The sequence below is a fragment of the Triticum dicoccoides genome, chromosome 5A, assembly GCF_002162155.2.
Source record: "Triticum dicoccoides isolate Atlit2015 ecotype Zavitan chromosome 5A, WEW_v2.0, whole genome shotgun sequence".
Taxonomy (NCBI): domain Eukaryota; kingdom Viridiplantae; phylum Streptophyta; class Magnoliopsida; order Poales; family Poaceae; genus Triticum; species Triticum dicoccoides.
The window spans coordinates 664,096,054-664,167,276 of NC_041388.1; the positions used below are offsets into that span (position 1 = coordinate 664,096,054).

General features: G+C 43.8%; 5 protein-coding genes and 1 long non-coding RNA gene across 13 annotated transcripts; 2 read left to right on the forward strand and 4 right to left on the reverse strand.

Moving 5' to 3' along the window:
- The first annotated feature begins 28,586 nt into the window (after positions 1-28,586).
- LOC119303909 lies at positions 28,587-39,288 on the forward strand. 8 transcript variants are annotated; one of them, XR_005148028.1, is made up of 11 exons: positions 31,351-31,570; positions 31,717-31,912; positions 32,064-32,162; positions 32,308-32,564; positions 32,688-32,763; positions 32,912-33,126; positions 34,733-34,960; positions 35,863-35,926; positions 36,028-36,175; positions 36,279-36,641; positions 38,830-39,288. XR_005148028.1 is itself a non-coding variant. In XM_037581057.1 (10 exons), the coding sequence occupies exons 3-10, from the start codon at positions 29,851-29,853 to the stop codon at positions 31,770-31,772; spliced, it is 1,110 nt and encodes a 369-aa protein (XP_037436954.1). In that variant the 5' UTR covers positions 28,587-28,753; positions 28,863-29,657; positions 29,756-29,850; the 3' UTR covers positions 31,773-31,898. The 8 variants fall into 8 exon arrangements, 1 of the variants encoding a protein (XP_037436954.1); XR_005148029.1 differs by having other exon boundaries at positions 34,738-34,960; XR_005148027.1 differs by having other exon boundaries at positions 32,912-33,004.
- Positions 36,648-37,273, reverse strand: LOC119303910. Its single transcript, XM_037581058.1, has 3 exons — positions 37,171-37,273; positions 36,997-37,071; positions 36,648-36,880 (listed from the first exon to the last, which is right to left on the reverse strand). The coding sequence occupies exons 1-3, from the start codon at positions 37,184-37,186 to the stop codon at positions 36,654-36,656; spliced, it is 318 nt and encodes a 105-aa protein (XP_037436955.1). The 5' UTR covers positions 37,187-37,273; the 3' UTR covers positions 36,648-36,653.
- Positions 37,206-38,165, reverse strand: LOC119300378. Its single transcript, XM_037577358.1, has 5 exons — positions 37,977-38,165; positions 37,690-37,860; positions 37,550-37,609; positions 37,270-37,437; positions 37,206-37,210 (listed from the first exon to the last, which is right to left on the reverse strand). Exons 1-5 carry the CDS (start codon positions 38,083-38,085, stop codon positions 37,206-37,208), a joined length of 513 nt encoding a protein of 170 aa, XP_037433255.1. The 5' UTR covers positions 38,086-38,165.
- Positions 39,289-42,613: 3,325 nt separating the features above from the next.
- On the reverse strand, positions 42,614-43,357 carry LOC119300379 (protein FAR1-RELATED SEQUENCE 3-like). The gene is made up of 2 exons (XM_037577359.1): positions 43,041-43,357; positions 42,614-42,952 (listed from the first exon to the last, which is right to left on the reverse strand). The coding sequence occupies exons 1-2, from the start codon at positions 43,260-43,262 to the stop codon at positions 42,614-42,616; spliced, it is 561 nt and encodes a 186-aa protein (XP_037433256.1). The 5' UTR covers positions 43,263-43,357.
- A 13,291-nt stretch (positions 43,358-56,648) lies between these two features.
- Positions 56,649-59,099, reverse strand: LOC119303912 (protein FAR1-RELATED SEQUENCE 7-like). Its single transcript, XM_037581059.1, has 5 exons — positions 58,946-59,099; positions 58,596-58,853; positions 58,042-58,306; positions 57,257-57,947; positions 56,649-57,087 (listed from the first exon to the last, which is right to left on the reverse strand). The coding sequence occupies exons 1-5, from the start codon at positions 58,987-58,989 to the stop codon at positions 57,083-57,085; spliced, it is 1,263 nt and encodes a 420-aa protein (XP_037436956.1). The 5' UTR covers positions 58,990-59,099; the 3' UTR covers positions 56,649-57,082.
- A 2,354-nt stretch (positions 59,100-61,453) lies between these two features.
- On the forward strand, positions 61,454-63,838 carry LOC119303913. Its single transcript, XR_005148031.1, has 4 exons — positions 61,454-61,715; positions 61,836-62,087; positions 62,539-63,399; positions 63,491-63,838. It is a non-coding gene; the product is annotated as an uncharacterized LOC119303913 (long non-coding RNA).
- Positions 63,839-71,223: the final 7,385 nt, after the last annotated feature.

The window sequence follows — 71,223 nt, forward strand, 5'->3', positions numbered from 1 at the left end:
GGATTGAAAGAAATAAAAATCTAGATATTGCTAAACCCACTATTTTGGATCTCAAGGAATTTAACTATGAAAATTGCTCTTTAATTGATTGTATTTCCTTGTTGCAATCCGTGTTAAAATCTCCTCATGCTTATAGTCGAAATAAGGCCTTTACCGAACACATTGTTGATGCCTTAATGCAATCTTATGAAGAAAAGCTTGAGTTGAAAGTTTCTATCCCTAGAAAACTCCATGATGAGTGGGAACCTACAATTAAGATTAAAATTAAAAATTACGAGTTTTATGCTTTGTGTGATTTGGGTGCTAGTGTCTCTACTATCCCCAAAGCTTTGTGTGATTTGCTAGATTTCCGTGACTTTGATGATTGCTCTCTAAACTTGCATCTTGCGGATTCCACTATTAAAAAGCCTATGGGAAGAATTAATGATGTTCTTATTGTTGCAAATAGGAATTATGTGCCCGTAGATTTTATCGTTCTTGATATAGATTGCAATCCTTCATGTCCTATTATTCTTGGTAGACCTTTCCTTAGAACGATTGGTGCAATTATTGATATGAAGGAAGGGAATATTAAATTCCAATTTACCTTAAAGAAGGGCATGGAACACTTTCCTAGAAAGAAAATAAAATTACCATATGAATCTATCATGAGAGCCACTTATGGATTGCCTACCAAAGATGGCAATACCTAGATCTATCCTTGCTTTTATGCCTAGCTAGGGGCGTTAAACGATAGCGCTTGTTGGGAGGCAACCCAATTTTATTTTGTGTTTTTTGTTTTTAGTTTTGTTTAGGAATAAATAATCCATCTAGATTCTATTTAGATGTGGTTTTATCTTTTAATTAGTGTTTGTGCCAAGTTAAACCTATTAGATCTTCTTGGAAGATAGTTATTTGATCTTGCTGTAATTTCCAGAATCTTTGCGCTCAGTGCCCGAATTGTCAAAAATCACCAGAACGTGATAAAATAGTGATTTCAATTGCTGTTGATCAATAAACAAATTTCCCAGGTCTTATAATTTTGTTAGAAGTTTTTGGGTTCCAGAAGTTTGCGTTAGTAACAGATTACTACAGACTGTTCTGTTTTACGTGTCTTGTTTGCTTATTTTGATGAATCTATGGCTAGTAAAATAGTTTATAAACCATAGAGAAGTTGGAATACAGTAGGTTTAACACCAATACAAATAAAGAACAAGTTCACTACAGTACCTTAAAGTAGTATTTTGTTTTCTTTCTCTAGCGGAGCTCACGAGATTTCTATTGAGTTTTGTGTTGTGAAGTTTTCAAGTTTTGGGTGAATTCTTTTGATGGATTATGGAACAAGGAGTGGCAAGAGCCTAAGCTTGGGGATGCCCATGGCACCCCCAAGATAATCCAAGGACACCAAAAAGTCAAATCTTGGGGATGCCCCGGAAGGCATCCCCTCTTTCGTCCACTTCCATCGGTAATTTACTTGGAGCTATATTTTTATTCACCACATGATATGTGTTTTGCTTGGAGCGTCTTGTATTATTTGTGTCTTTGCTTGTTAGTCTACCACAATCATCCTTGCTGTACACACCTTTTGAGAGAGCCATGTATGAATTGAAATTTGTTAGAATACTCTATGTGCTTCACTTATATCTTTTGAGCTTGATAGTTTACTCTATGTGCTTCACTTATATCCTTTTGAGCGTGATAATTTTTGCTCTAGTGCTTCACTTAGATCTTTTAGAGCACGGTGGTGGTTTGTTTTAAAGAAACTTGATCTCTCATGCTTCACTTAGATTATTCTGATAGTCGTTAATAGCATGGTAATTTGCTTAATGTTAATATACTTGGTATTCAAGATATGTGAAAGTTTCTTTTTAGTGGGTTGAATACTAAGATAAGTTTGATGCTTGATAATTGTTTTGAGATATGGAGGTGATAATATCATAGTCGTGCTAGTTGAGTAGTTGTGAATTTGAGAAATACTTGTGTTGAAGTTAGCAAGTCCCATAGCATGCACGTATGGTTAAAGTTATGTAACAAATTTGAAGCATGAAGTGTACCTGGCTTGTGCATCCTTATGAGTGGTGGTCGGGGACGAGCGATGGTCTTTTCCTACCAATCTATCCCCCTAGGAGCATGCGCATAGTACTTGATTTTTGATGACTTCTAAATTTTTGCAATAAGTATATGAGTTCTTTTGACTAATGTTGAGTCCATGGATTATACGCACTTTTACCTTTCCGCCATTTGCTAGCCTCTTCGGTACGGTGCATTGCCCTTTCTCACATTGAGAGTTGGTGCAAACTTCGCCGGTGCATCCAAACCCCATGATATGATACGCTCTTTCACACATAAACCTCCCTATATCTTCCTCAAAACAGACGACATACCTACCTATCATGGCATTTCCATAGCCATTCCGAGATATATTGCCATGCAACTTCCATCATCATCATCATCATCATGACATGCTTTACTTTTGTCATATTGCCATTGCATGATCTTGTAGTTGACATCGTATTTGTGGCAAAGCCACCATGCATTATTTTTTATACATGTCACTCTTGATTCATTGCACCATCTCGGTACACCGCCGGAGGCATTCATATAGAGTCATATCTTGTTCTAGTATCGAGTTGTAATCATTATGTTGTAATCAATAGAAGTGTGATGATCATCATTATTAGAGCATTGCCCAATCAAAAAAAAGAGAGAAAGGCCAAAAAGAAAAAAAGAAAGGCCCAAAAAAAGAGAGAAAATAAAAAGGGCAATGCTACTATCTCTTTTTCCACACTTGTGCTTCAAAGTAGCACCTTGTTCTTCATGTAGTGAGTCTCATATATTGTGCTTCAAAGTAGCACCATGATTTCATATAGTGAGTCTCATAAGTTGTCTTGTTCATACTAGTAGGAATTTTTCATTATAGAACTTGGCTTGTATATTCCAACGATGGGCTTCCTCAAAATGCCCTAGGTCTTCATGAGCAAGCAAGTTGGATGCACACCCACTAGTTTTCTTTTGTTGAGCATTCTTAGCTCTAGTGCATCCGTTGCATGGCAATCCCTACTCCTTGCATTAACATCAATTGATGGGCATCTCCATAGCTCATTGATTAGCCTCGTTGATGTGAGACTTTCTCCTTTTTTGTCTTCTCCACACAATCACCATCATCATATTCTATACCACCCATAGTGCTATGTCCATGGCTCGCGCTCATGTATTGCGTGAAGGTTGAAAAAGTTTGAGATTATTTGAGTATGAAACAATTGCTTGGCTTGTCATCGGGGGTATAGAAGTTGGGAACATCTTTGTGTGACGAAAATGAAGCATAGCCTAACTATATGATTTTGTAGGGATGAACTTCCTTTGGCCATGTTATTTTGAGATGACATAATTGTTTGATTAGTATGCTTGAAGTATTATCAATTTTATGTCAATATGAACTTTTGTCTTGAACCTTTCGGATCTGAATATTCATACCATGATTAAGAAGATTTACATTGAAATTATGCCAAAGTATCACTCCGCATCAAAAAATCTCTTTTTATCATTTACCTACTCGAGGACGAGCAGGAATTAAGCTTGGGGATGCCTGATACGTCTCCAACGTATCTATAATTTTTGATTGCTCCATGCTACTTTATCTACTGTTTTGGACTATATTGGGCTTTATTTTCCACTTTTATATTATTTTTGGGACTAACCTATTAATCGGAGGCCCAGCCATGAATTGCTGTTTTTTGCCTATTTCAGTATTTCGAGGAAACAGAATATCAAACGGAGTCCAAACGGAATGAAACCTTCGGGAACGTGATCTTCTCACCGAACGTGATCCAGGAGACTTGGACCCTACTCCAAGAAGTTTCCGGGGAGGTCACGAGGGTGGAGGGCGCCCCCCTGGGCGCGCCCCCCTGCCTCGTGGGCCCCTCGGAGCTCCACCGACGTGCTCCTTCCTCCTATATATACCTACGTACCCCCATTAGACCAAAGGGGGAGCCAAAAACCTAATTCCACCGCCGCAACTTCCTGTATCCACGAGATCCCATCTTGGGGCCTGTTCCGGAGCTCCACCGAAGAGGGCATCCATCACGGAGGGCTTCTACATCAACACCATAGCCCTTCTGATGAAGTGTGAGTAGTTTACTTCAGACCTTCGGGTCCATAGCTAGTAGCTAGATGGCTTCTTCTCTCTTTTTGGATCTCAATACAATGTTCTCCCCCTCTCTCGTGGAGATCTATTCAATGTAATCTTCTTTTTGCGGTGTGTTTGTTGAGACCGATGAATTGTGGGTTTATGATCCAACTTATCTATGAATAATATTTGAATCTTCTCTGAATTCTTTTATGTATTATTGAGTTATCTTTGCAAGTCTCTTCGAATTATCCGTTTGGTTTGGCCAACTAGATTGGTAGTTCTTGCAATGGGAGAAGTGCTTAGCTTTGGGTTCAATCTTGTGGTGTCCTTACTCAGTGACAGAAAGAGTTGCAAGGCACGTATTGTATTGTTGCCATCGAGGATAACAAGATGGGGTATTTATCATATTGCATGAATTCCTCTACATCATGTCATCTTGCTTAAGGCATTACTCTGTTTTTAACTTAATACTCTAGATGCATGCTGGATAGCGGTTGATGAGTGGAGTAATAGTAGTAGATGCAGGCAGGAGTCGGTCTACTTGTCACGGACGTGATGCCTATATACATGATCATACCTAGATAACCTCATAACTATGCTCAATTCTATTAATTGCTCAACAGTAATTTGTTCACCCACCGTAGAATATCTATGCTCTTGAGAGAAGCAACTAGTGAAACCTATGGCCCCCGGGTCTATTCTCATCATATCAATCTCCATTACTTTATTTTACTTGTTTTGCTTTTACTTTTCACTTTGCATCTTTATACCAAAAATACCAAAAATATTATCTCTATCAGATCTCACTCTCGTAAGTGACCGTGAAGGGATTGACAACCCCTAAGCGTTGGTTGCGAGTTGCTACCGTTTTGTGCAGGTACGAGGGACTTGCGTGTGACCTCCTACTGGATTGATACCTTGGTTCTCAAAAAATGAGGGAAATACTTACGCTACTGTGCTGCATCACCCCCTCCTCTTCGGGGAAAACCAACACTAGCTCGAGACGTAGCAGTAAGCTTATGCGAGACTGGTTCTACCGACGTGCTTCGCACACAGGTGGTTGGCTGGTGTCAGTTTCTCCAACTTTAGATGAATCGAGTGTGGCTACGCCCGGTCCTTGTTGAAGGTTAAAACAACACACTTGACGAAAAGTCATTGTGGTTTTGATGCGTAGGTAAGAACGGTTCTTGCTAAGCCCGTAGCAGCCACATAAAACTTGCAACAACAAAGTAGAGGACGTCTAACTTGTTTTCGCAGGGCATGTTGTGATGTGATATGGTCAAGACATGATGCTAAATTTTATTGTATGAGATGATCATGTTTTGTAACAGAGTTATCGGGAACTGGCAGGAGCCATATGGTTGTCGCTTTATTGTATGCAATGCAATCGCCCTGTAATTATTTTTACTTTATCACTAAGCGGTAGCGATAGTCATAGAAACAATAGTTGGCGAGACGACAACGATGCTATGATGGAGATCAAGGTGTCGCGCTGGTGACAATGCTGATCATGACGGTGCTTTGGAGATGGAGATCAAAGGCACAAGATGATGATGGCCATATCATATCATTTATATTGATTGCATGTGATGTTTATCCTTTATGCATCTTATTTTGCTTTATTTGACGGTAGCATTATAAGATGATCTCTCACTAAATTTCAAGGTACAAGTGTTCTCCCTGAATATGCACCGTTGCGAAAGTTTGTCGTGTTGAGATACCACGTGATGATCGGGTATGATAAGCTCTACGTTCACATACAACGGGTGCAAGCCAGTTTTGGACACGCAAAATACTCGGGTTAAACTTGACGAGCCTAGCATATGCAGATATGGCCTCGGAACACTGAGACCGAAAGTTCGAGCGTGAATCATATAGTAGATATGATCAACATAGTGATGTTCACCATTGAAAACTACTCCATCTCACGTGATGATCGGGCATGGTTTAGTTGATTTGGATCACGTGATCACTTAGATGATTAGAGCGATGTCTATCTAAGTGGGAGTTCTTAAGTAATATGATTAATTGAACTTCAATTTATCATGAACTTAGTACCTGATAGTATTTTCCATGTCTATGTTGTTGTAGATCAATGGCCCGTGCTACTGTTCCTTTGAATTTTAATGCATTCCTTGAGAAAGCTAAGTTGAAAGATGATGGTAGCAATTACACAGACTGGATACGTAACTTGAGGATTATCCTCGTTGCTGCACAGAAGAATTACGTCCTGGAAGCACTGCTAGGTGCAAGACCCGCTGCAGGAGCAACAACGGACGTTGTGAACGTCTGGCAGAGCAAAGCTGGTGACTACTCGATAGTTCAGTGTGCCATGCTCTATGGCTTAGAACCGGGACTTCAACGACGTTCTGAACGTCATGGCACATATGAGATGTTCCAGGAGTTGAAGTTAATATTTCAAGAAAATGGCCGGATTGAGAGATATGAAGTCTCCAATAAGTTCTATAGCTGCAAGATGGAGGAGAATAGTTCTGTCAGTGAGCATATACTCAAAATGTTTGGGTATAACAATCACTTGATTCAACTGGGAGTTAATCTTCCTGATGATAGTGTCATTGACAGAATTCTTCAATCACTGCCACCAAGCTACAAGAGCTTCGTGATGAACTATAATATGCAAGGGATGAACAAGACAATTCCCGAGCTCTTCGCGATGCTAAAGCCTGTGGAGGTAGAAATCAAGAAGGAGCATCAAGTGTTGATGGTCAACAAGACCACCAGTTTCAAGAAAAAGGGTAAACAGAAGAAGGGAAACTTCAAGAAGAATGGCAAGCAAGTTGCTGCTCAAGTGAAGAAGCCCATGTCTGGACCTAAGCCTGAGACTGGGTGCTTCTACTGCAAAGGGACTGCTCACTGGAAGCGGAACTGCCCCAAGTATTTGGCGGATAAGAAGGATGGCAAGGTGAACAAAGGTATATATGATATACATGTTATTGATGTGTACCTTACTAATGCTCACAGTAGCACCTAGGTATTTGATACTGGTTCTATCGCTAATATTTGCAACTCGAAACAGGGACTACGGATTAAGCGAAGATTGGCTAAGGACGAGGTGAAGATGCGCGTGGGAAATGGTTCCAAAGTCGATGTGATCGCCGTCGGCACGCTACCTCTACATCTACCTTCGGGATTAGTTTTAGAGCTGAATAATTGTTATTTGGTGCCAGCGTTGAGCATGAACATATACCTGGATCTTGTTTGATACGAGACGGTTATTCATTTAAATTTGAGAATAATGGTTGTTCTATTTATATGAGTAATATCTTTTATGGTCATGCACCCTTGAAGAGTGGTCTATTTTTGTTGAATCTCGATAGTAGTGACACACATATTCATAATATTGAAGCCAAAAGATGCAAAGTTGATAATGATAGTGCAACTTATTTCTGGCATTACCGTTTGGGTCATATTGGTGTAAAGCGCATGAAGGAACTCCATTCTGATGGTCTTTTGGAATCACTTGGTACTTGCGAACCATGCCTCATGGGCAAGATGACTAAAACTTCGTTCTCCGGAATAATGGAGTGAGCAACAGATTTGTTGGAAATTATACATACTGATGTATGTGGTCCAATGAATATTGAGGCTCGCGGCGGGTATCGTTATTTTCTCACCTTCACAGATGATTTGAGCAGATATTGGTATATCTACTTGATGAAACATAAGTCTGAAACATTTGAAAAGTTCAAATAATTTCAGAGTGAAGTGGAAAATCTTCGTAACAAGAAAATAAAGTTTCTATGATCTGATCGTGGAGGAGAATATTTGAATTATGAGTTTGGTCTTCATTTGAAACAATGCGGAATAGTTTCGCAACTCACGCCACCTTGAACATCACAGCGTAATGGTGTGTCCGAACGTCGTAATCGTACTTTACTAGATATGGTGCGATCTATGATGTCTCTTACTGATTTACCGCTATCATTTTGGGGTTATGCTTTAGAGACTGCTGCATTCACGTTAAACAGGGCACAATCTAAATCTGTTGAGACGAGACCTTATGAATTGTGGTTTGGCAAGAAACCCAAGTTGTCGTTTCTTAAAGTTTGGGGTTACGATGCTTATGTGAAAAAGCTTCAACCTGATAAGCTCGAAACCAAATTGGAGAAATGTGTCTTCATAGGATACCCAAAGGAGACTATTGGGTACACCTTCTATCATAGATCCGAAGGCAAGACATTCATTGCTAAGAATGGATCCTTTCTAGAGAAGGAGTTTCTCTCGAAATAAGTGAGTGGGAGGAAAGTAGAACTTGATGAGGTAACTGTACCTGCTCCCTTATTGGAAAGTAGTTCATCACAAAAATATGTTCCTATGACTCCTACACCAATTAGTGAGGAAGCTAATGATGATGATCAAGTTACTACTGAACCTCGTAGGTCAACCAGAGTAAGATCTGCACCAGAGTGGTACGGTAATCCTGTTCTAGAGGTCATGTTACTTGACCATGACGAACCTACGAACTATGAGGAAGCGATGATGAGCCCAGATTCTGCAAAATGGCTTGAGGCCATGAAATCTGAGATGGGATCCATGTATGAGAACAAAGTTTGGACTTTGGTTGACTTGCCCATTGATCGACAAGCCATCGAGAATAAATGGATCTTCAAGAAGAAGACCGACGCTGACGGTAATGTTACTGTCTACAAAGCTTGACTTGTTGCGAAAGGTTTTAGAGAAGTTCAAGGAGTTGACTACGATGAGACCTTCTCTCCCGTAGCGATGCTTAAGTCTGTCCGAATCATGTTAGCAATTGCTGCATTTTATGATTATGAAATTTGGAAAATGGTTGTAAAGACTGCGTTCCTGAATGGATTTCTGGAAGAAGAGTTGTATATGATGCAACCCGAAGGTTTTATCAATCCAAAGGATGCTAACAAAGTGTGCAAGCTCCCGTGATCCATTTATGGACTGGTGCAAGCATCTCGGAGTTGGAATAAACGCTTTGATAGTGTGATCAAAGCATATGGTTTTATACAGACTTCTAGAGAAGCCTGTATTTACAAGAAAGTGAGTGGGAGCTCTGTAGCATTTCTAATATTATATGTGGATGACATATTGTTGATTGGAAATGATATAGAATTTATGGATAGCATAAAAGGATACTTGAACAAGAGTTTTTCAATGGAAGACCTCGGTGAAGCTGCTTATATATTGGGCATCAAGATCTATAGAGATAGATCAAGATGCTTAATTGGACTTTCACAAAGCACATACCTTGATAAAGTTTTGAAGAAGTTCAAAATGGATCAAACAAAGAAAGAGTTCTTGCCTGTGTTACAAGGTGTGAAGTTGAGTCAGGCTCAATGCCCGACCACTGCAGAAGATAGAGAGAAAATGAAAGTTGTTCCCTATGCTTCAGCCATAGGCTCTATCATGTATGCAATGTTGTGTACCAGACCTGATGTGTGTCTTGCTATTAGTTTAGCAGGGAGGTACCAAAGTAAACCAGGAGTGGATCACTGGACAACAGTCAAGAACATTCTGAAATACCTGAAAAGGACTAAGGATATGTTTCTCGTTTATGGAGGTGACAAAGAGCTTGTCATAAATGGTTACGTCGATGCAAGCTTTGACACTGATCCAGATGACTCTAAGTCACAAACCGGATACGTATTTATATTCAACGGTGGAGCTGTCAGTTGGTGCAGTTCTAAGCAAAGCGTCATGGCGGGATCTATGTGTGAAGCCGAGTACATAGCTGCTTCGGAAGCAGCAAATGAAGGAGTCGGGATGAAGGAGTTCATATCCGAGCTAGGTGTCATACCTAGTGCATCTGGTCCAATGAAAATATTTTGTGACAATACTGGCGCAATTGCCTTGGCAAAGGAATCCAGATTTCACAAGAGAACCAAACAAGACGCTTCAATTCCATCCGCGATCAAGTCAATGAGGGAGACATAGAGATTTGCAAGATACATACGGATCTTAGTGTTGCAGACCTGTTGACTAAGCCTCTCTCACAAGCAAAACATGATCAGCACCAAGACTCCATGGGTGTTAGAATCATTACTGTGTAATCTAGATTATTGACTCTAGTGCAAGTGGGAGACTGAAGGATATATGCCCTAGAGGCAATAATAAAGTTGTTATTTATATTTCCTTATATCATGATAAATGTTTATTATTCATGCTAGAATTGTATTAACCGGAAACTTAGTACATGTGTGAATACATAGACAAACAGAGCGTCACTAGTATGCCTCTACTTGACTAGTTCGTTGAATCAGAGATGGTTAAGTTTCCTTGCCATAGACATGAGTTGTCATTTGATTAACGGGATCACATCATTAGAGAATTAGTTTCTAAGTACTTATGCCTCTTGCAATATCTATCTTCCCTATTTGGTGTGTACTTGCAAACCCAATGCACTCCACAAAAATTGACATGTTTATAGGAGACATTTTCATCATAACTAGTGCAATCATCATTAGTATCATAGATATTCAAAGAATTCGTACTAACAACATTGCAATCATGCTCATCATTCAAAGATTTAGTGCCAAACATTTTATAGATTTCTTCTTCTAGCACTTGAGCACAATTATCCTTTCCATCATACTCACGAAAGATATTAAAAAGGTGAAGCGTATGAGACAAACTTAATTCCATTTTTTAATTTTCTTTTATAGACTAAACTAGTGATAAAACAAGAAACTAAAAGACTTGATTGCAAGATCTAAAGATATACCTTCAAGCACTCACCTCCCCGGCAACGGCGCCGGAAAAGAGCTTGATGTCTACTACGCAACCTTCTTCTTGTAGACGTTGTTGGGCCTGCAAGTGCACAGGTTTGTAGGGCAGTAGCAAATTTCCCTCAAGTGGATGACCTAAGGTTTATCAATCCATAGGAGGCGTAGGATGAAGATGGTCTCTCTCAAGCAACCCTGCAACCAAATAACAAAGAGTCTCTTGTGTCCCCAACACACCCAATACAATGGTAAATTGTATAGGTGCACTAGTTCGGCGAAGAGATGGTGATACAAGTGCAAAATAGATAGTAGATATAGGTTTTTGTAAACTGAAAATATAAAAACAGCAAGGTAGCGAGTGGTAAAAGTGAACGTAAACGGTATTGCAATGATAGGAAAAAAGGCCTAGGGTTCATACTTTCACTAGTGCAAGTTCTCTCAACAATAATAACATAGATAGATCATATAACGAGCCCTCAACATGCAACAAAGAGTCACTCTGAAGCCACTAATAGCGGAGAACAAACGTAGAGATTATGGTAGGGTACGAAACCACCTCAAAGTTATTCTTTCAAATCAATCCGTTGGGCTATTCCTATAAGTGTCACAAACAACCCTGGAGTTTTTACTAGAATAACACCTTAAGATACAAATCAACCAAAACCCTAATGTCACCTAGATACTCCATTGTCACCTCAAGTATCCGTGGGCATGATTATACGATATGCATCACACAATCTCAGATTTATCCAACCAACATAAAAGTACTTCAAATAGTGCCCCAAAGTTTCTACCGGAGAATCAAGAACGCGTGCCAACCCCTATGCATAGGTTCATGGGCGAAGCCCGCAAGTTGGTCACCAAAACATACATCAAGTGGCACGTGATATCCCATTGTCACCACAGATAAGCACGGCAAGACATACATCAAGTGTTCATAAAAGACTCAATCCGTTAAGATAACTTCAAAGGGGAAACTCAATTCATCACAAGAGAGTAGAGGGGGAGAAGAAACATAAGATCCAACTACAATAGCAAAGCTCGGGATACATCAAGATCGTGCCATAGAGGAACACGAGAGAGAACACGAGAGAGAGATCAAACACATAGCTACTGGTACATACCCTCAGCCCCGAGGGAAAACTACTCCCTCCTCGTCATGGAGAGCGCCGGGATGATGAAGATGGCCACTGGTGATGGATCCCCCCTCCGGCAGGGTACCGGAAAGGGGTCCCGATTGGTTTTTGGTGGTTCTGGAGGCTTGCGGCGGCGGAACTCCCGATCTATCTTCTGTTCTGGAAGTTTTAGCGTGCGTAGGTATATATGGGTGGAGGGAGAACGTCGGTGGAGCTACGAGGCCCCACGAGGCAGGGGGCGCGCCCAGGGGGGAGTGTTGGGGAACGTAGTAATTTCAAAAAAATTCCAACGCACACGCAAGATCATGGTGATGCATAGCAACGAGAGGGGAGAGTGTGATCTACGTACCCTTGTAGACCGAGAGCGGAAGCGTTAGCACAACGCGGTTGATGTAGTCGTACGTCTTCACGGCCCGACCGATCAAGCACCGAAACTACGGCACCTCCGAGTTCTAGCACACGTTCAGCTCGATGACGATCCCCGGACTCCGATCCAGCAAAGTGTCGGGGAAGAGTTCCGTCAACACAACGGCATGGTGACGATCTTGATGAACTACTGTCGCAGGGCTTCGCCTAAGCACCGCTACAATATTATCGAGGACTATGGTGGAAGGGGGCACCGCACACAGTTAAGAATATGATCACGTGGATCAACTTGTGTCTAGGGGTGCCCCCTGCCTTCGTATATAAAGGTTCAAAGGGGGGGTGCGGCCGACCTAGAGGAGGGCGCGCCAGGAGGAGTCCTACTCCCACCGGGAGTAGGATTCCCCCCCTTTCCTAGTTGGAATAGGATTCGGGAGGGGGGAAAGAGGAGAGAGAGAAGGAAGGGGGGCGTCGCCCCCCTCTCCTTGTCCTATTCGGACTAGGGGGGAGGGGCGCGCGGCCCAGCCCTGGCCACCTCTCCTCTCTTCCACTAAGGCCCACTAAGGCCCATATACCTCTCGAGGGGTTCCGGTAACCTCCCGGTACTCCGGTAAAATCCCGATTTCACCCGGAACACTTTCGGTATCCAAATATAGGCTTCCAATATATCAATCTTTATGTCTCGACCATTTTGAGACTCCTCGTCATGTCCGTGATCACATCCGGGACTCCGAACAAACTTCGGTACATCAAAATGCATAAACTCATAATATAACTGTCATCGAAACCTTAAGCGTGCGGACCCTACGGGTTCGAGAACAATGTAGACATGACCGAGACACATCTCCGGTCAATAACCAATAGCGGAACCTGGATGCTCATATTGGCTCCTACATATTCTATGAAGATCTTTTATCGGTCAGACCGCATAACAACATACGTTGTTCCCTTTGTCATCGGTATGTTACTTGCCCGAGATTCGATCGTCGGTATTTCAATACCTAGTTCAATCTCGTTACCGGCAAGTCTCTTTACTCGTTCCGTAATACATCATCTCGCAACTAACTCATTAGTTGTAATGCTTGCAAGGCTTATGTGATGTGCATTACCGAGAGGGCCCAAAGATACCTCTCCGACAATCGGAGTGACAAATCCTAATCTCGAAATACGCCAACCCAACATGTACCTTTGGAGACACCTGTAGAGCACCTTTATAATCACCCAGTTACGTTGTGATGTTTGGTAGCACACAAAGTGTTCCTCCGGTAAATGGGAGTTGCACAATCTCATAGTCATAGGAACATGTATAAGTCATGAAGAAAGCAATAGCAACATACTAAACGATCGGGTGCTAAGCTAATGGAATGGGTCATGTCAATCAGATCATTCACCTAATGATGTGATCCCGTTAATCAAATAACAACTCTTTGTCCATGGTTAGGAAACATAACCATCTTTGATTAACGAGCTAGTCAAGTAGAGGCATACTAGTGACACTCTGTTTGCCTATGTATTCACACATGTATTATGTTTACGGTTAATACAATTCTAGCATGAATAATAAACATTTATCATGATATAAGGAAATAAATAATAACTTTATTATTGCCTCTAGGGCATATTTCCTTTAGGGAGGGCGCGCCCCCCACCTTCGTGAGCACCTCCCGTATCTTCTGACGTGGGGTCCAAGTCCATCAGGTGGGTTTCCTTCCAAAAATAACTTCTCCAGTTGATTTCGTTCCGTTTTGACTCCGTCTGATATTCCTTTTCCTCGAAACACTGAAATAGGCATAAAACAGCAAATCTGGGCTGGGCCTCCGGTTAATAGGTTAGTCCCAAAAGTAATATAAAAGTGGATAAGAAAGCCAAATATTGCCTAAAACAGTAGATAAAGTAGCATGGAGCAATCAAAAATTATAGATACGCTGGAGACGTATCAAGCATCCTCAAGCTTAATTCCTGCTCGTCCTCGAGTAGGTAAATGATAAAAAGAGAATTTTTGATGCGGAGTGATACTTTGGCATAATTTCAATGTAAATCTTCTTAATCATGGTATGAATATTCAGATCCGAAAGGTTCAAGACAAAAGTTCATATTGACATAAAAAATGGTAATACTTCAAGCATACTAATCAAACAATTACGTCATCTCAAAATAACATGGCCAAAGGAAGTTCATCCCTACAAAATCATATAGTTAGGCTATGCTTCATTTTCGTCACACAAAGATGTTCCCAACTTCTATACCCCCGATGACAAGCCAAGCAATTGTTTCATACTCAAATAATCTCAAACTTTTTCAACCTTCACGCAATACATGAGCGCGAGCCATGGACATAGCACTATGGGTGGTATAGAATATGATGATGGGGATTGTGTGGAGAAGACAAAAAAAGGAGAAAGTCTCACATCAATGAGGCTAATCAATGAGCTATGGAGATGCCCATCAATTCATGTTAATGCAAGGAGTAGGGATTGACATGCAACGGATGCACTAGAGCTAAGAATGCTCAACAAAAGAAAACTAGTGGGTGTGCATCCAACTTGCTTGCTCATGAAGACCTAGGGCATTTTGAGGAAGCCCATCGTTGGAATATACAAGCCAAGTTCTATAATGAAAAATTCCCACTAGTATGAACAAGACAACTTATGAGACTCACTATATGAAAATCATGGTGCTACTTTGAAGCACAATATATGAGACTCACTACATGAAAAACAAGGTGCTACTTTGAAGCACAAGTGTGGAAAAAGAGATAGTAGCATTGCCCTTTTTATTTTCTCCTTTTTTGGGCCTTTTTTTTTGGCCTTTCTCTTTTTTTGATTGGGCAATGCTCTAATAATGGTGATCATCACACTTCTATTGATTACAACATAATGATTACAACTCGATACTAGAACAAGATATGACTCTATATGAATGCCTCCGGCGGTGTACCGGGATGGTGCAACGAATCAAGAGTGACATGTATGAAAAATAATGCATGGTGGCTTTGCCACAAATACGATGTCAACTACAAGATCATGCAATGGCAATATGACAAAAGTAAAGCATGTCATGATGATGATGATGATGGAAGTTGCATGGCAATATATCTCGGAATGGCTATGGAAATGCCATGATAGGTAGGTATGGTGGCTGTTTTGAGGAAGATATAGGGAGGTTTATGTGTGAAAGAGCGTATCATATCACGGGGTTTGGATGCACCGGTGAAGTTTGCACCAACTCTCAATGTGAGAAAGGGCAATGCATGGTACCGAAGAGGCTAGCAAATGGCGGAAAGGTAAAAGTGCGTATAATCCATGGACTCAACATTAGTCAAAAGAACTCATATACTTATTGCAAAAATTTAGAAGTCATCAAAAATCAAGTACTACGTGCATGCTCCTAGGGGGATAGATTGGTAGGAAAAGACCATCGCTCGTCCCCGACCGCCACTCATAAGGATGCACAAGCCAGGTACACTTCATGCTTCAAATTTGTTACACAACTTTAACCATACGTGCATGCTACGGGACTTGCTAACTTCAACACAAGTATTTCTCAAATTCACAACTACTCAACTAGCACGACTATGATATTATCACCTCCATATCTCAAAACAATTATCAAGCATCAAACTTATCTTAGTATTCAACCCACTAAAAAGGAAGTTTCACATATCTTGAATACCAAGTATATTAACATTAATCTTGAATACCAAGTATATTAACATTAAGCAAATTACCATGCTATTAACGACTCTCAAAATAATCTAAGTGAAGCATGAGAGATCAAGTTTCTTTAAAAAAAACCACCACCGTCCTCTAAAAGATCTAAGTGAAGCACTAGAGCAAAAATTATCACGCTCAAAAAGATATAAGTGAAGCACATAGAGTAAACTATCAAGCTCAAAAGATATAAGTGAAGCACATAGAGTATTCTAACAAATTTCAATTCATACATGGATCTCTCAAAAGGTGTGTACAGCAAGGATGATTGTGGTAGACTAAAAAGCAAAGACACAAATAATACAAGACGCTCCAAGCAAAACACATATTATGTGGTAAATAAAAATATAGCTCCAAGTAAATTACCGATGGAAGTGGACAAAAGAGGGGATGCCTTCCGGGGCATCCCCAAGCTTTGACTTTTTGGTGTCCTTGGATTATCTTGGGGGTGCCATGGGCATCCCCAAGCTTAGGCTCTTGCCACTCCTTGTTCCATAATCCATCAAAAGAATTCACCCAAAACTTGAAAACTTCACAACACAAAACTCAATAGAAATCTCGTGAGCTCCGTTAGAGAAAGAAAACAAAATACTACTTTAAGGTACTATAGTGAACTTGTTCTTTATTTGTATTGGTGTTAAACCTACTGTATTCCAACTTCTCTATGGTTTATAAACTATTTTACTAGCCATAGATTCATCAAAATAAGCAAACAACACACGCAAAACAGAATCTGTCAAAAACAGAACAGTCTGTAGTAATCTGTTACTAACGCAAACTTCTGGAACCCAAAAAATTCTACCAAAATTAGACGACCTGGGAAATTTGTTTATTGATCAGAAGCAATTGGAATCACTATTTTATCACGTTATGGTGATTTTTGACAATTCGGGCACTGAGCGCTAAGATTCTGGAAATTACAGCAAGATCAAATAACTATCTTCCAAGAAGATCTAATAGGTTTAACTTGGCACAAAAACTAATTAAAAGAAAAAACCACATCTAAACAGAATCTAGATGGATTATTTATTACTAAACAGGAACAAAAGTCAAGGAACAAAAATAAAATTGGGTTGCCTCCCAACAAGCGCTATCGTTTAACGCCCCTAGCTAGGCATGATGATTTCAATGATGCTCACATAAAAGATAAGAATTGTAACATAAAGAGAGCATCATGAAGAATATGACTAGCACATTTAAGTCTAACCCACTTCCTATGCATATGTATTTTGTGAGAAGACAACTTGTGGGGACAAGAATCAACTTGCATAGGAAGGTAAAACAATCATAACTTCAAAACTTTAAGCACATAGAGAGGAAACTTGATATTATTGCAATTCCGACAAGCATATGTTCCTCCCTCATAATAATTTCCAGTAGCATCATGAATGAATTCAACAATATAACCAGCACCTAAAGCATTCTTTTCATGATCTACAAGCATATAACATTTACTACTCTCCACATAAGCAAATTTCTTCTCAGTCGGAATAGTGGGAGTATCATAAGAGACTTGAATACTATAAATTGTTTCCACATTAAAAGAGTAATGTTCAGAGAAGGGGTATTCATAACCATGACAAGTTTTGTAAATATAATCACTACTTTTTATAGCATAAGTATCATCATAATAATCATCATAAGTTGGAGGCATGCTATTATCATTATAAACTTGCATATCAAAACTCGGGAGACTAAAAATATCATCTTCATTAATCATAGCTTCCCCAAGCTTGGGACAAACATTAATTACAGCAAATATATTCTCAAAAACATCATCTTCATAAAACATAGCATCCCCAAGCTTGGGCCTTTTCATATCATAAGCATAATCATTCTCATAATTAATAGTATGGATAGCACCAATAGTATAGCAATTATCATATTCTTCCAAGCAAGTGCCAAAAAGATTTTCAAGATCATAAGAAATATCATTATCTTCCACAGTTATAGTTTCATGAGGCACAATATTAATAGGAGCAGCACTATTTGGGGGAGATATCTTTTTACCTCTCTTCCTTTTTCTTTTCTTCTTCTTCACCACATCATGTGTGGGTTCAATCCTCTTTTTGGAGCTCCTTATTAATGAGATTGGTTGAATAGGAGGCTCCTCCTCGTTACCGGATTCATCATAAGAAATAATAGGAGGATATTGGGAAGTCTCTTCCCTTTCATTAGTATTCTCTTCATCCTCTATTTGTTTCTTTTCTTTATGTAATTGGCAATATAAGGATTTTCAATGCAATTCACCGCACAATACATATAAATATTCTCTAGATCAAAATTAAAAACTCTATCAAGATTAAACTTTGGAATACCCTCAGTTATACATTTCATTTCTTCATAACCCAAAAGAAGGCTAAGCTCTTTATGATGCTCAAGGGTAATCAAATTATCACAATATTTGGGCACGACTTGATCATGAAACAAATAGCATTGGAGCTTTAAATGACCATGTTCATTGCAAAGTTCACAAGGGGCACGAAAAATATTGAATCTTTCAGCACATTCATCTAGCTCTTCTTGCAACAAATTAGTTCCTAAGTACTTATGCCTCTTGCAATATCTATCTTCCCTATTTGGTGTGTACTTGCAAACCCAATGCACTCCACAAAAATTGACATGTTTATAGGAGACATTTTCATCATAACTAGTGCAATCATCATTAGTATCATAGATATTCAAAGAATTCGTACTAACAGCATTGCAATCATGCTCATCATTCAAAGATTTAGTGCCAAACATTTTATAGATTTCTTCTTCTAGCACTTGAGCACAATTATCCTTTCCATCATACTCACGAAAGATATTAAAAAGGTGAAGCGTATGAGACAAACTTAATTCCATTTTTTTAATTTTCTTTTATAGACTAAACTAGTGATAAAACAAGAAACTAAAAGACTTGATTGCAAGATCTAAAGATATACCTTCAAGCACTCACCTCCCCGGCAACGGCGCCAGAAAAGAGCTTGATGTCTACTATGCAACCTTCTTCTTGTAGACGTTGTTGGGCCTGCAAGTGCACAGGTTTGTAGGACAGTAGCAAATTTCCCTCAAGTGGATGACCTAAGGTTTATCAATCCGTAGGAGGCGTAGGATGAAGATGGTCTCTCTCAAGCAACCCTGCCACCAAATAACAAAGAGTCTCTTGTGTCCCCAACACACCCAATACAATGGTAAATTGTATAGGTGCACTAGTTCGGCGAAGAGATGGTGATACAAGTGCAAAATAGATAGTAGATATAGGTTTTTGTAAACTGAAAATATAAAAACAGCAAGGTAGCGAGTGGTAAAAGTGAGCGTAAACGGTATTGCAATGATAGGAAACAAGGCCTAGGGTTCATACTCTCACTAGTGCAAGTTCTCTCAACAATAATAACATAGATAGATCATATAACGAGCCCTCAACATGCAACAAAGAGTCACTCTGAAGCCACTAATAGCGGAGAACAAACGTAGAGATTATGGTAGGGTACGAAACCACCTCAAAGTTATTCTTTCAAATCAATCCGTTGGGATATTCCTATAAGTGTCACAAACAACCCTGGAGTTTTTACTAGAATAACACCTTAAGATACAAATCAACCAAAACCCTAATGTCACCTAGATACTCCATTGTCACCTCAAGTATCCGTGGGCATGATTATACGATATGCATCACACAATCTCAGATTTATCCAACCAACATAAAAGTACTTTAAATAGTGCCCCAAAGTTTCTACCGGAGAATCAAGAACGTGTGACAACCCCTATGCATAGGTTCATGGGCGGAACCCGCAAGTTGGTCACCAAAACATACATCAAGTGGCACGTGATATCCCATTGTCACCATAGATAAGCACGGCAAGACATACATCAAGTGTTCATAAAAGTCTCAATCCGATAAGATAACTTCAAAGGGGAAACTCAATTCATCACAAGAGAGTAGAGGGGAGAAGAAACATAAGATCCAACTACACTAGCAAAGCTCGGGATACATCAAGATCGTGCCATAGAGGAACACGAGAGAGAGAGATCAAACACATAGCTACTGGTACATACCCTCAGCCCCGAGGGAAAACTACTCCCTCCTCATCATGGAGAGCGCTGGGATGATGAAGATGGCCACCGGTGATGGATCCCCCCTCCGGCAGGGTACCGGAAAGGGGTCTGGATTGGTTTTTGGTGGTTCTGGAGGCTTGCGGCGGCGGAACTCCCGATCTATCTTCTGTTCTGGAAGTTTTAGGGTACGTAGGTATATATGGGTGGAGGGAGAACGTCGGTGGAGCTACGAGGGCCCCACGAGGCAGGGGGCGCGCCCAGGGGGAGGGCGCGCCCCCCACCCTCGGGAGCACCTCCCGTATCTTCTGACGTGGGGTCCAAGTCCATCAGGTGGGTTTCCTTCCAAAAATAACTTCTCCAGTTGATTTCGTTCCATTTTGACTCCGTCTGATATTCCTTTTCCTCGAAACACTGAAATAGGCATAAAACAGCAAATTTGGGCTCGGCCTCCGGTTAATAGGCTAGTCCCAAAAGTAATATAAAAGTGGATAATAAAGCCCAATATTGCCTAAAATAGTAGATAAAGTAGCATGGAGCAATCAAAAATTATAGATACGTTGGAGACGTATCAGGCACCCTAGAACACAACAACAAACATTGTCTTTGGCATGTGCGGTGCCCCCCTCCACCATAATCCACCTCGGTCATATCGTTGCAGTGCTTAGGCGAAGCCCTGCGCCGGTAGCTTCATCATCATCGTCATCACGTCGTCATGCTGATGACGCTCTCCCTTGACACTCAGCTGGATCAAGAGTTTGTGGGACATCACCGAGCTGAACTTGTGCAGATCGCGGAGGTGCCGTACTTTCGGTACTAGGACCGGTCGGATCGTGATGACGTACGACTACATCAACCGCGTTGTCATAACGCTTCCGCTTACAGTCTACGAGGGCACGTGGACAACACTCTCCCACTCGTTGCTATGCACAACATAGATCTTGCGTGTGCGTAGGATTTTTTTTGAAATTACTGCGTTCCCCAACATCTGGTAAATTACATAAGCCGAGGACAGGCTTGTTGATAGATTATTATGACATTACTCATCATACCTCTAGGGTTTAGACCACAACATATGATCTCGAGGTAGATCAACTCTATAATCATATACATCGAATACAATCAAAAGTAGCATGTAGGGTATTATCTCTTTGAGAGAGCCCGAAGCTGGGTAAAAGCACCGTGTCCCTCGTCTCCTGTTACCCATCGATCCTAAGACACACAGCTTGGGACCCCCTACCCAAGATCTGCCAGTTTTGACACCAACAGCTGGCACCCGGGAATAATATATATGGATACTACGTTTGCGAGTTTATTCACCACTCGACCTCTGAGCGGGGAAGATCTTCACAACAATTTGAAGTATGTAAACAAGGAAGTGGCGGGATTCTTTGTTGAGCACGTCATACCTACAGACGGAGAATACCATCGGGAACTGCAATGCGATTTTGGTAGATGTTAGGGATCGTAAAAGATGTTATATTGTATATATGCATTCTCGTGTACTATAGCATCGAATAGATATACAAAAACTTGTTGCTCGACCAAGCACGGAGAGAGAGAGGTCACTTCTCTCTATATATGTTCATGACAATGTTGTGTAGTGGTTCCTTCATTGCTATATGAAGTAGCTAGCATCGAGTTGAGTGAAAAACATATATAAAATAAAAATGATAACCCTAAATATAAAAGAATTGAATGGTAAACACAAAAAGAAAAGGTGGAAACACAAAATGGAACCCGTAAACCCTCCAAAACCCTAAACCCCTCCTTAAAAAAACGAAAACCCCAGCGCCTAGCAGGTGCTGACGCGTGGCTGCCTTTTAGTCCCGGTTGGTGTTACCAATCGGGACTAAAGGTCCTCCTGGCTGGGCGCCCACAGCGGCCACGTGGGGCTCCTTTAGCCCTCTGGAACGAGGACTGATGCCCTATTTTCTACTAGTGTTGCAAGGTACATTTGCTATGCCCTAGAGTTTCTATGAATATGGTTACTTAATATACACTGGAAACCACTATATTAATTTGTTTAGTGTGTATATGATTTAGGAATATCTACCAAGACATTCAACAATATTAATAGATATATGAACACACACATAGATATGCAAATACATGTGTATACAATATATACTTTATGCATTATTAGAAAATTAATTTGAACAATTGATTTCAATACGAAAAATATTGTTTGTTACATCATACAATTTAAATTTTGCAGAATTACTTTTTTTTGAAATGATATACATTACAACTATATAACAATGAATATGTTAACTATTATTTGGAAACATTGTTATGTGGATAAATAATACCCCCTCCATAAAATAATGCATGCCACTTTTTAGGACCTGTGCAAAACAAACAAACTTACATTTTGGTACGGAGGGAAATTATACTAATTAAAATTGTAATATCATACACTTAGTTTAAATATGTATAGAAGTTCAGTATGAAAAAAGATTCCTTATAAAGCATTCATGGTTTTATACAATTTTTTGTACCAGTATCAATATAGGTAAAAAAGACTTTGTTTCTGCACGCAAACATAAACTTACATTTGCGATTTTTGTAAGAGTGGTTGTTTGTATTTTTCTAAATCTTCCAACTCTGTTTCTTTTTGCGCTCGTGTACGTACTTGTGGTGAGCTATGTGTGACTTTATCTCAATCATGCACATGGGTACATTGTAGTGGGGTCACTTGGCCTTTAGATGAGCTCATAGAAGTCTTGCCTGCCTCGTTGAACGTTGTCTCCGCCCTGCGGAGAGACTATTGTTAATATAGGCATTTGGGAGACACACAACCAGTCGTGTACCTTTTAAAAGAGGCACACATTGCATCAAAAACAAAATGATTTATCAATCAATCTATAACTCAAAAGAACCTTATTCATGATGGGATAACTCAAAAATAACTCGAAAGAGTTGCACACTGACATTGGCTTATCTTCAATCAATTACTTAAAAGAGGCACACTCACATTCAGGAGGATAGACAATCAATCCATAAGAGTAATGAAAGATATTTGATTAGCAAATTAATGATAGATTAATTCATTTATGGGAATAAAGGAGTAATTGTGTAACCATTTAATTTAATTGTTTGAACTTGGAGCCATCACAGAATGTTGGACTTAGAACCTAATCCACTATAAACCAAATTCATCTCATCCTCTAATTATTCATCTATCCATACACAGACAAGCACTCTAACTGTCTAATCAACACCGTCCATCAAATCAGGATGGTAAATAATCTATTGATTCCATCCGAGTCATCAAGACCAACAAGCCAGTCTTGCACGTGAGGATGATTCATTTTCGTACCGCTGAATCTTGAACAGTCTCCACTTATACTCGCTGCTTAGTACTACCTCTTGAGCACTGCGTTGGTTTTTCCCTTGAAGAGGAAAGGGGGATGCACTAAAGTAGCGTAAGTATTTTCCTCAGTTTTTGAGAACCAAGGTATCAATCCAGTAGGAGACTACACACAAGTCGCCTCGTACCTACACAAACAAATAAGAACCTTGCAACCAACGCGATAAAGGGGTTGTCAATCGCTTCACGGCCACTTGCAAAAGTGAGATCTGATAGAGATAATAAGATAAATATTTTTGGTATTTTTTATGATAAAGATTGAAAGTAAAAATTGCAAAGTAAAATAGATTGGAAACTTATATGATGGAGAATAGACCCAGGGGCCATAGGTTTCACTAGTGGCTTCTCTCAAGATAGCATAAGTAATACGGTGGGTGAACAAATTACTGTCGAGCAATTGATAGAAAAGTGCATAATTATGAGAATATCTAGGCATGATCATGTATATAGGTATCACGTCCGCGACAAGTAGACCGAAATGATCCTGCATCTACTACTATTACTCCACACATCGACCGCTATCCAGCATGCATCTAGAGTATTAAGTTCATAAGAACAGAGTAACGCATTAGGCAAGATGACATGATGTAGAGGGATAAACTCAAGCAATATGATATAAACCCCATCTTTTTATCCTCAATGGCAACAATACAATACGTGTCGTTTCCCCTGCTGTCACTGGGATCGAGCAACGCAAGATTGAACCCAAAGCTAAGCACTTCTCCCATTGCAAGAAAGATCAATCTAGTAGGCCAAACCAAACTGATAATTCGAAGAGACTTGCAAAGATAACAAATCATACATAAAAGAATTCAAAGGAGATTCAAATATTGTTCATAGATAATCTTGATCATAAACCCACAATTCATCGGATCTCGACAAACACACCGCAAAAAGAATTACATCGAATAGATCTCCAAGAAGGTCGAGGAGAACTTTATATTGAGATCCAAAGAGAGAGAAGAAGCCATCTAGCTAATAACTATGGACCCGAAGGTCTATGGTAAACTACTCAAACATCATCGGAGAGGCTATGGTGTTGATGTAGAAGCCCTCCATGATGGATTCCCCCTCCGGCGGAGCGCCCGGAAAGGCCCCAAGATGGGATCTCACAGGTACAGAAGGTTGCGGCGGTGGAAATAGGGTTTCGTGGTGCTCCTGGATGTTTACGGGGTATATGGATATATATAGGAGGAAGAAGTAGGTCGGTGGAGCTGCAAGGGGCCCACGAGGGTGGGGGCGCGCCTTCCTGCCTCGTGGCCTCCTCACTTCTTTCTTGACGTCCACTCCAAGTCCCCTAGATCACGTTTATTCCAAAAATAACTCTCCAGAAGGTTTCATTCCGTTTGGATTCCGTTTGATATTCCTTTTCTGCAAAACACTGAAATAGGCAAAAAAACAGCAATTTGCACTAGGCCTTTGGTTAATAGGTTAGTCCCAAAAATAATATAAAAGTGTTTAGTAAAGCCCATTAAACATCCAAAACAGATAATATAATAGCATGGAACAATAAAAAATTATAGATACGTTGGAGACGTATGAAGCATCCCCTAGCTTAATTCATGTTCGTCCTCGAGTAGGTAAATGATAAAAACAGAATTTTTGATGTGGAATGCTACCTAGAATAATTTTCAATGTAATTCCTTTATTGTGGCATGAATGTTCAGATCCGAAAGATTCAAGATAAAAGTTTAATATTGACATAAAAATAATAATACTTCAAGCATACTAACAAAGCAATCATGTCTTCTCAAAATAACATGGCCAAAGAAAGTTATCCCTACAAAATCATATAGTCTAGCTATGCTCTATCTTCATCACACGAAGTATTTAAATCATGCACAACCCTGGTGACAAGCCAAGCAATTGTTTCATACTTTTGATGTTCTCAAACTTTTTCAATCTTCACGCAATACATGAGCATGAGCCATGGACATAGCACTATTTTTCTATTTTAGTCGGTTTTTTATTAAAACGCGAATATTGTTTTGACACTGCAAACATGTTTTCAAATTTTAAAAGAAAGTTTGAAATTTTCAAACATTTTTAAAAATCCTGAACAAATTCTGAAATCTCCAAGCAAAATTTGAAAATCTCAAACATTTTCGAAACTTCAAAATTTCCCGAAGAAATATTGAAAATCATAAACAAGTTTGGAATTTTCATTAATTATGTAGTTGCTAATTCTCTTTCTCAATGCATAATTACAAGTTTGGAACTTGGAGAGAAGCTCGATTGGTCAGCGTTGACTAACCGACATGTCGCTTGGTTCGTTGCCACATCGACCCACGGGACCCACCAGGTTAGCCGGTGATGAGTACATATGTAGAAAAAACCCTGAAACCCGGTGTCGGCTCATTTGCACGCCCTCTGTTCTTCCCCGCACAGAGCTCTGGGAGGGGGCGATATAGAGCCGATCGGCAGTATGCGCGTGATAGCTTGTGGTCATTCTTTCCTGAAATTGGACAATAGAGGTGGTCAACATGGTGGAGAGGAAGGCTGGGCTAGAATAAGTTGATAAATTGCCTACCAGATACAAGGAATTGAACTTGGACCAAGGCGGAGCTCATCTCGTCAGAGATGGAGAAGAAGGGTGCAGAGCAGGAATCAGAGGCTCGACTAATCCTCGATGTGTTTAAGTACCTGTGTTTTTGAGGCTTGTGCGTGCGTGCGTACTTTGCTTCTTGGGGGTATTTGTACCCCCTTCTTCCACCTCTTGACCTAATCTTTCTCAAGCTTTTCCCCACCTTTGCCAAACCCTAATAGCTCGAGATCTCCGCTGCCTCCACCCATACACTCTGACACTTTGGGCATTGGAGGAGATTCACCCGATCTACATTCTTACCAAACCAACTTATGCTCCACCGACTCGTTCATCTTCACTAACTTGTTATTTTTTTAGCTTGGGCTCCTAGATGATTAGAGGCACATCCGGAAGCTTCCTTGATTGTGATGTGCTCTAGAGACGTATGTAAGGTGTGGTGGTCGCCTTCAAAACCAACCTCGAGTGATTCGAGGCTCATTCATTGGGGATACTTGGGAAGTATACGTGAGATTTTGGTGGCGTTCCACAAGCTTTGGCTTCGACACCGCTGCTACTTGTTGAGCTTGCGTTGTTTTTTCCTTGACGAGGAAAGGGTGACGTAGCACAGTAGAGATAAGTATTTACCTTAGTTAAAAACAAGGGTATCAATCCGGTAGGAGAAGCGCGCAAGTCCCCAATAGATGCACTTGCACAAACAATCAAACACTTGCACCCAACGCGATAAAGAGATTGTCAATCCCTTCACGGTCCATTGCAAAGGTGAGATCTGATAGAGATAGATAATACTAAACAAAAGATAAAATATTTTTGGGTTTTTTGGTTTATAGATCTGAAAATAAAAGATTGCAAAATAGTAGATCGGAAACTAGTATGATGGAAAATAGACCAGGGGCCATAGGTTTCACTAGAGGCTTCTCTCTTGAAGGAAAATAATATGGTGGGTGAATAAATTACGGTCGAGCAATTGATAGAAAAGCGCAAAGTTATGATGATATCCAAGGCAATGATTATGCAATATAGGCATCATGTCTGTGTCAAGTAGACCGACTCCTGCCTGCATCTACTACTATTACTCCACATATCAACCGCTATCCAGCATGCATCTAGAGTATTAAGTTCATAAAGAACGGAGTAACGCCTTACGTAAGATGACAAGATGTAGAGAATAAACTCAAGCAATATGATGAAAACCCCATCTTTTTATCCTCGATGACAACAATTCAATATGTGTCTCGCTACCCCTACTTTGTCACTAGGTGAAATCACGCAAGATTGAACCCAAAGCTGAGCACCTCTCCCATTGCAAGAAAAAACAATCTAGTTGGCCAAACCAAACCGATAATTCGAAGAGAAATACAAAGATAACAATTCATGCATATAAGAATTCAGAGAAGATTCAAATAATATGCATAGATAAGCTGATCATAAATCCATAATTCACCGGATCTCGACAAACACAACGCAAAATAAGATTACATCGAATAGATCTCCAAGAACATCGAGGAGAATAAGGTATTGAGAATCAAAGAGAGAGAATAAGTCATCTAGCTACTAGCTATGGACCCGTAGGTCTGAGGTAAAATACTCACGCTTCATCGAAAGGGCAATAGAGTTGATGTAGATGCCCACCATGATCGAATCGCCCTCCGGCAGGATGCCGAAAAAGGCACCAAGATGGGATCTCACCGGAACAGAAGGTTGCGGCAGGTGGAAAAGTATTTTCGTGGATGCTTTTGAGGGTTTTGGAATATTTTTGAATATATAGGAGGAAGAGCTAGGTCAGGGGGTCACCGAGGGGCCCACAAGGTAGGGGCCCCCCTAGGGCGCACCCTCCACCCTTGCCACCACCTCATGGCTCTTCTGACTTGTACTCCAGTCCCCTGGGCGTCTTCTGGCCCAAGAAAAATCATCGTGAACTTTTATCCGTTTAGTATTCCTTTTCTGTGAATCTCAAAAACAAGGAAAAAGCAGAAACTGGCAATGGGCTCTAGGTTAATAAGTTAGTCCCGAAAATAATATAAAATAGCATATTATATTATTTTATTAATAGGTTAACTGCGCTCGTTATGGTGGTTGTGCTTGCTAAGTAGGAGTGGGTCAGGCTGAAACTATACTCACTATGTGTCTGATGGATCGCGTCGAGACGCCTGTTATGCGTCTGTTTAGTTTGATAGGTAAATTAATTCAGGGGTGGCTCCCCCTACCGCTAAGCCTGTTTACCCAGCCAGTCGTTCAGAACAAAATATGTACGTGCGCACATGTCGACCTACTTTATGTAATGGCCTGCCGTACTTTTGTAATGCAGTATGGTTTGTTTGTTATCCTTGGTCACAGCAGTTTTCAAATTGTCCAGATTTTTATATCAGACGATCTTCTTTAACTTATTGTAAACCCGCTTGCAGGGCGGTAGTTATTTTAGCTTCACATTGTTCATTAAAAAAATGTTGTTACTAAATAGCGGAACCCAATTAATTTTGCAGGTACACGATTGCACCGTCGTTCTAGTCCATCCAGGTCGTGGACACGCGGCAATGCTTGCACTGATCTCTGCCCCACTTTTCAGTCATACACGACCGAAGGCACGCGGCGCTGCTCGCCTTTCACCCACGCCCCACGTTGCAACCTTGTCATCCACCCGTAGCTCGCTCCACACAACACAACCCCCCACTCAACCAGCCGCCGGCGAGAAATTTACTAGCCGATCCATCTGGCGGCGAATCCTCCCGTCCAGGTGGCGGCGGCGCCACACTGGAGTCACAACACCATGGTATTCCCCCCTCTTTTCAAGATGGGATTATTCAGATCTATTCCCTGCATTTTGCTAGATTTCACATTCAAGTGGATCTAATCGCTGCCCCGCGCCCTGTCGTCCGCAGGACAAACACAGCTCTGAGTCCGGCAGCTGCGGAGCAGACGCGGATGGATCTGGCAGTGGGCAACTGGATGCAGCTCATCCGGTGCCCGCGCAAGGCCCATATGGCTCCTCATCTAGCGCCGGGGAGAGAGAGCCACCTCCGCCAACTTCACGCATATCGGTCAAGCACGCGGTGAGCGTAATCAAGACTTTTGATGAATACAAGAGATGGCTAGTAGAGCAAATTGGGTTTGGAGGAATGCTGAAGCTGCCGGACATCCAGAAACTAAATCTGAAGTGCGGCGCGTGGATAATGAGCAGAGTCAGCGTCAGTCGCAGGGAGATTAAGCTTAGGGATAATAAGGTTATCAAGTTCTACGCCGAGGATCTTTACAAGGTGTTTGGGATCCCATGTGGCCATCGTAATGTGAAAGGCAGAGATGCGAACATCAACCCTAAGGCAGTTCATTTCATAAAGGCAAATTTGCAGATGAACAAAACAGGCGTCCACAGCTTGCGGGCAGCCGAAGATTTTCTTCTGCGGGACATCAATGAGAATTCAAGCAAGCTAGAGAAAGATTGTTTCCAGATTGCCTTCGTCATTTTTGTCATGGGACATGTGCTAGTGCCTACAACCAAGCATAACTACACTACTATCGATTTCTGGGGGGCAATAGCAAACACCAAGTCGATAGATCAATTCAATTGGTGTGAGTATGTTCTCCAGCATCTGCTAGCTGCAGTGAAGAAGGTCAAGAGAGATATGATGGCCAATAGTTTGTCCACTAATCTAACCGGTTGCCATTTGTTCTTCCAGGCAAGTTAACTTTTTGATCACAGCTGTCAGTATTGTTTGCAAGACCACATTACCTTTTCCATTCAGCAAGAATGACATGCATTCCCGTATTATTGCAGATTTTTTGCTGGACAATCTTGATCTGGGCATCTTTAACAAGGCACACAACGTGCTCCCCAGGATAAGCGACTTCGACCCTGAATCGTTTAGCCGAATGCTGACCATGGCTCTCGATCCTGTCAAAGGATCTAATTCCTACTTGCATGCTAATGTAGCACACCCCCCTTTTTACTATTTGTGACCTTTATCTGTATTTTTTCTTGTTGCATCATGTGAATTTTCCTGTGTCTGCCAATGCAATACAGTTTAATGCTCGTACTCATGCTGGGTCTCCCCCTTACGTTTTCTTTCTTTGTGCTAGATAACAGATGCTTCGACCGTTTGCTACACACGACAGAAGTACCAGTCTCAGGCCCCGACGTCATCGATACTCAAGAGGCAGCCTAGGCTCTCCGGCACGCCACCGGCTGCTCAGCAGCGGAACAACACTCCCCCAACAGCCATTGGTGCAGTTCCTGGTCCACTAGAATTTGCTAAATACCTCCGGGAGAAGTACCCACACCTTGTATGTGTGATGTTCATGTTTCAGTAAGATTGTCTCCCACAACACTCTTTTTTCTGCTATTCTTACCTAAATTTACCCACCCACCCGCGCCACTTGCCCCATGCAGGTAACTGATGAGATCACCATGGTATTAAAACAGCACAACTCTAGGGCCATTATGCACTTGACGAAAGCTAGCAACTCCATCCAGCAGGCTCTGTTAGAAGCGAAAAGTGTGTTGCAGATGGATATGTACAAGTTATCAGATAAAGTAATCAATTCACCCGCCACACGATGTGTGTGTTGTCGCGCGAGGGGTTTTAATGATTATCCTACAGCAGGTAAGCCATTAGCGCAGTTTTTTCAAACATATGTGAGGCATCTTTTTTGCCTGTGTAGTCACCAAATTAATGAGCTAGCTACATATCCCCTTTTACAGCATCCGCTAATTCCAAGGCAGTACGGTTTAACACGCGGGTGGCACATAGGATACATGGTCAAAGGCTTGAATTGTCTGATAATGAAGGTCTGACTATCTTCACCACCTCATGATCAGTTTCTTGCTTGTTTCCCCCATGCCAAAGGCCAATAGGCATGGTTCAATTTTTTCATCATTTTTTTCTTGTTTTGCAGCTACATCACCTGGTCCCAACCCGAAACGCCCCCACAACACGAGGGGTTTTAATGATTGTCCTGCATCAGGTAAGCCCTTAGTGCAGTATTTTTTCAAACAAAAGTGAGGCATCTTTTTCCCCTCTGTACTCACCAGATTACTGAGCTAGGTAAATATCCCCTTTTGCAGCATCCGCTAATTCCAAGTCAGTATGCTTTAGCACGCCGGTTGCACAAAGGATACATGGGCAAAGGCTTGAATTGTCTGATGACGAAGGTCTGACTATCTTAACCACCTCATGCTCAGTTTCTTGATTTTTTTCCCATGCCTAAGGCCCATAGGCATGGTTCCTGGTTTCATCATTTTTTCTCGTTTTCGCAGCTACGTCACCTGGTCTCAAACGGAAACGTCCCCACAACGTCGACGATTGCACATCTGTCAGCAAGAAGTCCTCATCAGGAGCATCGGGCGGTCTATTCAATTTTTTCAAGACTAACCTAATGGCAATAGCTCAACTCTATGCGGATCTCCCAGCCAACACACCCGCTACTGTATTCGGCCAATGTTGCACCAACTTACAGAAGCGGAAGTATGTATTCCAGCATGGTTTTGCAACTGATCCATGGGGAAAGGGAGTTGTGCAACACCCCCGCATGGTCCAACCACAGACCTCCTTGCTGCCCATTTATCGAAGCTGCCTGAACAAGATTTTCAGAGGTGAACGTCTTGGCGACCCTCGCCGTACATCTCCAACCATTTTTATTAACTGTTTTTTGTGTTGCATGCTGTTACAGTGTTCGCCCTTTTTTTCGAGCATAAGCTGATATATCATTGTTTGTTGCCTATCTTGGTAACATCATCAGGAACTACATTATCCACGCCAGCCCTAGGATTATACGCATCTCTGTGTTGGCTATGAGTCAGCAGTTAGTTGGCACGCGGGGTCTCCACCACGAGCTCATGTCTATCATCATGCGAAGGTATACACAGTCAGATCAGGAAGCCAATTCCGAATGCCCATACATGAAATGGAGGCACAACATGGAACCCGACTTCGCGGTAAATCACCCCCCCCCCTTTCGTGTGGTGTCAATTTGTTTAGTTCAGTCATCTCCGTTCCTGATTCCTTTTAACTAGCTATTGACGACTTTTTTTTTTTGCCTTAGCATCCTAATTTCTTCATTTTTTTACTCATTTCGGGCCATGACAGACAATTGTCCTAGCGGACCATGAATATGTGACAAACATATCCATCCAGAACCAGCTCGTTGGCAAGGAAATCCCGTACGACATAACTTCCTGCCAGATGGTACAGACCCATGCTCTTATTTTTGCAGATCAGTGTGGCCCGCTGCTCATCTTGTTTTTGCTAGATTTTTTTTACTGCATGCGCTCGCCAACAAACGAATGGTATCAGGCCTCATATGTGTTTACTTCTTAATTTTGTTTGGCAGTTTTTCTTACCAGTCCCGCTGGAGGATGGCTGGATAGCACTGATGTGGGACATGATGGAGAGGAAGCTCCACGTCCTTCACCCACTCATCAGAGGTGATGGTCCTAGCGAACCAATGAAAGACAAGCTCAAGTTGGTTGCCTGGAAACTTCACCATGCGTTGTTCGACTGCCTTAACGAGTATTATGCTGGATGGCCTACGCAAGATGGCCAGTGGGTGACCAAGTACCCAGTCATAGCTGAAGAAAATTTTAGCAGGTACTTTCTCACCCTCTCTAATGGTACCCGCCACAAAAAACTACCTCCACGTTTTTGCATCCCGAAGCTTACTGACTAAGACTTTCCCGATTTGTTGCATGCAATGTCTGAACACCAAACCAGAGATGAAACTAGCGCGTGTGTGCTCCATATCTGCCGGCACTATGATGGCGTCAAGATGAAGATTCCCCTTACCAAGGTCATTTATCTATCCACGGCCACCTTGTTATTCCTGGTTTTCTTTCAGACACACATATCCACCCCCCCGTCATATTGATTCATGATCTTTTGCTTAGTTTATCCGCCTGATTGATTGATAGAAATCAAATGTTGTCCCTTACCCACAGTACAATGCCGGCAAAACAAAAAGGCAAGCTCTACACGAGTGTGTCAAACTACAGGGGAACTCATCGAAGCTGGCGCACGAGGCTCTGTGGACGGTACTAGCACCCACTGACTCATGGCTTAGCGACACGTAGAGCGCACAAAAAATTATCTTCATGGAAATATGGTGCTGATTCGTGGGCGGAAGGATCCCCATCTTCCTTTCAAACATATCAGCGTAATATCTAGCAACATGTACCCCAGACATTTTTTCTTTTCTATCATGTTCTTAGTTTGTTTTCTCCAGTATGACTGTAAGGTTGCCGACCGACATTTGGATCATCAGTTTGCACGTAGTTGGACATGCCAAAATCTGTGTCTTTTTTCTGAGCCGATCGAGCTTTGTTGACCCATAGTTCCTACATGTCTCAGCTACAGTAGGAAGCTGAACCCCCAGGGGGAAATATCATGCGCCCCCACTCTTGGAGTTCTCCCTATGCTCCAAGCAGGAAACATCATTTTGTAAAGTTTCTAAATTTATCAAAAAATGTGATTTTTCATTAAATTTCAGGTCCAAACTCAAGATGTACTTCACTAAACAAAAAATGTAAATTCGGTATTGAATAGTTTCATCTGCTGAACTTCTGGGGACCTAATTCATGCTACATTTTTCACACTCGCCTTGTTGCTCATTGTACATTTAGAGGTCGGACCTGAAACTATTGGGAGTGTAGCCACATTTCCTTGTAGACATTCATATTTTTCCTGAGATTTTTCTGAAACACTTTATAAATGACTTTTTTGAAGCTGGAGCATGGGGGATCACCCCATTGAGGTCGAGTAGTAGATTTTTCCCATGTTCCGCACCCCAACCCCCTCGCTCGCAAGTCAACAAGTCCCCTTCTAGTGATGTAGCATGTGTCTGAAACCTATGGCCCAAAATGTGAGCAGTTATGAGACTCTTGACGTTGGAGTGCTCCCCCTGAATTTTATCCTTGTGTCTATGCACGAACCGACGCCGCAACTATTGTAGCGGTATCCAGTTTTTGCCTTCAGAGGACGCGGGTAGTTAATTGATCAAAGAAGGACGTGGCGGCTTTCCTGATGATGATCATGGAAGACCACGGCCTTGTTCCGAATAGCGGTTAAACTCCAAGTTCGCCAACACATAGATTGATGTTCACATCGTAGGACCAACCAGGTCCACAGACAATACTATTACGGTCTACTTAGGTCTTACAAACTAGGTAGCACAATCCACAATATTTAAGATTCTGGCTTGACAACGCAACCGGGTTTTTAACGCAAACCAAAATGGGGCGCCCGTTCCCCCCTTCAGACTCAGCAGCACCATGGTTGCAGACAAAATAGTTTGCCAGTCTGCAACCATTTTTTTGCAACAAGGCACCACGGAGTCCGAGTCCATCTCTCATTTTTTTACTGCTCGGTTCAGTCGATGATCATGTCGTAGAGGAAGTCTGGAATCTCTCCCTTGTTGCCCTTCATGATTACGATCTCATACGCTAGCTTCATCCGCAGACTGTCGAATTGGTCCTGTGTTTTAAACCACATAAAGGAAAGAAGTTTTTCAGTTCCTTTGTTTTGTCATGCTGAACATTTTTAGCTGTTTTCATTTATTCCCTATCATGTAAAAAAATGGAATGAGGTTGGAAATACAAACCTGAGTCAGCGTCGACCGGAGGTACAGACCGGTGAAATCAGTGTAGTAGTGTGTGATGTACACTCCGCTGTCTTCCCTGTCAGTCAAAGAAACATGCAGTTACTACATGTTGTCAACAGACCAAACTTTTTCATGCTTTACTAATGCATAATTTTCATGACAGGGTAGTGGGGGGAAACCTGCTGCAAGGCTCATGCTGCGCCACTAGTGGGTATAAGAATGTCCAGCCATCGGTGTCAACCAACCCGTTGCCGAAGAAGTTGTTGAAAAGAGAACGGAATCTACGTTGGAATTTTTTTGCACGGGCTTCATGCTTGATCTTCATCTCATCCATCACATCTGTCTCCGTAGGGTCAAGGACCATCATGGTTTTCTTGTCCTTGTCCATAAGGTACATCACCCAACAATCCATGAATTTTGATGGGAACCACAACTGCAATTTCACGTTTTTTTTCACGCGAGCAAAAAAGTCAGAAATGTTGTTTCTGTCTAATATCCACATTACTTTTTTGCATTTATATGTATTTGTGACATTACCTTTGTCAACCAATCAATCTTGTACCCCATCATTTCTGAGTTCATCACAGTGTCTATGTAATCCCAGTCAGTTTCACCATCATCTCTGCAAATCTCGTCCTGCGTTTTTTTATTTTGCAACAAGAAGGGCAGATGCATTAGTAGTGTTTTCTCGAGAATGAAAACATAGCAAACCCATATAGCTTGCCCCCATCCGCCTACCCCCATTTGAATAAATGATGGTACTTACAACAAAACACGGGTCGAACAAACCTCTGAACCCATCTTGCCACCCGTCGTATATAGCATCGTCCTTCCCACATAGCATGTGCTGAACACATCTATAAAGACTTGTTGACAAATCCCCCCCGGGGGTCAGTTCATCCTTGATATCCTGCCCAGATGCGACCGCAAGAATTGGACGGTGGTGTTTAACCCATTTCTTGCAAGGTTTTCAGATTTTTAATCTCTTTCAGATAGAACCATCACTAATCCATATGTGGGAGCAAACTTTTTTCTGGCGTTTATAAAACAATGACTGCAAGCCTTTACCTTTTCAGCATTCCACCTTCACATGCTAGCATGTTACTATTAAATTTGGAGATGGCCGCAGTTGGAGGTTCCCTATGATTCAGGCCAATTGAGGGGGGGGGGGGGGTACTTATCCCCCTAATCTCTCCTAACAGCGACCTGCTCATTTGTGTATCCATCTTCACGTGATACATCATGTGTTTTACCCGTGGTATTCACTGTGTATTTAATCCCAAACCGGTGCAGATAGTTCTGAACTGCTTGCTGGAAACGAGAGGTTGAACCACCAGCTCCAGATGGCAACATATTGGTAGGAGCCTTCCCGTCGCCTCCATCTGCATTTCAGCCCCAAGATTACAGCAAGAAAAGCCAGAGTTGTAAAGGTAGATTAATGATATACGGTATCTTCAGGAGGCAATTACCAGCATCATCACGACGGAATGAAGGTCCAGGACGACAGTTTGTTTGCACGTCCAAGGCTCGCGGACGAGTTGTGACATGTGGTCCAAGCTCTCCTGCATCACTACGCTCGGTTGCACGCTCACGGGCTTCCACACTGGTAGGTGTTTTCTCATGGTTCGCACAGGCATGAAGATACTTGATAATTGCTTGCTGAAAGCGAGACGCTGACCCACCCTCTGGCAATGTCATCCCACTCCCAGGAGGTTGATCATCACCACCATCTACGGAAAGAAAAAGAAACAGGTGCATAAGGACAGCACGCCTGACATGGAACCCGGGTGGGCAGGATTTCTTCTCTCATTCCGCACTAGCATTTTACCTCTGCCATCATGATAAAAGGAAGGTGCAGACCGACATGATGTCTGAACATCTAGTGCGTGCGGACGGGTCGCATGCTGGACTCGAGCAAGAAGTTCCTGTCTACTGGGACGGGCATCTTCTCGGTATTCAGTACCATGCCAACCCAACAAGATTTGACCATTGAGAGGAGGGTCTTCATCTTCATCATCTCCCGGCCTTGCGCTCCCAACCATCATCGTTGCTGCAAAAAAAATACTAAAGAGGTTAGCAGGTTTTCACTCTTTTCCGCAATTTATTTCTATTATAGTGTCTCGGTTAGTAACTCGCAACAGGGGAGTACCTGCTATCCATGCTACCCATCTGATGCATGTATTCAGTGCAGCAAGCATGCCCCTTAAGTTATTAAGGCCAACCAAATTGTTTTCCTCATTTAGTTCCTCTTCATGCATCGTGTAATCTATGGGCACCTGTGTTGCCACAGCCAGGAACTCATCGTCCAACTCTAGAAAAAACACCAAAGTGTTAAATGGAAAGCGAATTTTTCCTTTTTTTGCTTTTATGCTCAAATAAGAGAATTCTTCTTTCTAGGTCACATGGTACGAAGTTAGGCTTGCACACCTATCCCGTCCTCTTCTTCCTCCATATAATCACTTGGTTCCAGCGATGATACACCCAACAAAGCATCATCAGTTGCTGAAACACAGGAAGGAAGTCTCAACTTTTCTACATACGCCCTTTTTCGTGTGCAACGCTTTCAGCCCCGTACAGGAAAATTAACCATAGAAATCAGACCTTCATCCACCGACATTTCCCTGTTGCTGTCAACGTCACCCTGAAGTGTATTTCCTACACGCTCTCCATCATAAGGACCCCCTGAGCTGATGCTATCACCATTGACAGCAGGGGCGACGATGGTCAGTTGTGCATCAGTGCATGGCTGACAGTTTTCGAGTTCCACTAGTTCCTGGCTCTCCCTCTCTAGATCCTCCCAATTGATCCCATCATTTTCCTCACGTTGCGGTGTATTGTTGCCGTTTCCATTCATCCGAGGTACTTCTTCTGTTCAACGAGACACATCCGTATTAGCTGAATCTTTGCTCTCGGGAAACCAAATTTTCTCACACACCCAAAACATAAGCAACACAACTAGTATGCGTTCAACGGTAGTTACCTCCAGTATATCCTTCAACACCTAGTCCCGAAAGCACTGCTCTGGCCTGGTCAAATATTCCTGTAGCCAACATTTTTGTTAGTTCACTACTAAAGCCAGTACTACCCAAACCGTTGCATCAGTTGGTTCAAGTCGAGTACCTTCAAAGAGTTCTGGATTGTCCATAGCTTGCTCCACTACAGCAAGCGCAGCCGCTGCTAAGCTGCGCACACGATCCTTCCTCTCCTCGTCGTTGCCTTCATGTGGGCAGTCAACTCCAGTACAGCCAGGCCTCGCCTCTCTAGGTTTGATAACTCCATGTGATCTGGCATCTGTCAAAATAGATGCCACTTTGGTTTAAGTACCCACATAATCTTTTTGGTATATATGATACTCATTTCATAGCTTAGGGTAGTGCAAGGTATAAAAGTAGTTTAGAGGTACTTACACTCGAGGTCGGACTTTGCTTGAGCCTCAATCTCAAACAACTCTGCTCTGAGGTGCTCCCCCTGCTCCTTAGCAAAGCACGCCGGTCTTGGTTGATAGCCAAAACACATGTGTTGCTTGTACCCACTTCATTGGTGCTGTTATTCCTCATAAGCAGCCGTTGCCTGAAGCGGTTAAGGCTACGCGGACCTGCAAGTTTAAATGGTGGCGGTCAGCTTCATGTTTTTGCACATCGCAGTGTAACATTTTTCGTTTACAACTCTTTTCTCTTTTTTGTAGCAGACAACTTGCCTGTAGCACGTTCACCCGTCCCACCCCCGGGATCCGGACGCTAGTTGGTTGAGCTTCTATGCTTTCACCTGCAATTGACAGTGCCACTTGTGTTAGCCATATGCATGGGGCCAAAACCCAAACATTTTTGTTTTCACTAGTAATGATAATTGATGGTCGAAAAGCTCGGATACGAACCTCTCCTGTCAGCCCTAAGGATTTGCCTTACTAGGCGAATGCTCGGATCGATTGGTTCGACATCACTATCGCTATCCGATGAGCTTGAACTTTCGTCAGCTACCCCTTTACCTTTACCTTTAGCTACCTTTGTGTTTCTCTCCGAGCCACCCGCGTGTCCCTGGTCGCCATGCTCCTCTTGAGGTGGGCTGCAATTTTGTTGGCTGGCAGCGATGAGGGCTTCAGCTGCTCAGAGCGCATCTTGTTGACCTTTTTTGGTTCATTACAGAACAGATCATTCTTAATAGATGCACCAATCTCTTTTTATATATCTTTTTGCAACAACATGAACTAAGAGAGAACAATCTACATGCTTAACAATGTCTCCATTTACCTGCATGGCGTAGGAATCCACCAGGCTCGCCGACTACATCATGCCAGTCTTCATCCAGATGATCGAATTCATCCTGTGGTTTTGTCTGTTCAAGAAGAAAGTAAAGCTTCTCTATGAGATGGCACATGTGGGCTAGATGGCAACCTGACTAAGAAATATCTTTTTGTTACTCATGTGGAAAAGGATTTGTTTCCTTATTGGGAATATGCCTGGGTACTCCCTGATGAGGAAAATCATCGTCCTGCATATCTCTCATGTGTAAACGCTGATCCGTGGGACTGTGTGTTGTTCTAAGTTATATACCCCGAAGTCAATCCAGTCGAAGAACCATGGCTGTCAGATATGCAAACAAAACAGGAATCAAAATTCAGATGTTAGGATCAAGAAATGTGCGCCACAAATCATGAAAAAGAAAATATTTTTTTATGTAACTGTTACTTAATTACAAGCAGTCCCAAATGGCTGCCTCCTATTATCAGAGTCCTGACTCCAGCGGCTAAATCTTTCAGAAGTTTCTTCACTGCTGCTCTGATGATCTGAAACGCCCATTCTGCTAAATCAAACTCACCAGTGCCACCATTGCACAGCACGCACGCAAACATCTCCCAGGGGATGGATGAGTATGACTGTTTTGGACCAACACAGGTAGCAGCTGCTAACAGTGAGAATGCCATCTTGAAAACCCTGGTCTGATGCTGGTCAAGATCCAATGTTTTCAAGCTGTTAACAAGGTCACTTACAGCCTGGATTGTTAGCCCTCCATCTCTGGCATTTCTCCTACTCTCTAACCCCAGGATTGTTCTGATTCTTAATGTTAGGTTTTGTCTTTCCTTCGGTTTTAATTTAAGCAAGCTTACTGGCCGGCCATGATTTTTTAGAACCAATGTACGGACAATCGACCTGGGAGTAAAATACCTAATTTGACCATCAGGGGAATATGAAACTCATATCCTCCCACCTAAATCTACTCAGCAGCCAAGCGTAAAACCTTCTATCAGCCTCTCCACTCCACGCAGTGGTCAACAAACTAGCCATGCCTGATCTATGAACTTTGGGGTAGCACTGCAAACCCAGGCTTACGATCTGATGGCAGCTCCAAGTGCACCTGACGACTCTACCTCGAAGGACAGTAGTCTCCGCAAGACGGCCTGGCGGAACGGCAGGAACAACATATCCAGCAGGCGGTGGCGTCCTCGGTACCAGTACAGCTTTTTGGCATTGTTTGCGACGTACTCGTCCACGAGCACCCGCTTCCTCTTCCGCTTCGTCGTCGTTCGCATCTCCAACTCATCAGCATCCGGATCCTGCATCAGTTCGAAAATCACACTCGCATGCGTCAGCACAATGGTTCCATGAGTATCATTAGCGAGAGACTTTTCTTCTTGCCTTGTCTTCCATCCGCTTCGTCCGGCAGATTCCTTTTCCTTGGTGGGATCCGGTGGCTCCATCTCGACGATCCTACATCGGCCAATGATGGAAAGGCAGTGAGAGAAAGAATCATCCGCAAAAAGTGCTCGCTATAGATAACAAAAAGCGACCCCAAGAAAGCGAGAGCAGCGGATTAATATAATACCGCATGGAGGAAACATCACCTTATCCAATGTCGGGTCCGGCGGATGAGAACTAGTCTCCGTCCCAAACCCCGGCCACCAGATCTTGTTCTTCTCGCAACAGTGTATTGCTCGTGCAAGCATCGGCGCGCCGGCCATTACAGGCGACCCGTTGTTCTCAACCCAAAATGAAATTGAAATGTTTTATCGTCTATATATGTCTGTGTCGTGGAGAGCAGCTGCTCACTTTTTTTTAAGCGTTCCCTCCCGGATTTAAGACGTGGCTCAGCTGAGGCCAACCCTTTTTTCCTAGGGTCTCCTTCCCATGTGCCGGCGAGATATGTTCCATGTGTGCCCACATCCAGAAAGACCAGCTCGGTGCAGCAGCTGCAACTGGGGGGAAGCTGCAACTGGGGGGGAGCATTTAATAAGCTCCTCCGTCCCGACCGGCAGTTTATCTTATTAATTAACCCGGTCCGTACAGTAACATACTAATTGACCTATTCGGATTTTTTTTGAGGGAGGCAATAACTATCATCAGCGTCGGGGCAAAATTATTTAAGTAAATGACTCTTGTACAGGCCCACCAAAAATATTATTGATTATACAACGCCCAGACACAATCATGGAATGATTAATCAACATCAACTCATAATCCACATGGAAAGCATAGAACACACACACACACACACACAATCACGTGCGCTACATGGCCACGCGACGGCGATGCATGCGAAAGCAGAAAAGTCTAAGCTCACACTTAAACATCCCTAGTACAGTAGACGTGGACACGCCATGGCCTTTTATTCGACTGTACGCCGCCGTTTATTAGTGGGCTGGCTGCTAACCTCCTTCTCATCCTCAGGACCATCCTCTCCGTTGGTGTCAACTACTCCGGACGCAGACAGCACGGCGGAGCCACCATTGCTGAATATGGACTGCTCAGGAATTGCTGGATCGTAATCACCGAATCCTTCTTCTTCTGCAACTCGCTCAGCTTTCTGATCCAGCTCTTGGTTATGAGGAACCGGACGAGGCTCTTCCTGCTGGATCACATCGCCCTAAGAAAAAATCAGACAACACGCGGGGGTTGAATGTCACAACTTTTCAGGGGAAGAAAGTGAAAGAAGACGAACAGCGGGTCATCAGTTGTACTCCAAGCGCTCCTTGTTGATTCGACTCGGTTTGGCGACGACGACTGCATAAGGTGACCAATTCGTCAGGCCCCCCATCGGCGCCAATGCTGATGCAGACAGAGGAGGAAGAGGAGATTTTGCGTGACAGTAAGAAATTTACCTACAGATTGGAGACGATGAACGGCACGAGCTCTTCACTGCCAATGGTTGTGCCGCTCCATGCTGGTTCAGCAGAGGAGAGCCCCATCGTATGCAGCCGGCGGCTTCGAAAATTTTGAAAGTCTGGATGGGAATGGCGCTGTGGGACTCAACTGTGTAGCACCCGAACCCTGCACCTCCTATTTATTCAGCACTTTGAGGTAGGACGCAGTTTCGTGATGCATTAGTTCCTTTTTTTGAATTTTGAATGAGAACAGGACACACATTGTCACCGCGCGCACCCTGCTTGTGTGCATGTCGTCCAGGTGTCAAAATGTAACATGAAAATGACATCCTTTATGGGAAAAAATGCCAGTAGCCTGATCTGGAATGGCTATTCTGCCAGCAGTCACAGTATCCACGATTTTCAAATTTGAATCAACAGAACAGCATGAAGCACAGATGCTGATGGAAAATTTCAGTAATCAGTTTGATCGCTACAGAAAGAAAGATTGTGCTCTCAGATACATCGCCATACACAGGCTGTCTACACTGCTAAAAGTACAGATGCATTGCTGACCCAGTGTAAACACTTGATGGAAATCATTCAAACAAATCACTGAAACATGAGAAAGTCCGATTCCATACAACTCATGGCTCGGCACCCCAAGCGGCCTCTTGCATGTATTTCGTCGATGCCCTTCTATTCCACAGTTCTTGCATTTGCTAGGTTTCCGTGGCTTCTTCGGCGCATCCCCCCTTTCTGGGCACGTCGTCTTCTTATGACCCTCGCGACGGCATATGCTGCAGAATCTTGTCCTCTTGCTTAACCCCTCGTACGGAGCCTTCTCTCGGCTGCTTGTCGATCTCCCAGCACCTCTATGCTTGTCCGGAGCTGCTAGTTTCTGCATTGCATTCACACTGACAGAATGACCGGGGCTCCGGCATTGTTCATTGCCCAGCGGGACAAACGCTAGTTCCCCATTTGTTCTGGTATTGCAGGTGTATGTTCAACGAGCCGATCCTCGAAAGCCAGCCCATCCCTCTTCTCCGCAATCGCTGCCCCACTCTGTAGCACAGCGTCGAGAGCCGCGTTCACATGATCATATGATGCAACACTTGCGTCTCTCATCCTCACGACCTCCATAGCTTTCACATATAGAGTTGCATGCCTGCATGTGAATGACAGGTTTTGCGAACTGTCTTTCTGGTACTGAACCAGGTGCCCAGGCAGTACATCTCTCACATCCCTCATCCATCGCTTCATGATGTGATGCTTCGGGATCTCCTCCATGTGAAGAATTTCCATCACCTACACGGCAAAGAAGCTAACCTGTCAACAAGCCTGCAATTTCTTGTTACTTTTTTAATAAAATCCTTGCTGGCGACTTTTTGTTTACCCTCAACGAATGGCTGCAAAGCATGCCAGTATGCTCGAACTGGCCGCATTCGCAACTGAAGATCGACATATCTTCGTTTATTGTTACCTCGTACGCAACCCTGCTCCACTTCTCCCTTTTCGCTGCATTATTGTGAGTGGTGATGTATCTCCTCATCCTATCGACTTCAGTGACATTGTACGCGGTTCCTTCAACTAGGAGCTCGCCAAACTGCTCGAACATGTTCCTAGTGTATATTTTGCTCGCATGGCGTTCTATCGCGAGGTTAGTTCATCTTACCGGCCCCCTGCATCAATTGAACAAATAAAGAAGGGAAAACATAAGAAGTAGGGCACAGTTTTTTCCAGAGCTCCTCGTATGAAACTTTTTCATGCATCGGAATCATTTTTTTTGGCATAGCTGGCGGAAGGGCAACTTACTATCATGGTCCTCTTCTCCTCGTAGCTTTCATCGCGCTCTCTGTCAAATTGCAGCCTCATGTACTGCCTGACAAAGACATGCATTGGGCTTGCAGGGGGCATGTATGACTTCTGTTGGGGATATTACTACAGGGCGTAAACCGGCCTATCTGGGCCAGGTTAACTTCGTCAGTAGTTAAGTATGTTAAAGCCCAAGAAGACAGAGGAGGGCTCAAGGCCCATGGTCGGTTCAAGGCCTGTAGCCGTAAACTGGCGTTAGTAGTTAACCTGTATTGTAAAGTTAGGAATAAGTAGAGACCAAACTGAACACATCTATGAGCTGGTATTGGGACTCCGTAAGCCGACGGGAGTCACCCGTGTATATAAGGGGACGACCCGGCGGCGGTTCAGGGACAATAGACAACAACTGGAGACATAGGCGAAGCTTGTTTGCTCCCTAGTCATCGAAACCCCATCAATTCCATAACAACTAGACGTAGGCTTTTACCTTTATCGAAGGGGCCGAACTAGTATAAACTCTCTTGCATCCTTGTGTCCGCTTTAACCCCTTCAAGCTAACCCGTCGCGATGGCTCCACGACTAAGTCCTTTCTCTAGGACATCTGCCGTGACAAAACCACGATAGTTGGCGCCCACCGTGGGGCCGTCGCACGATGGTTTCCGGTTCTTGGAGGGCCGCTTTGAAGGACTCGAGGGCTACGCTGTAGGCCGGATGACTAAGAGTCGTCGCGGTAAGCTCTATATCGACGACGCGGGCTGGGGCCCCGAGGCCGGCTCAATCGAGTACGGGTACGGGGTCCCCTTTGGTAGCATTCACGTTTTCATTGGCAAGATCGGTGAACCGGGCCCTGAGCCGGACATCTGCACCGACCTCGTCGAGACGGCTCAGCGTGCGCGATCCGCCCAGGATAAACCGGCCATGAAGCGTGCCTTCGTGGGATTCATCCATGGAGGAAGTTATGAGGACGGATCGGAATTTCGCGGCGCGACCATCGTTTGTTCTGGTGACGAATCTTCGACCGGAGAAACCGAATCTCTTTATCAGCTACAAGATGGCTGGATTGGGAGTTGTTCCGATGGCGATAGTATTCCGGACCCCTCTGATCTGCCCAACCGGGTTGGAACATTCATGGCCGGGACACAAGCAGCGCTTCATTCTTCGACAGCTGCGGTAACGATCTCCGGTTCAGCAGCGGCGACGGCTGCCGGGGCAGGAGGCCCTGGGCGCCCGCCGGCTCAGTTCAGAACTATTTGATGTGTTGGCTGTGCTTATGGCGGAAGTTAATCCGCCGGATCAGGATGTTCACAATGCGGAGATTGCAAAGGTAAAGGAACAGATCACCCAGGCCAAGGCAGATCTGGCGGCTGAGGATGCCAGGATGGCCGCAGAGCGGGCCGCTTTAGACGCACAGGCCTACAAGCTTATGTTGGACCAGAGCGCGTCGCATGAAGTCATGAGGAGGAAGCACCGATCCCGCTTACCTCCGGTTTTCAAGGCCAGAGACCTTTTCAACACTCCAGGACCAAGAGCCGGCAATCCGCTGGAGGGAAACCGGGCAGAAGCCCCTGGGATTGGTGCACCGGTTCAGCCTCGTCAGATGGACCCGCCTCGTCAAAACATTGTTGTACCTCAGGCTGCTTTAACACCTCCGGGTCACTACTCCAACCCAATGGACAATCTTGTTGCCGCTGCTGCACGGCTGGAGGCCATTCCAATTGAAGGTGACTCACCACAGGCAGTAGAGACGCAACGGGTCAAGGAACTTCTGAGGACAGCTTTGGCCCAACAGGAAGCGTACTCGTACAGCCGCGACCGGATCCACTCGACCCCCCATCCAAGCCGGAGCTATAGCATACACATGGATGAACCGGCAGTGTCGAGTAATGAACGATGTGGGGCACCCCTGCTGATGACGCTCAGGGAGTGGTGGACCGGGCCCGCGCGCGCAGGGAGGCCGAGTTAGCCACACAGCATCAGGCTCGGCAGCTCACGCCGGTTCGTCCAATCACCTTGACTGAACCTGGTGTTACTTCTAGTTCTTTGGGGGTGCCTTGCCTTATCCCCGCTTTACGCAACGTGCGCCTGCCCAAGGATTTCAAAGGCCCACGCAAGGTACCAAATAACACGGCGGATCAACCTCCAGAGACATGGGTGGGGAGCTATGAGATGGCCATGGAGATGCTTGATGTGGATGACGCGGCGTGTGCGAAATACTTCACCATGATGCTCGAAGGAACGGCCCGCACTTGGTTAAAAAGTTTGCCGGCTAATTCTATCAGTTCATGGGCCCAATTACGAGCCCAGTTTATCAGCAATTTCAAAGATACCTGTAAACAGCCTATGTCGATAGTGGACTTAGCTGCATGCGTCTAGGAGGAAGGAGAATCAACGACTCATTGGGTGCGCCGGGTTTCACAAGTGTTGCACTCCTCAGACCGCATCAACGCCGATACCGCAGTATTAACCCTAGAAGGCAACTGCCGGTTTGGACCCCTGAAGCTGAAGTTGGGGCGGATGAAGCGTCATTGCACCGACATGGGGACCCTCATGGCCGCTTTGGTGAAATATGCTGATTCTGATAGTACCAAGGATCCCAAATCTGATGATGACAAGACAGGGAAAGGGAAGAAGAACAGCAGCTCCAAAGGTCAGCAGCATCACTGGGCAAGCAATGGTGGAGGAGGCAAGCGTAAGGCGGATGGTAACATGGATTTTATGGCTAATACCAACACACAGGACAATGGCCAGCGACGCAAGGGTAGGCCGAAAAATTGTAATGGAGCGCCCAACCCTAACCCAAACCGCCTAAACTATCTGCTAAGCCAGCCCTGTCCAAGACATGGGACGAAGGAAGCGCCGGCAAACCACCTTTGGAAAGATTGCTTTATTATGCAGGAGTTCAAGAATTCTAATAATTTCTGGTATGATCACGAATCTGGTGGTGGCTCGGGATCCGGGCCGGGTTACGGAGGAGGAAGTTCCGGTTCAGGATTCAATGGTAATCCAGGCGGACATAATGGTCAAAATAGTCAGAACAACCAGGGTGGTTACAACCAACAGCAGCAACAGTCAGGTTACCAGAGCAACCCAAAGCAGTTGAGTAATGGGTAGTACCATGTCTTCACCACTAGCTTGGACAAGCGAGACCGAAAAGTTCAGAGGCGGGCGGTCAACTCTGTTGAACCGGCTATACCCCGTTATCTACGTTGGTCTGAATAGCCAATCATATGGAGCAGAGAAGATCACCCTCCCCAGGTTGATAATCCGGGTCAGTTGGCTCTGGTGGTGGCGCCTCAGGTGAGAGGTTACAAGTTCACCAAGGTGCTCATGGATGGAGGGAGCAGCATTAACATCCTGTACTATGAGACCTTCCGTCGTATGGGACTAACAGATAAGAATCTCAAACCATCTAATACAGTATTCCACGGTGTAGTGCCTGGCAGATCAGCATATCCCGTTGGTAAGATAGCTCTGGAAGTGGCCTTTGGGGATGATCATGATTCCAGGTCGGAGATATTGACGTTTGAAGTGGTGAAAATCCAAAGTCCATATCATGCCCTGTTTGGGCGACCGGCCTACGCCAAGTTTATGGCTTGGCCCTGTTATGTGTATTTCCAGCTCAAGATGCCGGGTCACAAGGGGACAATAACGGTTCACGGAAGCCGCAAAATCGCTTTGGAATGTGAGGAAGGAGATGCGGCTTATGCAGAGTCGGTTTGTGCCACCGAAGAGTTGAAGTACTATAAAGACAATGTTGATCCAGCGGACATGACTCCGTTGAAGAAGCCGACTACGGAGCATGATCCGGCCCTGAAGTTCAAATCGGCAGCAGAAACTAAGCTTGTTGACTTCGTACCTGGTGATTCTTCCAAGCAGTTCAGCATCAGTGCCAACTTGGATCCGAAATAGGAAAGCGCGCTCATCGAGTTCATCTGTGAGAATCGGGACATTTTTGCATGGAAGCCCTCTGACATGCCAGGTGTACCGAGGCAACTCACTGAGCACACACTTAATGTGGATCCTAAATATAAACTGGTGAAACAGTTTCTCCGCCGGTTTAACGAGGAAAGACGTAAGGCAATTGGAGAAGAGGTAGCCAGGCTCTTAGCAGCCGGCTTCATTGTTGAAGTTTTTCACCCTGAGTGGCTTGCCAATCCGGTGCTGGTCCTCAAGAAAAACGGCACCTGGCGCATGTGCGTGGATTACACAGATCTTAATAAGGCTTGTCCAGCAGATCCTTTTGCTCTCCCCCGTATTGATCAAATTATTGATGCTACGGCGGGCTGTGAGCGTTTAAGTTTTTTGGATGCGTATTCTGGCTATCATCAGATCAAAATGGCAGTTAAGGACCAGGAGAAGACGGCATTTATAACTCCCTTTGGAGCCTTCTGCTATGTGTCTATGCCCTTCGGGCTCAAGAGTGCCCAAGCGACTTACCAACGGTGTGTACAAAATTGTCTTCACAAGCAGATTGGCCGTAATGTACATGCTTACGTGGATGATATCGTGGTTAAGTCCAGGGAGAAGGAGACTCTGATTGATGATTTGAAGGAAACCTTTGATAACCTGAGGACATACAAGATGATGCTTAATCCAGACAAGTGTGTCTTTGGTGTACCGGCGGGCAAGTTATTAGGCTTCTTGGTGTCCAATAGGGGAATTGAGGCTAATCCGGAGAAGATCACGGCCATCACCTCCCTCGCTAAACCGAAGTGTATCAATGATGTTCAGCGCCTGGCAGGCCGGATTGCTGAGTTAAGCCGGTTTATTAGTCGCCTCGGTGAGAAGGCAATCCCTTTGTATCAGATGTTGAAAAAGACGGATCAGTTTGTCTGGAGTTCTGCTGCTGATGAAGCATTTGAGGACTTAAAACGGCAATTGGCCAATCCGCCTGTGCTCGCTGCTCCCATTGACAAGGAGCCGTTGCTGCTATATGTTGCTGCTAATGCTCGGGCGATCAACGTGGCTATTGTGGTAGAGCGAAAGGAGGCAGGTAAGGAGCATCCGGTTCAACGTCCGGTCTATTATATCAGCGAGGTGCTCATTGAGTCCAAGCAAAGGTATCCGCATTGGCAGAAGCTGGTGTATGGAGTTTTTATGGCAAGCCGGAAGGTTAAACAATACTTCCAAGGGCATCCAATTACAGTGGTCAGTTCTGCTCCTTTGGGAGATATCATCCAGAACCGGGAAGCAACTGGCCGGATTGCAAAGTGGGCTATAGAGCTGGGGCCGTACGGTTTGAAGTATGTGGCTCGGACAGCGGTTAAGTCTCAAGCACTTGTTGATTTCATCAATGATTGGACGGAAATGCAAGCACCTGAAGAAAAGCCGGATCATACGTATTGGACCATCCATTTTGACGGATCCAGGCAATTGGAAGGCTCGGGGGCTGGAGTCGTATTAACCTCCCCACGAGGTGATAAGTTTTGTTATGTTCTCCGCTTAATGTTCCCTTGTACTAACAATGCAGCTGAGTATGAAGCCTTGCTCCATGGTCTCCGGATTGCTAAGGAGATGAATCTAAGTCGAGTTAAGTGCTTCGGTGACTCAGACCTTGTGGTTCAGCAGGTGTCTGGCACTTGGGACTCCAAGGACCCACTCATGGCAGCATATCATCGTGAGGTGGATATTGTTGCAGGTTATTTCATAGGCTATCAGGTGGACCACGTGGACCGGCGGAAGAATGAAGCGGCAGACGCTTTAAGCCGGCTGGGCTCTCAGCGCAAACCGGTCCCGCCCAATGTTTTTCTGGATGTGCTGCATAACCCGTCGGTGAAGATCCCTGGTGAAAAGGATTTGTCTATTCCTGATCCGGAGGCTCAATTGGTGGCAGCTCTTCATGTTATTCCGGATTGGACGCTTCCTTACCTGGCGTACAAGAACCGGGGCGAGTTGCCAGAGGATGAGATTCTGGCCCGGCAGATAATCCGGCGATCCAAGTCCATGGCTATCATCAACGGCGAGTTGCATCATTGCAGTGTATCAGGAGCTTTTCAACGTTGCGTGTCTCCTGAAGAAGGCCGTGAAATTTTGCGTGAGATCCACGAAGGAGATTGTGGTCTCCACGCTGGTTCAAAGTCTCTGGTGGCTAAAGCGTTTCGCCATGGCTTCTATTGGTTAACTGCTCATGCTGATGCGGAGGATCTGGTCAGATGATGTGATGGTTGTCAAAGGTTTTCAAGACGTGCTCATGTACCGGCTCAAGAATTGAGAATGATTCCAATTACTTGGCTGTTTGCGACTTGGGGGCTGGATATGGTTGGGCCTTTTAAAAGGTCCAAAGATAAGAAGACCCACCTCCTGGTGGCGGTTGACAAGTTTACAAAGTGGGTGGAGGCAGAACCTGTTAGCAAGTGTGATGCGGCCATGGTGGTTCAGTTCATCAAAAAGGTGATTTTCCGGTTTGGCTTTCCGCACAGTATTATCACAGATAATGGTACCAATTTGTCCAAAGGTGCTATGAAGGGGTTCTGCGAACGGGAGCACATCCGGCTCGACGTTTCATCAGTGGCACATCCACAGTCCAATGGTCAAGCAGAAAGAGCTAATCAAGAGATCCTGAGAGGCATCAAGCCCCGGCTCATGGTTTCGTTGCAGAGAACGCCGGGTTGTTGGGTAGAAGAATTACCATCTGTGCTATGGAGCATCAATACAACACCCAACAGATCAATAGGATACACACCGTTCTTCATGGTTTATGGAGCAGAGGCAGTTCTCCCCAGTGATATCCGTCATGATTCACCTCGTGTAACGGCTTATATTGAAGCGGACAACGAGACAGCACGGCAAGATGCTTTGGACCGGTTGGATGAAGAACGTGACATCACAGCCGCCCGATCGGCGATTTACCAGCAGGATCTTCGTCGTTATCACAGTTGCCGGGTCAGAACCAGAACCTTTCAGGAGGGAGATTTGGTGCTTCGGCTCATCCAAGATCAGACTGGTATGCATAAGTTATCCCCACCTTGGGAGGGGCCTTTCGTGGTCAGCAAGAATCTGCACAACGGGTCATACTATCTGATCGATATTCGAGAACATATGGACTCACGTACATTAGAGGAGGAGACCAACAGGCCGTGGAACATAGCTCATCTTCGGCCTTATTATACCTGAGCCATTGGTTCTACTTATGTACATATTACAGCGATGTATATATTAACTATAATAAACCGGAACCTCAGCTAAAGCGGGGTATCTGTTCTTTTACATCATGTGTGGTTATACGGAGTTGTTTTAAAGCGGCTTTCGGTTTACCCCTTGAGTTCGCTTTGCTAAAAGCATCGTGTTATATCACTTGGAGGATTGGTCGTGTCCGAACCAATACCATGCCTCTTGGTAGGCGAGAGCCACCAGATCACTTGGGGACTTGGTCATGTCTGAACCAGTCATGCCTCTTGATCGACCTAAGGCCACAGAATCACTTGGGGGCTTGGTCGAACCCGAACCATGACCATGCCATTTGGTCGGCATAAATGCCACGGTTTCATTTGGAGACCTGGCTGACTAGAACCATAGCTACACCTAATGGGAGCTTGGTCATGTTTGGCCATGGTAACGCCATTTGATCAGCTTAAATAAACCTTTTTTGGCAAACGGTTTTGTCATTGCTTTTGCTTTACACTTTTCTTTGAAGGTTTTTTTTTTGCTTTTTTTTGCGTTTTTTAAACCGACAAAGTTTTTTAACCAATCAATTGACGGAACACAGTTCACGTCAATCCGGAGACTATTTGCCCGGTTTGATTCTTGTTAACATCCTCTTATGGAGTAACACGGTGTTTATTATAACCCGGCACAGTTTACATGGTAAACCAGCGTCATATATATACAGGAGTTGTTATCTCCTCCAACAGTGTGGGTTTGCAAAACTCCGCTTCAAGATTGGCCAAGCCAACTTTACACTCAATGATGGCAGGTATTATGTATCTCAAAAATTTGATCATATACTTAAAATTTTGTTTTGGATATTTTGATTTTATATATATATACACCATATTCCGCCTGACGGTACAACCGCGGTGGCACTTGACGAATTTCTCATTTCAGAAAGTGTTTTGGAAAGTTCATTACCACAGGAAGAACAAATTATGCACGAAGGCATATCAACATCGAAGGTATCAACTAGCCTATTACAAGGCAACATGGTGCCCATAATAATATAATTGTTTTTCACAAAGGAGAGGCAGTTTTAAAACCGGCCTCTGGTTCAAGCTTAGTCACCAGCCTGGCCTGATGGTTGTGGGTCATCCTGCGCCGCTTCAGCCTCCGTTTCTCTACCCAGTGGCTGGAAATCCATAGTTGTCCAGTCGATTCCCACTAATGCTTGAAAAACAGCTTCATCATGGATCAACAATGACGGGTCAATATCGGGAGCGTAAGTATGCTTACGGATTGGAGGAATCAGATTTTCCGATTCATGGATTGGTGCAGCTATTCGCTTGTTCTGACTGTCACATTGCGCTTGATAATGAGACAAGTCTGCTTCCTCAGCCAACTGACAAGCTAGCGGACGTACCTCTCGGTTTATTGCTCGCAGATCCGCTTCACCAAATTCTGACCCGTCTTCCTTCAAGCTGGGATAGCCCTGAGCCGCTTCAATAGGATCAAAATTTGGCACCCAGGCTTTTGCCCGGATTAAGGCATTGATTGCACCGGTTCGAGCAGCAGATTTCTTCAGCTCTTCAACCCGGGCAGGAAGCACTGACAATTTCATCAGAGTATCTTGGATCAAAGTGGGCGCCAATTTGTTATGAGACACAATACAGATGATCCGCTGGGCATCAGTATACAATTGTTCAACCAATGTATAGGCGGCTTTCAATTTCTTCCGCACATCTGACCCCAAGTGACCAATGCGTGTCCCTGAAATACCATAAAGGGTTAATAAACTAGCGACTCTGTAAGATGGCAGAGCCAATTCAGAAGGCAAGCTGGCTTACCAAAGATAGCAGTGGTCATGGCATGCACGTGCCGCTTTATGCTGGTCAGTTCGTCCGTCACTGGTTTTAGTGCAGCCTCGGCATCCTCTGCTCGTTTGATCAAAGCGGACTTTTCAGTGGCCCAATCCGCCCGTTTCTTCTTGAAGTTCTCCTTAAGTTGTTCCATGGCGCTTAAAGCGCTGGCCAATTCCTCTTTTGCTTTGGAGGTTTCAGCCTGTTGGGTTTTCAGGTTTTCTTGAAGATCGATGACTTGGTTTTCTTTCGTCTTCAGCTCCGCCTGCATGCATACAGATATATGCTTCAACAAATTGGTATAAGGATTCAAGTACCAACCACATAACAAGTTATGCGCTTAGCACTTGGGGGCTAATGCATATTCGATCTTCATCTTTCAATTGTTTACAAAGTCCCAAGATCAATACAAGTATTCAACTTGGCACTTGGGGGCTAATGGCTATTTGATCATATATATATTCTGATGCGGCAGTTTCAATTACTTAAAGTACCGGTTTAACTACGCTAAGTTGAACCGGCCCTTGGGGGCTACATCAGCGAATTTCAAAGCATCAAGATTTATATTATTAAGTCCCGATTTGAAAGAATATTTCAAACCGGCCCTTGGGGGCTAGGAGAGTCAGCAAGAATGGAAGCATACAAGCAGGAAGGAGCATATGGAAGTTACCTCATATTTATCTTTCATCATATTAACCAGACCGGCTTCATAGTCACGACTGGTATACAACCGGTTCAGATAGCCGGAATGGATATCTTGGGCGTTCAGAGCAGCGTAAGTCGTCAGATCAGCGTTCCACTTGCCTTTGCCAAAGGCAACAAATTCTTCCTTGGCAGAATATTTGGATAAAGCGACAGGATTGCTTGGCTCAGTATGGCCAGTGCCAGTAATGACAACCTCATCATCCTTGGTACCGCCGGTTTGCACTGGATCTGTTGGCTTGTTAGTAGGTTTTGCTAGACCGGTGGAGCTTTCAATCCGGATGGAACTTGTGGGCTGATGGATAGGACCTGAGGTATTAGTAGGTCTCTCTTCAGCAATAAGATCATCATCTTGCTGCGGTGGATCGTTGGGAATATCCTCAGGAATAGCCGCTTCAGCATTGGGTGTCTTGCCTGCTTCAAGAATGACATCTTCTTCGGCCGCTTTGTCCAGGCGGGCCTTCTTGCTTGGCCTAGGTTTGGCCCTGAGAAGAATAATAAAATCAAATACAGCATATGTTCTAAGGCGATGTACTGCAAACATCACAATAAGTATAGCTTACCCAAGCACCATTTTAAGCGGTGGGAGTTGAGTAGCCGATGACTCGCCAGAAGATGAGCGGAAGTAACCTGGTAATCGGAGTCAGACGGATTAAGAGGTTGACGAAAGCAGCCCGCTTTAGGACAAGCACTGACAAGCAAATTAGAGACCTCTGAATGGCATTTCTGAACCGGACTATTCGGTAAACCGGTGGAGGTAACTACCTGGCCGCTGTGCCGGGTTGTGCGACGAGCTTCGTGTTGTTGGGTCTTCATAAGAAATTTAGGATCCAAATAAGCAAGAGGATGAGAAAATTTAACTTTCCGGTTTGCCTGGCGGATTTTTTGTGAAGGCAAAGTTTCTGAATTGGAAGAGAGAATAATTACCTGTGCAACATCCGCGTGGCTGGCTTCGGCATCATCCTGACAAATATCATCATCAATAAGACGCATGAAAAATAAACCAAGTGAGTCAAGCTCTACCTCAAAGTCCGGATTATCCACATCATCATCAGGGGCCGGAGTAGAAGATGCAGTGGTTCTTTTCCTGTGGGCAGTCTTCTTCACAGCTTTAGTCTTTTGCCCGGTTGCTCTTTCCGGTTTGTCTGGTTTTTCTGGTTTCTCCTGCGGCAGTTTTTTGCTCCAAAACGGATCATTGCCCTGATTATGCAGACACTGATATTAAACAATGACCAGACATATCAATAACAGATTCAGTAAAGAGAAAAATCAAAGTCCTACAGCTGGAGGTTTGTTGGTGGCACAGAAGGGAAGCAAGCCGGTTCTAGCGCAGACGTGTTCCGGTTCATTCAGCATCTTATTCACAACCTCTGTGATTTCTTCATCGGAGAGCTAGAATTTTGAATGTCGCAGTGGGTCATCAACACTGTTAGTATACTCGCACATCAAACCGGAGCGCTGACTAAGGGGCAGTATGCTCCATGATATCCAACAGCGAGCGAGATCAACCCCTGTTAAACCGTTGGCCATAAAGGCTCTGAGCTTTGACAGTTGGGGAGCATATTTGCTTCTCTGCTGAGCAGTCAATCTTTGAGGAAAAGGGTGTGTATTGCTGAGCCGCTCCGGACGAAAGCCAGGCAAGGGATTCCCACCAGCAGGGGAGGTGTCTTTGCAGTAGAACCATGTCTGATTCCACTCCTTGGGGTGACTGTGCAGCTTGGCGTGAGGGTATGTGACCTCTTTCCTTTTCTGAATCGCCACGCCACCCAACTCTGTATTAGAGCCATCAGTAAACTCAGTATGGCGGTTTAAATGGAAAAGGTCTCTGAACAATTCCACTGTGGGCTCCTCTTGAAATAACACCTCATAGAGCACTTGGAAGTGACACATATTTGTAACAGAGTTGGGGCCAGTGTCTTGCAGATGGAGTTGGAAATCGGCTAAAACATCCCGGTAAAATTTAGAACCGGGCGGCTTAAAGCCCCGGGCTAAGTGATCTACGAAAACAACAACCTGTCCTTCTCGAGGTGTGGGAGGGCATTCTTTGCTAGGAGCCCTCCAATGGATGATATCTTTACTGCCTAAAGCGCCAATCAGGACTAAATCGTCCAGTTGATCCTCCGTGACGCGAGAAGAAACCCAATTGCACTCATATACTTGCTTGGCCATGATGGAATCTGCAAGGTAGAAGATCCCGGTTCAAAAAATGCATTTGATCAAGGTACGTTGGTATGTGCACTGTTAAACCGGAGATAGAACTATCTGAACCGGAGTTTCATGAAGCAACCAACGTCTGGCGGTTCAACAAGGGGACTAATGGCATATACCGGTTTGGAAAATTTTCTATAAGGTTAAACCGCCTGATCTAAGCATTGAAAAGCTGAGATTGCGGATGGACAAGTACGCGGAAACAGGTTTCACAAGATTTCTTTACAGCATTGGATCTGAAGCAAGTTCAGAAAAGAGATAAATGCTTAGAGGTTCAAGGAGCAGTACCGAACCAATGAGCAAAACGTTCATATAGATCTATGGTTTGAGATGCATAAGTGAAGGCGAAGGTCAAACAACTATCGTTGCACAGAGTAAAGATTTGCGGGTTCATCTAAAGATCTATCGTATGAGCAAGATGCAGACGATGAACACTGAAGAACTGCGAAACCCTAGGCCAGATCTACGGGGGAAAGGATAGAAGATTTACCGGAGCTGAGGAAGATGCGGAAGGTTGTCGCGATGTTCTGGTGCGCTCAGGTTGATGCAGCGGCCAAGGATGAGGCAGAGGTTGACGGCGGCGGCGGAGCTCCGAGGCTGGCGACGCGAGGAAGACGAAGAAGGCACGGAAGGAGGAAAGAAATGACCCTTCGGTCCTATTTATAAGGCGAAAGAACATGAGTCAGGCGCGACAATCAAGGGGCCACAAAACGGAGCTATCGCCTCGATTTCCGCCGATCTATTAAATAAAGAAGCATAATGGATAGCTTCGTTATGACAGGCGACGTCACTCCGGTTTACAACAATCAAAGAAGATGAAATCATGGCGGTTTACCAATTTATAAAAAGATGTTGAAGATGAAGCTTTATTAAAGGATTGACATGAACCCGTTCAAATCAATCTGGGGCCTAATGTTGGGGATATTACTACTGGGCGTAAACCGGCCTATCTGGGCCGAGTTAACTTCGTCAGTAGTTAAGTATGTTAAAGCCCAAGAAGACAGAGGAGGGCTCAAGGCCCATGGTCGGTTCAAGGCCTGTAGCCGTAAACCGGCGTTAGTAGTTAACTTGTATTGTAAAGTTAGGAATAAGTAGAGACCAAACCGGACACATCTATGAGCTGGTATTGGGACTCCGTAAGCCGACGGGAGTCACCCGTGTATATAAGGGGACGACCCGGCGGTGGTTCAGGGACAACAGACAACAATTCGAGACATAGGCGAAGCTTGTGTGCTCCCTAGTCATCGAAACCCCATCAATTCCATAACAACTAGACATAGGCTTTTACCTTCATTGAAGGGGCCGAACTAGTATAAACTCTCTTGCGTCCTTGTATCCGCTTTAACCCCTTCAAGCTAACCCGTCGCGATGGCTCCACGACTAAGTCCTTTCTCTAGGACATCTGCCGTGACAAAACCACGACAACTTCAGCATGTGGTTTGCGCTCTCACTGCGCTGGGTGCTTGTCATCTTTGCACAGAACACACCCCTGAAATATGGCTTGGCCCATTTCCTCCGGGTTTCATATATTTGGGTCATGTAGGCGTGACTCCTCAAGTTGTACCTACCCAGCAGCGTTGCCCAAGCTGATTCAAACTCTTCTTCCGTTAACATGTGGTTCACTACCTTATGAAATTCAGCCTGAAAATCGCTCTTCTTCGTGTATAGTGGGCCCAGCGTTTCCTTCGCCTTCTTGAGGACATGCCACTTGCACCAACGGTGGACAGTGTCAGGATAAGTTTTCTTGATCGCGACCTCCATCGCCCTACACTGGTTTGCAGTTATAAAATCAAATTATCAGTCACCTCTTAAAAAATTAGTTAAATGGATTTCCGGAGAATTGAGCTCATTTTCTACTTATAATGTACATATCATGTGCCATACTTCCATCAAAAATATTTTTGATACTCCATTTCATTTTTAATAGCATAGCACTGACCTGTGAGTATAGTTCTGGGGGCAGGCCCGCCCATCATACGAAGAAATTCTGTGAAAACCCACTCGAAGCTCTCTTCTTGCTCATCGCGCATTAACACCCCTGCCAGGATGATGCTCCGGTAATGATTGTTAACTCCGACAAATAAGCCGAATGGCATATCATACAGGTTTGTTCTGTACGTCGTGTCGAACGTTACAACATCCCCAAAGAATTTGTATTGCATACGGCTGCTGCCATTCGCCCACATTAGATTTTTGACCTTACTTGTCTTGTCAGCCAGCACCACATAGGTGAACCCTGTATCCCTTGAGCGTACGTCAGCAAACACTTCAAGCGTTTTTCGGACATCATCGTCAGCTTGTTCACGGCTAATCTTTCCACATATATTCCTGAGTGTCCTCTTTGTGAATGGCACCTTCTCAACAGACCCGAAGAAACTCCCAATTATGCTGTACACCTTTCCCAAATTGACATTGTTTTCCCTTAGCTGCCTAATTAGATCCTTGGTGTAAACATCTATGTGTTTATGTGACGGCCAGTGCACCTTCTCACCCATAGTCAGCGACAGAGAATGGTTGTGATTTTCCCGGTGCTCGGTGATGTACCAACTATTGTCTGATGCTCGCAGCAACCTAATCAGTGCTGGACACTCGCATCGGCATGATATGCTGTTCTCTGCTTTCGGTTTTCCCTGCAGGGAAACAACCAGACAGAAAAAAATTGTCAAGTGCGCGTGCTCCGATGCGCCCACAAATAATCCTACATGCACGTGTGATGGCACTTACCGAGCATCCACAAACAATTTCCTGCATCGTCTTTGTCCTTTGAGCATTTAGTCTGCTTTTCCCATATCTTATTCCGAAGCCGATCTCCCAGGAATAAAGATTGTAGAAGTCGTATGCCTCACCCAACGAGTCAAAGCTGAGGCCTAATTCAGGCCGCATCACGCTCTTGTCCGGTTGCTCCGCATATTTGCGGATTGTTAACTCCAGAGCAGTCATCCTGGATGAGCATGGCACACGGTCTGGTGGCGCACTCCCAAGACGCCACCTGCATTGTTTTGCAACTTAATTGCATAACTTTTCCCAGACACAACAGTTTACAATTTGTTTGAACACCCCCCAAGCTGTTAATCTGAACGAGCATAGCAGAATTCAGATATAGCACTGCACCAAACACACAAGGAAGCAGATATGTTTGCACATTTGGATTTTTTTCATTTCATTCGATGCGTTTTCACTCTCCATGTGTTGGTATTAAGCACGACATAACCCTTTCCCCTGCTTATATGGCAGTTTCAGGTTGCAATCAAATAAGTGGAAACGAAATTTTTGCTAACCTTTTAGTCCAGCCGGGGGCCTCTGGATTAACTCGGCCAGTTGACTGAGCAGACCTCGTCGGAGACGAAGCTCGCCGTCTCCTGGCATCGCCCTGCTCGTCGGGCGAGACATCTCCACCGGCCAACTGAGCCACCCCAAAACCACTGTTCGCTGCAATAGCACCTTGCTCTCCGTCGCCCCCGTTCTGTAACAAATACAGAAGAGGAACCGGATCTGGCTGTTCAATGTTATCAGCAAACTCCTCCCGTATGGGAAACCTACGGAAGGGGCAGCGCATCGCTTAGGGAAAATCCACACAGCATACGCACAGCGCAAATCTGACGGGGGAGTGGGGATGGGTTTGACTAACCTGTCAACCGCATCAAGCAGAAACTCCATGCCCTCCTCGTCCATCCACGCGCAGGCGAAGCGGATCAAGGGCGTCCCACGCCCTCACTGCCCTCGGCTGTTCTTCCTGATTTGTTTCCTCTACGAAGCTGCTTCAGGTCGGCGGTCTCCAGAAGGAACAGGGTTAATGGCTGGATATGTTTTTTTCCTCGACCGCACGTGCATGCTCGTTATGGCCCGCCGACCGGCTCAGACAGCAACACACATCACGGTCTCACTATCTGATCCATGGCCTAGGCAGAAAACAGACGACCTGATCCACGGCCCAGGCGTGAAGTCGCCTTCTTGGGCCACGGCCCAGTCATATACGGCCCAACGGCCGTCAGGCCTCTCCACTCGCATGCCCACTGTTCGCTACAGTATTTCAACGTATATCTCATTTATCTGCGCTCGCAACCACCAGGCCAGCTGGAGTTTATCGCATCCCGAGACTGGAACAGACGAATGAGATATAGGGAGCAGCTGAGCTCGGGCTCCAAATCGCCCCTCTCATATAAAACATCCAAAACAGATAATATAATAGCATGGAACAATAAAAATTATAGATACGTTGGAGACATATCAAGCATCCCCAAGCTTAATTCCTACTCGTCCTGGAGTAGGTAAATGATAAAAGTGGAATTTTTGATGTGGAATGCTATCTAACATATTTATCCATGTAATTTTCTTTATTGTGGCATGAATGTTCAGATTCATAAGATTCAAAACAAAAATTTAATATTGACATAAAAATGATATACTTCAGGCATACTAATAAAGCAATCATGTCTTCTCAAAATAACATGGCCAAAGAAAGCTATAATGGGGTGCTGGCATATTCGAATGCAGAGGAATGGAAAACTTTTCAAAGCTCAGACACCTTCGGTGCTTTCTTGAAGAACTTTGCTCAGAAAAGATTTGTTGTTTCTCAAGCACAGAATTAAGCATAAATTTGAAGATCAGCTCAACAATTGGATTGAGCAACACTTAAGTTAGATATTTATTTTATCCATCATGAGTTTCTCTAGAGCTAGCATTGGACAGTTATGTTTACTCTTTCTTTGGTTTTTTATTTTTCTCTTTCTATATACATTATTTTTAATATATACTGTGGAACGATTGTTCTACTGTTTTCTTTCAAAAAAAAAGGAATCTAACTACAACCCCTAAAAATTTCAGGTCCAAACTCTTATTGTACATTAAGAAACAAAAATGTGAAATCTGGCATGAATAGTGTAAAAAGGATAAAATCAACATTGGCACTATTCACATTTGGATTTCACTTTTTTTCCTCAATATACATTTCGAGTTTAGACCTAAAATATTTAGGGGTTGTAGTCATATTCCTTGTGAACATTCATAATTTTTTCAGAATTTTGGAAAATATTTAAGATTTATTTTTAAACTTGGAGCACCGAAAGTACCCCAAGAATAGTGTAGCCTAGCCTAGTCACTAGGAATTTATTTAGGTGTCATCCACTCTTTTGCCTAGTGACATGCGGATGAGACCTTGTGATTTCTACTTTGTTTGCAATTAATAAATAACATTTGTGTCATCTTTCCAAAAAAAAATATGCCATTATTCAGACTGCGCCCTGCTCAAAATATACTTTTGATACCTCAGTTGACTTGTCAAAAGTGGGTTTGGATACCGACCAAACTATTAACTATAAATCTCACAAATAAGTGTCTATACATATGTATTTTGGATACATTGCACCTAGTTTATGAGGAAAACGAAATCGAAAATCTCACAAGCAACAAAGCATCATCAACCACATGACCCAAGGCCATAACCGCAACAAACACTACCATCGGCTCTGGAGCCATAGCTCCAGCATCCCCCGCCTACACGTGAGCTGAAGCGCCGCATGGCTCGGGCGCCTTGTAGCCCTTGCTACACGAGAAGACCACCCACAGACAATGAATGCTCCACCAAACATCTGTGGCCGCCACCTCGACTTCCGGCCAGGCCGACCCATCAGATCGCCTCGATAGAGCTGACGAACTCGCTACTCTCGTAGCACTAGGTCACCATCAATGTCGTGCAAAGTCGCGGACCTACCCCATACCGTCTTGCTGCATTGCCATCCAAAGCTGCCGCCTCAGCGTAAATCCTCCGTTAGTTGTCGCCTCATCATCATCGCATCAGCATCCCACCGAAAAGATAAAAGCCACAAGTGTCAACAAGATCTCATCTCCAAAAATGTCGCCTCCAAGAGGGATAAACGAGAACACTGCAGCCATCCGATCTAGTAAGCTAGACGAGGTCCCATTGGTTGGATGTGGGTCGGGGCTCCTCTCTTTCCTCTATAAAAGCGCTTCTATTTGGGACGTGGCGATTCGGTGCCCGGGCTCAGCTGCATCTGAAATCGTGACGGTCTATTGTTGTCTCGGGATGTGAACAATTCACGTGTCAGGGAACGTAGTAAATCCCGGAATCTGACTTACCGATGCAATACTGTACAAAACAGTGTCGCATGCGCGGGCCCGAAGCGTATGGGGGGACCTCCCGGCGGAGTACGCGCATCTGATCCGTGGCTCGGATCATTTGCTTTTCGTCTGATCCAGGAACAGGAGCGGCGTACAGGACGTCGTGATATAGCTGAGCCATTTGGACCGCAGTTCCGCCCACAACACTCCCTCCCCCATTGGACTGCAGTTCGGCGGCCATGGTTCCTGTTCTTGATGCGGCTGCTTAAATCGCCTATGGAGGACGGCGGTTTAGAGTTCCTGCTAGATGTCGTCGACTGGTAAGTGGATCCATGTAGCAGTAAAATCCCTGCCTTGTCCGATGTTTGAGTGAATTGACGGCCTAGCGGATCTTATTTTTTGATAAATTTTGCTGATGCCAATGGCGTGTGTTTCTACAGGTTTCTCCTTCGAGATAAGTTAGCAGATGGTTTGGAAAACCCAGATCCAGTGCCACTTGCGTTATTAACTGCTGGGCTAGCGGATCCGACTGGTGAACAAGAACAAATTTTACTCTGGTTGCGGGCAGAATGTTGGGCGTGTGGCCGGTAGCCGACCGGACTGCGGTGGCCGACGGCGTCGAGATTCATCCCCCACTGCTTCAGCACATTGACTGACCGGGTCAACCGAGAGGCCCCTGGGTGGACGAAGAGGTGAGCTGAAACTAATTCCATTTTTTTTCATAAATTAAACTTTGCACACGAGACGTTGGCAGACAACATGTTGGTTTTGAGATTAAAAAACTGAAAGCCTGACAAAACTTTTAGCAATGAGAAAACATGCAGGATTTGTTCTTGAACAGCCCAATGTTCTTTATTACCGTAAAAAAAATCTGGTTTGAGATCAAAATACTGGAAGATGACAAACCTGACAGGAATGAGAGAATATGCATGATTTTTTTTCTTTGAAGAGTCCAACATTTCTCTACTGTAAAATCTCATGTTTGAGATCAATATTGGAAATACAGATAAAACTGTCTCCAGGGAAACCAATTTATTATTATTATTGTTATTATTATTATTATTATTATTATTATTATATATATATATATATATATATTTTTTTTTTGCAAAATGCCAATGTTTTTTTACTGTAAAATCTCAGGTTGCGTCTAGGAACTGCACCCTAGATAGGAGACCGTGTCCTTCTCTGATGAGTGCATTGGAGCAAACAATAAGAAAATATGCCGAAGAACCTACAAGAAGTGTTATCAAGCCTGAACCTGGCCTCACCTTCGACTCACTTGGTGAGGCGTACGGCTTCTACAATCTTTATTCATGGGACTGGATTTGGGATCCGGTACGGCAAAAGAAGACTAAATGCTGAAAGGACAAAGTGCTCGCGAACAGTGAAAGCCGAGTGCTCTCAAACAGTGAAAGCCGAGTGAAGAATTTGATGTGGACAAATGGAAGCAATAGGATGCAATACCAGTTCTTGGGTGATGTGGTATCATTTGACACAACATACAAAACCAACTTATATGACTTGCCTTTTGGTTTGTTCGTCGGAGTAAACAATCACTTCCAAAGCATTATCGTTGCTGGTGTGGTGATGAGTAGGTTGAGAATTTTGACTGGGTTTTTGCTAAAGAAGGCGAAGGAAAGCTTGGGACCACTGTAGACGAAGAAGAGTTACTTTCAGGCGGAGTTCCATAAAGTTGTGAATCACATGCTGAAAAAAGGATGAGTTCGGGACAGCATGGGGCATGTTGCTTGATAAGTACAACTTGACATGCATCCTTATATGACTCAGATATATGAAATACGTTCGAAATGGGCGAAGCCATACTTCAAAGGGGTGTTCTGTGCCAAGATGACAAGCACACAACGGAGTGAGAGTGCGAACCACGTGTTGAAGTCTTACATGCCGCCCGCAAGCCCGATGCACATATTTGTGAGGCGGTACATGCGACTCCAGTATGATCGTGAGCGTGAAGAAATCTATGAAGAGAAGCGGACAATGATAGTGAGTATTAATCATTCCAATTTTATAAAACAGTAATTCCCAGACCACATACATGATGTTAAAACAACTGACAAAGTCTGTCTTCTACCAGGGTGGACTAGTTAGGAGGACAAACTTGGCAATAGAGCGATATGTAAGCAAAATATATACAACTTGTCCTATCGATACTAACTGATGGTCCAAAGTTTGTAAATCTTCTTCTCCTATTGCCCAGTGTGCTGGTCTGCTTGTTGATAGTCAGCTTTGTGATTTATCTAACTGAAGACCCAAAGCTTGTATGTTATTTTAACTATGCAGTTAAAATGATAATTAGGTTGTACAAGAAAACAGGGCAATCTGCAGCATGTTACATGTTCAGACTGAGGCAAACTTATATACTAGACATTTATGTGTGTGATAGATATGCATACTGTCTAAAATTATGAATTATTTTTGGTCAGCTTTTGAAATAATTGCCAATTGATCTGCCTCATGTCTCTGTTTTCCTTTGAACTGAAGAATTGGCTTGGTCTTCAAATTTGATGAGTGGCTACTTCAGGTTGATATGGAGGGCAAGTTCGTTGTCAGTTTTGGAATTTGGGCTGAATAGCTACCGTGCATGTTGACATTAAAATTATCAAGTCTTATTGGTCAGCATTTGAAATAGTTGCGGATTGATCTGCCTCGTGTCTCTATTTGGCTTTGAACTGAAGAATTGGCTTTGGTTTTTATTAATCGAAGTCTTGTTATTTTTTAAAGATCATCTGGTGGTTTTCTTGACACTAAATACTTAGCCAGTATAATTTGGTTTCCTGTATCTAACTTTTGGTGTAGCTGACGATGAAATCAGAGCACATTAACTTGTTTGTGACTAGTAAGTTGAACCAGATATTCAGAAGAGGTTGGAGCACTGCTCGTTAAATCACAACATCCCATCATAACGTTGTAGTTCTTCTAACAGTGCTGACTGACCGACTGACTGAGTGCACGGCCAATGCAATAGACCATCAAACATTCATTTTGTTCTGGGCTTCAACTACAGCTTGCAAACATCTCTCACTGAGTTTGCCGAGCAAGAGGTTAATTTTTAGCTATCCATTTATCTTCCCTGGTTCCTTTGGTTGGTTGACTGAAGAAGAAGAAGATGATGATCTAAATAAATAATTATTTTACCTTGTAATTCTCAGTATTCTATCTACGGGATCTGCTCTGAATATTTATAGATTTTTTTTCTTTTTGAGTTGGGAATCAGATACTATTTTTGCTGAATCATTGTTGTACCATAGTTGAATCAGCTTTGTAGCTTTATAGAATAACTTGCATCTGCTCTGAATCTTTTAGATCATATTTATTGTTATTTTTATGTTCTTTTTTTTTTTCATTCTATCGTTAATGATGCCTCACTTCACCTCTGCGAGTTGCGATTGCAATGGATCGGGTGAGGGCAAGAAATGCATGACAAAGGCTCTAGTGGCGGGAAAGTAGTGTTGCGTTCTCCATCTCACACTGTATATTTGTTCCTCTTGCTACCAAGTTCAGTCTTAAGTTTGAGAGAAACGCAGCTTAATGATGACTGACATTGTAGTGGCTTGTAGTTTTTAGCCCATAAATTGCAGTGTGTGCTAGCAACGGAGGGTGGAATATTTTTGGCCTACAGGTAGCTATTGAGCGGTGGTGGTTGGGAGAGACGGCCGGTTTCGTTTGTGTGTCCGCCGTGGAAGGCTCAGGTGGGCTCAGGTCAGGAGCTGAGCCGTCTTCAGAAGCTGGTCTGCGCAAATAGTGCGCCGCGTCCGTCGCAGTTATTGCACACTGTGGCTGGACTAAATACTCGTGATATACGCTGGTGAAATACAGCCGCTGGCCCAGATCCACATGCGTTTTAATGGTGTTGATTTAGGGAGCATCTGAGCCTGGGTGCAGAATCGAATATTCGTTCTATTTGTTGTATTTATGGCCCGAACTTTATCTATATGTTAGTGTGGACTATAAGTTATTGTATTTATTAATAAAACTTTACATATACATTGAGGACATGTGATTCGTAATTTCATGGGAACCGAAATAATACAATAATTTAATTAGTCCTATCTACGAGACAACCGACATCGATGCCCGACTGCATGAGCACCTTGTTGATTTCAAACGTCTCGAAAACGACATTGCCAATGATTGCATAGAGCTCCGGAGTTCCACCATCGTCATTGAGCAAGGTTTAATAGACTTGTAGGTGTGCCTTTTTCGATCATTGGTGGTGTTGATAGCAAGGAAGCCATCGGTGGAGCCGATGCAGCGGTCGTGCTCCATGAAGGGGTAGAGCCTTTGTAAGCAGAGCAACATGAATCCTACCAAGAGCACAACCATAGGTGGCTTGACCGGAGAAGGGAGCAAGCGCCATGAACGACACACCGCTTGAAAGCGAGCGTGGTACGCAGGGTTCGCAAAGCCATCCATGACGATATGTAGGAGCTCATGCGGGAGCCAGACCATGTCCTAAGTGTGGACGCTGTCGAGACCTCTTGTTTCCCTGTAGAGCGACGCGTTGAAAAATTCAAAAATGTACACAAATTCAAACAATGTCTAGAAAATTCATAAAATGTCCATAATTGGAAAAAATTTGTTAATGATTATTCATGTTTTTCTAAAAGTCACTAATTCAGAAAATTCATTAATTTAAATAATATATTTTTGATTTGAAATATTGGTGAATTTCAAAATATTCACGAATATGGAAAAATATAAAAATAAATAAATTAGGAATAAGAAAATAAGAAGTGAAAAGAGAAAAGTAAAAGGGAAGAGAAACCAAAAGTAAAAATGGAAACGGATTTGTTTTAGAAAAAACTAATAACTAAAATAGATGGGAAATGCTTTCAGAGTATACCAGCTACAATGTGCTCGTTTGTTCATAATGATGGGACTGCCTATATAACGCTCTCTGTGTCGAGTTGTTGGCCTTTCGCATAGGTGTCATCAAGTGACCTGGCCTATTAGCAAGGAACCGTAGCGACAACATCATATGGGATTCGGTTTCTTCTCAAAAACGAATGTAGGGATTCTATTTTTTTTTCTAGCTCTTTTAGTTAGTTTTTTAAGCAATCATGAATATGTTTCTGATATTAAGAAATATTTCAAATTTTCAAACAATATTTGAATTTTCCAAATATTTATGAAAATCCCGAACACAGTTTGAGAAATATTGAAAACAAAATTTTAAAATCTTGAACATTTTCTGAAAGTTCTAGAACAAATTAATAAATCCATACACTTTTTTAAAACTAGAATTTTTTTCCGATTCTCTGAACAAAAATTGATTTTTCGGAAGAAATTATGAAAATCATAAACAATTTTGAAAGCACGAAGATTTATTGAAATTTTCGGGAATTTTTGAAAAATAATAAAACGAAGTAGAAAAAATAGGAAAAAAAAGATGGATAATCACAGGTTCATATCCTCGTTTTTAAATGGATTTTCAGGTCTACATGATATGCATTTTTTTCTTTTTTTGCGGGAAAGAAATTGCATTACTCAATCAAAATATCCTTACAATCATCAGCATCTACCTCCAACAACGAGGCTGGACCCGCCCCTAACCAGGTCATGGTCCTACTTTCATCTCTAGCAAAAACAGCTAACCAATGACTAGCTTTATTCTGGGATCTAGAAATATGAACAATGCAACTATGTCTAAGACCCATCAGGTATTTAATCTCCTGCACAATAGGAGCATACACAGAGCGATCGACGCCCGCACATGTAATCATGGTCACTGCCTCCATAGAATCCATCTCCACAACAATCGGGAGGTCACTTCGTTGAATAGCCAAGGAAAAACCCTCCATGCATGCACATAGCTCCGCTTCCAATGCATCCCGGCATGAGAACAGCCCCCTGCAAACTGAAAAATTAATGTCCCCCTGATGATCCCTCAAAATCATTCCAGCTCCGGCTACTTCAGAGGAGATAAAAGAACCATCCGTATTAAGTTTGTTCCATCCCATGTCCGGAGGCCTCCATCTTCTCTCTACAGGCTCATTAGTAGACTTCACATCGGGTCTTTCATAGATGATACTAGTTTTACCTTTTGCCGGATCTACCTGGGGATTTAGTTTGATGCCAACTAGGGAGTCAACATAACTCCGAAGAAATCTCATCGAGGCCTCCATGGGGGGTGCAGGCTTACCATGAACTATTTCATTTCTAACAAACCATGATCGCCAGAAAATCATCATAATCATCATCCGGCTAATCTCATTCAGGGGGGCCAAAACATGAAGCAGCCACTCTTTTCCATTATTTGTCATCCAATCCAGCGCCGGAATTGCCCACACTTCAGACATAGCTAGGTAAAGATCGCGTCCAAACTGGCACCGAACGAAATGATGATAGTTGTCTTCTTCCTCCATCCCACATACCGGGCAATAGCTCATAGTTTCAAGGCCAATTTTGTGCTTTCTCTGCCAGGTCGGGAGTGAGTTAGTGGCGAGCCTCCATGCAAAATTACGAACCGAGGGTGGAGCCCAACTCTTCCAAATAAAGCTCCAGCATTTCCTCTGTCCTGACGGAACTGAGCTCGAAGAGGCCTCAGACCCTCTATGCACTTCGCCAAACGCTAGGTCATAAGTCGACTTAACTGTGAAGACCACATACTTCCCAGGACCCCAAGCAAGAACATCCCCCTCTAGCCTGGGTGAGGCTCTGATCTTCATTATCTCGCGTACATTCGCATCAACAAAGTACGTAGTGAGGAGACCATAGTTCCACGAACCATTTGGATTTAACAGGTCTGAAACATATCGAATACGGCATCTGCCCTGGGGAGAGATGGGTTTATACGAAAACGGTCTCGGGATCCAATTGTCACGCCACACTCGGATGCTTCTTCCGTTTCCCACTCTCCAAACCAATCCCTTTTTCAGTAACTCCAAACCATAACTAATAACTTGCCATGACGAAGAAGCATTGCCCGAGAAGACTGTGTCCTCGAGCTTCCCCATTGGGTAATATCTTGACTTCAAAACTTGAGCACATAAGCTATCTGGTCTGGTTATTAGTCTCCATGCTTGGCGTGCTAATAAGGCCTGATTGAACATCCGAAAATCTCTAAACCCCACTCCTCCCTTGTCCTTGGCCTGGAGCAGTTTATCCCAGCCCCGCCAAAGCACTTTCCTCTTCCCTTCCGCTGATCCCCAATAGAAGTTCCTTACCATACGAGTAAGATCATCGCACACTGAGAAAGGAACCTTCAAAACCCCCAGTACATAAGTTGGTAGCGCCTGAGCAACGGACTTGATCAAAACTTCGCGTCCCGGTTGTGCCAAATGCCCATCTCCCCACTGCAATAAACGTTTGGTGAGACTTGTTTGCAGATTCTGAAAGCGGCCCTTTGACATACGCCCCTCCGGGGTTGGCAGCCCTAAGTACCTTTCCTCAAAATGAGGATTAGTAACCTGTAAAGCTTCACATACCTCCTCCTGAACCCCAACCGGGCATGCATCTCCGAACAGTATTGAGCATTTATCAAAGTTTAAAAGTTGACCTGTTGCCCTGCCGAAAGCATCCAGCACCACTCTCACCTTTTCAGCTTGATCTCTAGTCGCCTCAAAAAACAATAGGGTGTCGTCCGCAAACAACAGATGTGATATACCCGGAGCACCTCTACAGATTTTAACTGGGGAGATATCCCCCACCTCCACCTTACTTTTCAGCAAGGTTGATAATCCATCTGCAACGAACAAGAATAAAAACGGGGAGAGGGGATCTCCTTGCCGCAGCCCATGCAACGACGCAAACGAATAAAAAAGAGTTCCATTAAAATTCACCGAGTATCTCACCGACGTGACACAAGACATTATCCAGTCCACCCATCGTTGACAGAAACCCATCTTTTGCATCACTTGCCTCAAGAAGCCCCAATCAACCCTGTCATATGCTTTGGACAGATCTAGCTTGTAAGCACAAAAACTCTTCGTCGGATCTTTCTCTTGCTTGATATAATGGATGCACTCAAAAGCTACCAACGCATTATCAGTGATCATCCTCCCCGGAATAAAAGCACTCTGTTCTGGTGATATAATATCATCCAAAAGAGGCCGTAACCTGTTCACCAAGCACTTCGAGATCACTTTATAAATGACATTGCACAAGCTGATAGGCCTATAATCTGCTAACTTAGAGGGGTTCGCTACCTTAGGAATAAGAACAATAGAAGTAGAGTTTACCCCCTCCGGCATTATACCTGTGTGGAAGAAATCCTTCACTGCCGCCACAACCCCGTCCTTAATGGTACTCCAATTACGCTGAAAAAACCTGGCCGGAAGGCCATCCGGTCCTGGAGCCTTGAGCGGCCCAATTTGGAATAATGCATCAGCAATCTCTTTGTCAGTAAAAGGCGCACAAAGCTTAATATTATCATCATCCGACACCCTGACTTCCAGAAGGCCGGGTATTGGCGATGTATCAAGGGAGGTGTCAGCCGAAAAAATATTCTGGAAGTACTCATTTGCCATTCTGCCCATAGTTTCAAAATCCGAATGAACCACCCCAATACTATCAGTGAGTTCCCGAATTTTATTTTTCCTTGCCCTCCAGACTGCCTTACTCTAAAAGTATTTGGTATTTCTGTCTCCTTCCTTTAGCCAGGTTATCCTAGATCTTTGGAGCCACATCATCTCTTCCTGATACAATAACTCATTCATCCTATCAGTAACCCTTGTGATATCTTGCCTATCCGTGTTCATGTGCATCAGTTCTTCTAACTGGGAACGTGACTTAGCCAGCTCACGGATAACATTTCCCAATTTCTTACTCCACAAGCACAAAGAAGAAAATGTTTTAGTCAAGGCATCTCGTAATTGGGGTAGATTCTGCACACTCCCCACCGCTTCACATGCATCTTTTATCACCTCTGGAAGCATCGAGTCTCTTTCCCAGAAAACTTCATACCGTCTCTATTTAGTTCTGGCCGAGCCTGGGTCAGCCACCCCTTTAATAACTAAAGCAACATGATCAGAGCAAGGAGACGGAACATGTGTTACTGAAGAAAACGCAAATAAGTTCCTCCATGTGTTTGTGGCTACTGCTCTGTCCAGCCTAACTTGCACATTTGCTGCACCTGCTCTTTTATTGTCGTAAGTAAACGGTAGACCCACGAAGCCCAAATCCACTAGGCCACAAATTTCCAACGCATCCCGGAAGGCAACCATTTGAGATTTTGCCCTCGGTGTCACTGAGAAGTGTTCATAATTCCACATAGCTTCATTAAAATCGCCCACCACAAGCCAGGGTAGGTCATTAACGTTTTTCAATCGCTGCAGCTTCTCCCACATGATATGTCGGTTCTCCAGGCGTGGTTCACCATACACGCACGTCAATCTCCATTGAGCTGCACCCTCCTGTACCCGCACTAGGGCATCAATAAATCTCTCCTCCTTGTCCAATATTTCCACCACATACGACTCGTTCCAAAACAAGGCAAGGCCTCCGCTCATCCCATTGCAGTCCACGCCTGTGAACCCCTTTAGTCCTAGTCGTCCTCGTATCCTTCTCATCTTATCAGCTTTCTGTCGAGTTTCACACAAAAAAACCAAATTGGGGTAATGCGACTGAGCTATAGTCGCCAATTCACGAACTGTCCGGGGATTCCCCCCTCCCCGGCAGTTCCAACTCAAGATATTCATTGGCCTCGGCGGCCCTCCACATCGGAGGCCGCCTCGGACGCCACATCCATATCAACACACTCACCATCAAGACCTTGTTTTCTTCTCTTAACAATTGGAACTTTCCCTGGAGTAGACAGAGGTCCAGTATCATGACTTGCAGAGGTGCTCCCTCCTTCTATCATGAGAA

Excerpts from the sequence above, each read along its gene's own strand:
- LOC119303912 (XM_037581059.1), bottom strand. The coding sequence starts at position 58,989 with ATGGACGAGGAGGGCATGGAGTTTCTGCTTGATGCGGTTGACAG. Across the intron at positions 58,854-58,945 it reads CTGCTTGATGCGGTTGACAG|GTTTCCCATACGGGAGGAGT; the intron begins GTTAGTCAAACC and ends CCCCTTCCGTAG. Across the intron at positions 58,307-58,595 it reads GCCCCCGGCTGGACTAAAAG|GTGGCGTCTTGGGAGTGCGC; the intron begins GTTAGCAAAAAT and ends AAAACAATGCAG.
- LOC119303910 (XM_037581058.1), bottom strand. Across the intron at positions 36,881-36,996 it reads GGAAGAAGAGGACGGGATAG|AGTTGGACGATGAGTTCCTG; the intron begins GTGTGCAAGCCT and ends TGTTTTTTCTAG.
- LOC119300379 (XM_037577359.1), bottom strand. The coding sequence starts at position 43,262 with ATGTTCGAGCAGTTTGGCGAGCTCCTAGTTGAAGGAACCGCGTACAAT. Across the intron at positions 42,953-43,040 it reads TTTGCAGCCATTCGTTGAGG|GTGATGGAAATTCTTCACAT; the intron begins GTAAACAAAAAG and ends TTTGCCGTGTAG.
- LOC119303909 (XM_037581057.1), top strand. The coding sequence starts at position 29,851 with ATGCTGACCATGGCTCTCGATCCTGTCAAAGGATCTAATTCCTACTTG. Across the intron at positions 30,262-30,367 it reads GGGAGAAGTACCCACACCTT|GTAACTGATGAGATCACCAT; the intron begins GTATGTGTGATG and ends TGCCCCATGCAG. Across the intron at positions 30,943-31,042 it reads TAATGATTGTCCTGCATCAG|CATCCGCTAATTCCAAGTCA; the intron begins GTAAGCCCTTAG and ends CCCCTTTTGCAG.
- LOC119300378 (XM_037577358.1), bottom strand. The coding sequence starts at position 38,085 with ATGTGTTTTGGCTATCAACCAAGACCGGCGTGCTTTGCTAAGGAGCAG. Across the intron at positions 37,861-37,976 it reads AGCAAAGTCCGACCTCGAGT|ATGCCAGATCACATGGAGTT; the intron begins GTAAGTACCTCT and ends CTATTTTGACAG. Across the intron at positions 37,610-37,689 it reads CAATCCAGAACTCTTTGAAG|GAATATTTGACCAGGCCAGA; the intron begins GTACTCGACTTG and ends TGTTGGCTACAG.